This window comes from Lygodium microphyllum, chromosome 20 (genome assembly GCF_053477565.2).
Source record: "Lygodium microphyllum isolate KBCC chromosome 20, Lygodium_microphyllum_v1.1.10, whole genome shotgun sequence".
Taxonomy (NCBI): Eukaryota; Viridiplantae; Streptophyta; class Polypodiopsida; order Schizaeales; family Lygodiaceae; genus Lygodium; species Lygodium microphyllum.
In genome coordinates this window covers 108159568-108231656 of record NC_141154.1, presented here as the reverse complement: position 1 = coordinate 108231656, position 72089 = coordinate 108159568, and positions in this window count along the sequence as shown.

Below are 72089 nucleotides of genomic sequence, written 5' to 3'. Positions count from 1 at the left end.
AGACAAATTAATGAAAAAGGATACAAATTCTGTTTCTATAGAGTTGTGACATCTTGGCAATGTTATTTCCTTCATTTTCAGCCTCTTCTGGTGCTTGTTGATGGCAAGTTTCCCCAGCTGCGCACCAAAAACATGGAGCCCCAAGAGGAACACCAAGGAAAAGGGAATTCTCTTGCAAGAAAATCTATCTTGTAACATCAATAAGCTTGTTTATTATGTTTCATATGATCACAATGAATAAAAGAACACCAGGCACAACAAATCTTCATGCAGCATCATGTAGATCTCCCACGGATTTGATAGAATCAACCATATTCTTCAATATCTTCATAAAATCCATCAATATAACAAAGAAAGCAAAGAAATACACCCTCTTTGAATGGAAATACATCACATAGTATTCATCTTCAATATCTTCATAGTCTTCTCTCTCAATCTCTCATATACAATCACTCTATTTTAGTAGAATTGACTATCTCTGACTCTCTCTCTCTCTCTCTCTCTATCAACAATACATCATGTCCTCAATAAAATCTCTCAAAATCACTCTCAATAATCCTTCTTAGGTCGTGGATACCCCTCCCAAGAGGTATGTTTGATATAAAGAGTCACCAGAGCCACTACAGTGTCCTTTCATAGCTCACTACTGTCACTTCACTCTAGTCTTCACTTGAGTCTTCAGCAGCTACTTCTTTCACTTCTTTCAGCTCTTTTGCACTTATATTCACCTCTTTCCAAGGCTAGAAAACTTTCCCAAGCTACACTCTCATTCATTAGAACACATACAGAAGCATACAGAACAGTCACAGAACAGTACCAGAACAGAACAGAACAGAGACAAAGGCTCCACAGAAGACCTACAGAAGGTCAAAAAAACCACATAACTCATACTCAAACCATTCCAAACTCTCACAAACCATTCAATAAGCTTTCACAAGATCTCAATCTTCATCAATCATCAATCCATCCCTCCTTACAGAAGACAATCAGAACAAAACAGAAGCTATACAGAAGGTACACAGAACCAATCAGAACATCACAAAACCACTAATAAACATCATGAACTTCCAAAACACAATTAATATCATCCAAAACACTCTCAAACCACTTCTAAACCAATCAAGCATCTCATAAAATCAACCATTCAACTCTCAAAAACAACAAAAATTAGCCAAAAAACAAGTCATTTCAACACTCAACACGAGAGAATGCTTGTACTTCTCTCAGGCATTATAACCTACGCATTAGATGTAAATAAGTATGTATTAATCCCTAAATAATAAGCATTGTAAGTCTGTCCAGTAATCATCAATATGCCATACAAATCAACATGGCACTAAGAGATGTTTACACTTTTGTAAACAGACATAAACATCGATATCGAAACACGTGGATATGTACATCAACACAAAGTATAGATTTAATTTTAAGATATCACTTTAATCATACCATTTACATGAAATATAATGAAAAGAATAGCACAAGAATACTCAAAGAATTTCACCAAAATAAATTTTATTATAATGAAGAGGAGTCTGATTTGACTTAATACATTTTATGAAATGTGGGTATTATAGAATAGTTGTTACAAGGATAGAAGCCACATGGCATGCAAATCTTAATAGGCACATTGGATTGACACTTGAGATATTCTAAGACTTAAGACATTGTGTGTTATATGGATGATATGATACAAGAGTTTCATGGATCATTGCCAATTGGCATGGAGATCCAAATGGACACATAGGACTAATAAAGCAGAGGATTTTTGAACCATCGACTTCTAGCATATCCATATCATCCAATACAAAGGAATCACTCACCACATCAAAATACTTGATCGAGAATTATATGCTTCACCTAAACCTTATACAATACCTGCATGTACAAAAAAACACCTGCATGAATCTCTTTTAACAAAAACACTTGCATGAATTCCTTTTAGCAAAAAATATCTAGATAACTGCATGAATAGAAGCAATACAAAACATGGCCAATTTACCTATAAGATGATCTGCTAAAGATAAGATTGAATCATTGCTAATCAAAACCCATTGCAATTGATGGACATAAGAAAACATCAATCCCATCAAACGTAAAAGTCACTAATTAAATGAATAAATTTTGGCACCACAAAATATGGAAGATTTACCTATAAATTGAGCTACAGAATCTCTGCTCTACCTTGTGTTAAGTGATGCAACAACAATTCATCCTTAAGTTAGAACTAGCATCAAACTCTATTGTAAAGATAGTAGAAAAGGGATAATGCAGAGAGGAAGAAAGAGAGAGTGTGTGAGTACGCGGGAGAGAGAAAGAAATGAGCACCTATCCAATCTTGCCCAAATTGATCTCTGCAAAAGACAATTTTGCAAGAGTTAGTATTTACATGAAGGTATACTGAAAAACAGTAGAAAAGAGGAAACATAGAGAGAGAAAGAGAGAGGGAGAGAGAGATAAGCGCTTATGCAATGTCACCCAAAATGATCTCTGCAATAAAACAACAACAAGGGTTAGAACTAACATTGTGTTGTATTGAAAAGATATCAGCAAAAAAAAAACCAAATAGAGAGAGATTAACACCTTTATCTCTTGCTCCAAATAAACTCTACAAGAAAACAACAATTAGAACCAACATCAAATTCTATTGAAAACACAACATAAAAGAGAAACAACACATAGAGAGAGGGGGGAAAGAAAGGAGAGAGAGATGAGCACCTCTGTCTCCTACCCCAAACAACCTCTGCAATAAAACAACAATAGTAAGAAACGAAATCAAACCCTATTGAAAAAATAGCAAACAAGAGAAAATGCAAAGAGAAATGGGCACCTGTGTTTTGCCCAAAATCTGGAGTTGCGTGGAGAAGAAAGTGCAGAGGTAAGCAGAACGCTCAAAACCCTAATTACTCTTAGCAGGGAGCTTCAATGGATATGAAAATTCACGAGTATAGAGAAGAGAGGGAAAGTGGTATGTTGCTCAACTTTTGGGTCAAACTGATTTTGTGAGAGGGAAAAAATTTGAAATTGAAAATTCTCTAAAAAAAGGGAAAAAATACAAGGTGAGAGAAACTCAAATTTTGTGTACTATTCATTCTCCCTTTTTTTAATCCCTCACTACTCCTTTTTTTAATAGAAAACCCAAGATTTGAAGAGAGAAGATTCACCCTTCATGGATTTCAACATCTAGCCTTCCTATTGGACAATCCAAAAGGCCCACATCTTAAGCTATATTATTATTAAGGGCCCATTTGTGAGTTCATTTTTTTCCTAATGGTTGTTGTTGCCGTTCCCTCGGCCTCTTCCACCAACCTAGTTTGGGTTAGGATTTTGAGAACGGTTAGGACAATTTTCCCTTAGGTGTCCAGTCCTTCCACACCACTAGTAGCATTGCTTGTTGCATATCCCATTTGGTCCTTGGGTGATTGCATTAGCTCTACCATTCCCTCTGGCATTGGCCATGTTGACACCATGGTTTGGGTAGCCTCTTCCATAATTGTTTATTGGGCGGTTCCTTTAGCCATTTGGAGAAACTTCCTTGGCCATAGGTTTTGCTCGCATAAGAGCATCTTCGAGAGTCATTGGTCTCATTGATTCAAGGCAAGTGTCCAAGGGTGGAATTTAGTCCTTGACAAAACCTTGCAATCTATTGAGACGCTGTCATTGGGGGTGCATATTTGCGCAGACCGACAAACTTAGAATAGTATCCTTCCAAGGTTAGGTTTAATTGTCATAAGTTGTACAATTCATTCATCTTGGTTGATTCAAAAGATGGGGTAAGATAACGTCCTTTCATAGCTTCTTTGATCTGCTCCCAAGTTTGGGAAGATTTTGTTACCCCTTTATCTTGGCAAAATTGTTTCCACCAAAGCTTAGCTTTGCTAGTAAGATGAAGATGAGCAATCATGGACTAATTTGCAGTAGTAGTTTCAACGGCTAGGAAATAGTCGTTCATAGTCTCAATCCAAGCTTCTGGATCTTGCTCCACCTTGGGTCCTTCACCGCTAAACCTAGGAGGTGGTGTCTGCTTGAGAAGAAACTTCTTCTCTTGGAGTTCCTTGTATATTTCATTAATTCACACTAGTTGGTGATTCTAATTACCGCACAAGCTGAATGTTACATTTGATTTTCCAAGAGTTAAAGTACCCGCTCTTTCTTAGTCTACTTTAGAAAATAAGGCAATCTTTATTTATCAAAAGAAGAAATACAACGGACATCAGTCATGGACTTCGTGAAATGGTACATTTACAAAGTAAGGGGGTTTCTTAATAGTCTCTAAGGCTCTATAAACTGAGGGTAGAGGACGTTATCCTTTGACACAGTAGCCATTTTGGGCATGTCTCCCGTGGACTACTATACGGTCAAGAGGTATAAATTGAATGACTTTTTCATACACCCAACAATGTAGGGTCATTGTCTCCCCATTAATTATCACAGTATCATATACCCTCTATCCTTCAAATAAGAAACATCGAACTAGTTTTCGTTCTTTAAGCCACCGAATTCTCTTGAGATTAGTCTTGAGGTTCCATGTATGATCAAGGTTGATCGTGAAGAAGTTGCAAGCTATTCTCCATGGCATCCCTCTAAACCAACCCCGTTGGATTTGGGTGTAATGAGGGTCTGTCATATTCTCAAGAATTGTCATCATGGATTCTTAAAACTCAATGTTCGAGGATTGGCAAGCAGTATTGTATGTAATCTTGAATACCATAAATAAGTTATAAGCTTGTTCAGCATCCTGAAATACCATAATACACTCATCAAAAGAAAAAGTGAGATATTTTTATTGTCATAAGAAAGTACAAGTGTTTAGCAATGTATCTCCGTAGCTTCTTTGTTACAGAATGAGGTGGTTTGGCCTTCATCTCTAGGAATCGATAAGATTTTGGGAGATTGGGATACTGTGGAAGCTCATAAAATTTTGACTTTACACGCCCGGTAAGGGCGATCCTATTGAGAGAAATAACCTTTATATATTGGTCATACACCCATTTATTTCTCATTACAATTTTTCCATCTATATATTTTGCCTTATCATTTCGAAGAGTATCGTACTTATAAAGTCCTATCAATTTGAGGTCTTCGAGCCATTCCAACAACTTGAGATGGACTTTCACATCTTCGTATAGAGTTGAGTCTAAGTAAAAGTAAGGGTTGTCCTGTCCCCAGGTTGGTGGGCTCTAGTTATAGCCCATTTGTAAGCTTAAACAACTCTATAGACGAGTCTTCTCTAAGATAGCCATTACGTTCTCTCTTAATTCCAACGAGAGGTCACCCATCTGAGTAGTGTCCTCACCCAAGTGCACTTAACTGCGAAGTAACTATCCACCACTAGGCTAGTTATTTTTTGTTCTTCTATATTACAAACACAGTTTTAATAAGCTTGTATTGGGAGGGTTTCCCAAGCCTTCCTTCCATGAACTGGCATATAATACCTCATCAATTATCCTTAAATGTGCAACCTTTTCCATTTTTTTCAATATAAATCTATTTTTGGAATGTATATGCACATTCTTTATTAAAATAAACTATGTAATGGGGACATTACAAAGAGGTCAATTTTCTCCATCTCCCATACTAAGGCAACATGTTGAATCATTTGAGTCTCCTTGAGTTCCTCAGACTCTAATTCATTAAGCCACCTTAAATTAGCAGCCCTAGCATAAGTGATGACAATGTCTTCTGCCCATCTAAGTTCCAATCTCTCATTCTCAAATAGCCACATGCCTTGCAAACATATGCACTACTAGACAATGTTGATAAAATGCTCCCAAGGATCAAAATTTCCCTCCCTTATATCCTTTTCCATCACATTAATTTCTCCCTTAGTCATATAATTGAAGGGTGTTTGTATGTCATATCTATGATTAGCCACATGCCATTTATACTGCCCTTGCAACTCAAGATGTTGAAGGTTGAGGTGGACTGGAATATGGTCCAATAAAATAGTGCCAGGATCAACTTTAGATCAACAATTCAGGGAAGCCACTTGCCCCCCAATGAGACAAACCATGGATCTAACCTAACCCAACAATGAGGAAAATTGAGAGGAATGTAAGTTTGTGGCCCCATCATCCTCATATAGAGGATATCACTTAGATCCACCAAGTCTATTTTACATGCAAAGTGTCCCCATGCTTCTACCTCAATTTCATGAAGCACCATATTGAGATCCCCGGTGACTAGGCATTTCTTGAACCCAAGGCTTGATATAATGCCCCACAACATACTTTGCTTATTTGCAAGCTGAGACCCATAAATATTCACAATGTCCATCTACTCATTATCCCAAGGCACGCTCACCACTAACACCGAAACACTAGGAGAGTTGTATTTTAGAGAAGGGGAAATCTCAATTTTCACCAATGTAGCACAGTCACATTCTCCTCCCATTACCCTTCTAAAGAAACATGTATAATCACCATCAAAATAAACCACCCCACTTCTAGCATGCAATTTATGTTATTGAACCAAGACCACGTCTAGGTTTTGTTGGTGCACCCATTTCTAGCAAAGCCCTCTCTTGGCAGCCTCACTCAAGCCTTTGATGTTGGAGTTGCCCTAGTTTACCATCAAAAGAGGCTTAAGTTTGTTGGTCTTTCTTGTGTTATTCTATCTTTCAATCCTCTTGGACTCCATAGCTTTTACCTTGCATCCTACAATTGGTTCCCTCTCAATTCGTAATAGAGCAGTGCTCAATGTTTATGGGAGCTTGTGCTTGGAGCGAGACTTATGAGTAAGGCTTTGTCAAAAAAGTCAAGGATTTGAGCTTCTTCTTCAAAATTGGTGCTTGTTGTATGCATCTTTATAGAGGTATTATTCTCATCACCAAGATTGATGTCTAAGGTAAACAATTGCTTTGGCTAGAGGACCCATTGAAGCTTGATTTTAGGCTTCCATAGCCCAATTTGATTGCATTTGGGTAGCCATTAGTGACTAGAATTGATACAAAAAACCTTGACTTTGGATGATTTGAAAGAGGTTTTGGATGCTTAGAGAGATTGAGCAAGCTTTCAATAGAAGAGAAATTAGCATTCTCTTCTACTTTCTTCCTTTGAAATATATATGCAACAGAGGAGAAAGTGAGAATACCTTTCAAGAATTCTACAAAATTGAACACATAGACTTGATATCTCCAATAGTCATAATACTCAATAAAAATGATAATATTAGAGTATGTATCAGAAATTGAATGTTGTGACAACAAGAGATAACTATCCCTTGCCTTACACCAAGCACATGCTTGAGAGAGTGGCAAGGAAGGAGTCTTACAAAGTCCTTGACAAATATTTAGGATTTGCAAGTTTATTCACATGATAGACACAAGATTGCATTTGCTAGGCAATGGTAGGGAAGAGGCTTATAGCTTCCTTGTTCAAGATAGGCTACAAGTTTATCAAAACAACAGGTACAAGAAACGACATTTACTATAGAGTGGAGAGTATTCACTTACATAGTCATGCCTTTTGGCCTAACTAATACTCCTATTACCTTCAACAACTCATATGTGGTATTTTCAAGGACCTGCTATGGAAGTGGCTCTAAGTATTTGTTGACAATATTTGTATTTATATCAACTAGAAAAAAGATTTAGAGAAACTCCAAATAGTATTTGGAAGATATAGACAATGTGGTCTAGACTCCTTGAATCCCTTGAAGTTCAATTTTTGGATTAAACATGATTGCATTCAAGGATATGTCATGTCAAGGGACAAAATTTCCATTGTCTTCTCAAAAGTCAAGGTGATTTGTCAAGCTTCCACCATTGACCAACTACAAGGGTGCTTTCACAACTACACTAAATAAATGTATTGAACTATGCATTGATTGCATGAACCTTATAGAAAATTGCTAATTTTATTATAAGGCCTAGATTGGTTAATAGCTTTCCATGTACACATAGATGTATTAAAGTTTAACATGGGAGCTATGTTATGCTAGCTTGGAGAGCATCACGTGGATTTTTCAATGACTTTTGCTAGTAGATAGCTTGGCATAATAATAAATTATTCTACTACCAAAAGGGAAGGCTTGACAGTAGTATTTGTGATTACAAAGTTTCAATGTTATCTTTTGGCAACACCATTCACCTTCTTCATAGGTCATCAAGCATTGCTTTATCTCGTTAATAGATGTTGTGCAATTGGATGCATCACTTAATGGTTATTACTCTTGCTAGAATTCAATTTCTTAGTAGTTGTTTGTAAGGGAAAATACCATTATATAGAAGGCCATATGTCAGTAGTAATGAATGGGGAGTTTGTAGGAAAAATATCACTTTGATCTATTGGCACCCAAATCTCTAAAGAAGAAGAGTTGTACAAAGTAGATCTCACTCCTTATTTTAGGGTGACGACATTCACTACAACAAAATTGAAGCACAAACACGGGCACATGATGCATTCATGAATGTGTCAATATATCTATTAAAAACCCCGTTTATATGTATAAGCTCCATGGAACCTACACATCTTAGTTAAACACACAAATAATGGAATCCATCATGTGACATGGTTAAACAAGCATAGAAAAAATTTATATGCATACAAGTAAAGATATGTGCAGGTTTATGTGAAATTAGACTCACTTATGAATGCTTACTTATACAATATAAAGAACACCAAAAAGAGCATTGTAGCCCCACTATTAGCATATTTATATGTGTAATTTTTTGGGCATTAATAGGAGAATTTAAAAGTGTGTTTCTTAACTAGTTTAACAAAGCATTTAATAACAAGTTTAAGTGTGTCTCTTAACTAGTTTAACAAAGTGTTTAAAAACAAGTTTAAAAGTGTATTTATAAGCAAGTTTATACGTGCGCGTGCACACGTGCATGCACGCACACGCACGCACACGCACGCACGCACGCACGCACGCACGCACGCACGCACACACACACACACACACACACACACACACACACACACACACACACACACACACACACACACAAAAATATAAGCTACTCAAGTCTAATGCATTCATTCATGAGAATGTGGCAATACAATTGTGGTCAAAGACCCTAAGACTTCCATAAATAATCATGGTAAGGAACTCAATGGAGATTAGACATTATGTCTAAGTGAGTTCCTTCTTAATTACAAATAGTCTTCAACTTACCCTCACTCTATGTGTATGTGTGTACCCTTTTATGTGCATTGTGCACAATCAAAGTTTTAGCTTTTATTAAGTGTGTTTCGAGTGCTGAAAATCACAATCAGTGAGAAAAAAAAGTGTTCAAGCAGCTCTTGCACTCTCGTTTATGGGTTTGGTCTGAAAGGCTTGTATGTTTAGTTTTTGGCTACAGTTTCTAGCCGTCCTCGCTAGTTTATAGGCACTTACAATTTACCCATTGCATCCTTACATAAGAGAGTTTAGGGTTTAGGTTTTAGTATTTACAATTCAATGTTTAGAGCTTAATGTCGATCGTTTAGGGTTTTGGTTTTAGGGTCCATGTTTTAGTATTTAGATTTTATTATTTAGGGTTTAGGATTTAAGCTTTAGGATCTAGTGTTCTCATGTGCTTTAATGGGTGCACTTTGTAAAGTGGATACATTGTTTCCAAGGTAACATGTGAGAGAATTTAGGGTCTAGGGTTTAGTATTTAGTGTTTAGGGTTTAGGGTTCAGAGTCAAGGGTTCAATATTTAGATATTGGTTTAGAGTTTAGGTTTTAGTATTTAGGGTTTAGGATTTAGTGTTCTCTTGTGGTTTTGTGGGTAGTCCTTCACAAAGTCAATAGATTGTTTGCCCAGAGAACTCATGAGATAGAAAGTCCTAAACTTGAGATAAAGGAAAACCCAAAAAAATTTAGTATCTTTAAGTTCAAAGGAGTAAGGGGGTTCCACGATCTCAAAGAATACACACCTTTCTCTCAAGCTTGAGTGCACCAATCATTGATCTTGGGGCGAGTATGTGTAATACTTTCCCAGTGAACTTAGTAGAGCCCCAAATTGACTATCTAACCAAGTAGGAAGATTACCAAAGATGATCCATACTAGACATTCATGCTAAAGTAGAGTGTTGGATATGAAGGTCACACTCCATGGCAAAGCAAACACAAAATGACTATTATACCACTACACAGTGAAGAACTAAATCCCGCTCAGCTTCATGCATAATAGATAATGATATTATAATATGCTCCCTCATGGGATTTAATATGTAGAATATTTCAAAGATGGAGTCCATCCATTGAGTTACCCTTTATTGGATGATGATGGCAATCTCATGTGCAAAAATGTTTTCTCAGTGCATGTTAAGATGGAACATGTGATTCTCATTTATCAAAGTGTAGAATGCACATATTATTGTATATATCACATTAGAAAAGATGAACATATCTTTGTATATCAATACAAAAGAGATAAATCATTCATACACAACTAACGAGGCTATCGGTTTGAGGGTAGTATTATTATCACTTCATAGGATATGGAAAAAGGCAAAGCAGTAGAGGTGTGTGCATGCATGCGTTTTGACAAGTATACCATTGAGATGTCTACTAAAGGCACCAATTTTGGTGTTGGCATCACTCTGGCATGCTTCCTCTTGACTTTTTTCAACCTATGGATTTTTGTGATTAATGAGTGAGGAAGTCAACTTTACAATATAACACATGCCATAAGAGCCTCTTGTAGGCAAATTACTTAAGATAAGGTACTAAAGACCCTTATTTTGGTCATTTTTTAATACTAAGCTAGCTAAGCCAAAATGGATAGCATTCATTGGATGCTCTAGACATAGATCTGAGTAGTGGCTAGGTTTACTATCATTTGACATGTGTTCATATGGTGGGGCTAGGGATAGGGTTCTAAATGATTTGAATTGCATCTATAAAACATTGTTTGTTGTGTCAATATAATAGACCTAGTTTTATTGATCCTTTAACTTGACTCATGTGTAGGAAATGATTCAACAACTCTTAGAAAACCTGGCACAAAGTTGCTACTTGTTCCTATACAAGCAACTATATGGATGTATTAAATTATTTCTTTTCAATAATTAATACACATATATTTGTGACTATTTTTTAAAACCTACGGGTGCACTATTCGTGTAATTTTATTCTTAATAAAAAAAATAAAGAAAAGTAAACATGTAGAAAAATACACATGCATAAGGAGAAATAAGAATCAAAGTTAGTAAAGCATCAAATGTATAGGTACCTATATATTTTTTACGTTTGGTTGGTTTTTTTATATCCATTGTTGTTAATGTTTTATTACGTTGATCAAGTGGTATAGGGTGTCTATCTAAGCCATTTCTTATCATCATTAGGATGTTTTGGAGAATGGTGTGTGTGTATATGCATTGCTTATGCATATGCACATAGTTTATGTATTGCCTATGCGTGCAACCTGTGAATATATGGGGCATATGCCTATACACTATACATAGCCTATATGTATGTGTATGTGATGCATGTGCATAGCCTACATGGCCTAGCCTTGTGTGGCCTATGCATAGCTTATGCATGGTTCATGCTAAAAGGTAGAGACCGAGTGGAAGCACACACAATTGTATCTCTATCAGAAACAATCTTCATAGGTAAACCATGAAGTTTAAAAATTCCTTCCATGAATTGATTTGCCACTTGTTTGGTTGAATATTGGACTTTGGTGGGTATATAATGGACATATTTGGTAATACAATAAACCACAACAAAAATACTATTTCAACCTTACTTATTGGTAGGTAGTTCTATAATAAAGTCCATGCTGATATCAATTCATTTACCATGTGAAATGGGTAATGGCTGAAGTAGACCATTAGGCATAAAATCAAAATCTTTATTATGTTGGCATGATAAGCATTGCGTTACAAATTCTTCGGCATCTTTCCAAAGCCCTTTCCACTAAATGCATTTATGGACCTTATTAAAGGTTTTAAACAAACAAATATTCCCTACCAAAGGAGAAAAATTCATCTCCTACAAAATCCTTTGCTTAAAAGATGACTATAGTCTAGTCTGTCTTTAAACTAAAAAAGTTGCCTTGTTGTAATTTCTTCATGACGTTGGTTGTTGGCTCATCTAACAAATATTCTTCCTGTATGTCTTGGATCCAATCTTTGTAGAGAGTAGAAATAGTAGAAATAGAACATGCCCACATCCTAGACAATGGATCTGCCACTACATTATCCTTGCTTGCCATATAAGAGATCTCAAAATCATATCCATGTAATGTAGATAACCACCTTCTTTGACTTTCAAATGGCTACCATAAATGTAGTGATGCCACTTCTTTGTGGCATGAAGTATAACTAATATTTCTTACTACCATGTTCTTGGCATAGAACAACCCCAATATCATGGCCATTAGCATAAGCATAGTTGGTGAATTCTTTAGAAAAGTTTGGGAACACTAAAATAAGTGTTGAAATAAGGAGACTTTTTTAGCTCATCAAAGCTCTTTGTGATTGTAGCATTTTAAAAAAAACATCTTTCTTTAATCTATTAGTGAGAAGAGTTGCTACATGGGCATAATTCTTGATGAATCTTCAATAGAAAGAGGATAGTCCTAGAAAACCTCTCAATGAAGTAGAAGTTTGTGGTATGGACTAATATTTAATGCATAGTATCTTCTTTGAATCTAGCCTGATCTCTTTCTCATCCACAATGTGACCCAAATATTCTACCTCAATGGCCATAAAAGTTTACTTGCTTTCCTTTGCAAAAAGCTTGTGTTGTCTTAATGTAAGAAGGATTGCACCACAAATGATTTTCTCTATTCCTACTGTATATGAGAATATCATTAAAGAATACCAAGACAAAATCTATACAAGAAAGGTTGTAGAACCTTGTTCATAAGAGCCTGGAAAGTAGCAGGTGCATTGGAAAGCCCAAATCGCATAACCAAAAAGTGGTAGAGACTCATTTTAACTCTAAAAGCCATCTTGTATTCATCACCCTCCTTCATCCGAATTTGGTGGTTGATCTCAAGTCAATCTTGGTAAACATCTTTACATCCTTGAGTTCATCCAACAAATCATCAATGTGGGGGATTGGTACATTTTCTTTATAGTGCTCTTGCTAAGGTCCCTATAATCAATGCACATCATGTAGTAGGATCCATCTTTCTTCTTAATACATAGTATATGAGAAGCAAAAGGTGACTGAATAGGATGAATAAATCCCATTTCTAGCAAGTCTTTAATGTGTTTCTCCACCTTTTCTCTTTCGTACTTTGACAACCTATAAGAGGGTTTGTTTATAGGTTTAGTGTCAGGTGTCGAATCAATAAGATGGTCCACTTTTCTCTTAGGTGGTAATGATGTAGGAGGTTGAAATATATTTGTAAACTCTTTCAAAATTTTACAAAGACATGGATCATGATCTTTAGGTGGTGAAGATTATTGATTTTCATCAACCTTTGAGAGAAAAAGTGTGAAAATACAAGACACAACATTCTTTCTTTTCATCTTCTTTTTGTTGATTACTTTCACTTGTTTTCTCTCTATGCCATTAAGTGTTACTTACTACCCCTTCCAAGTAAACTCCATAAACATTTGATTAAGATCCAATAATTTTTTTTAAATCTTTTTAAGCTAATCATAGCCAATGATGATGTCTATAGGACCCATATCTAAGATAACTAAGTCTGTCATAATGATGCATGACTATGATAGCTCAATGGGTGCTTGTAGACATATCTCCTTGCTCAACTCTTGAGCTCCACTTGCCACTTCTACCTTTAATAGGGTATCCATCTCTTGAGGTAATAACTCCAACTCAAATAATGATTTGGGATTAACAAAGTTATGTGTGCTTGACAGATGACTTTTGATGCCGAGAAGTGCTTAAAAATAGCCAAAATTTACGAATATCACGGGAAAAATAGACTTCTCGAAGGCAATGGTGGCAATCAAGACAATTTTAAGCGGCAAGTCCCTAAAGCGCTAGTGCTAATTTTCATGGAAAATCAAATGATGGCAGATGATCGAGCTGGAGATTTCCTAGATGCAAAACGACGTCAGAAATCCAACGCGTCTCAAATCTCAACTCCGAGGTCGTTTGATCCCCCATTTAATCCCCGTAAGGTCCTGGGTTGTGAAGCAGCTACTGGATCTAGAAGTCGAGAAGAGGGTGATGAAGCCCAGCTTTGTAGATCTCAATGCCGCGGAGCTATCCGTCCAATCGGATCGCGAATCGAAGTCCGTTTGCACCCCCAAACAGGCTGAAAACCCTTCCATAGTAGTGTGAAAGTGGTTTTTTTTGAAGTAGACATTTTATAAACGAAATAAAATGAAACTTTAAATGAAGAAAGCATGCAAAAACATGTCGTGATGCAGGGAGGGACGTTTTTTGATTGACGCCCCATTTTTTGGAGATGTATGTGCCTCTTGGATACTCAATCATGTAGAGAGAGAAGGGAAGATCCCTGATCCATGTAGAGAGGACAAGATTTTGATGGTAACCATGTGCAATATGATGAAGGGAATGAAATTTTGATTTTTAGTCTTTCTCTCTTCTCCCTCTCTCTCCTGCATTCATGCACAAGAAATCAAGAAGAAGAGGGGCTAAAGGATGCTTGTTCGGCTGTAATCAGATTACTTCAAAATGAAGAGGCTGAGGAAAGAGGTTCAGCACTTAAGTATGGTTGTTGGTCGGTCTATGGGCTACCCAAAATAATTATTAAAAAACTCGCAACACGCAAGACACACGGTATTCTCCAATTTTACAAAGAAATTTGATTGTTTTTGTTGTTTCATGGTCCAAATGTTGTTCATAATTTTTGTTTGAACCTTGTTTGCATCATGTTTGAGGGCTGTAACTACAAAAATGTAGAACCCATAATGATTTAGAGTCGTTATTAATTCTTTAAAACAGGCACAATATTATTTTTAATGGAAATTAGTGGTTTTTTCCGTTTTTGAGTTGGAAAAAAGGAGTGGAAATGGGATAAAATCAAAGAAAATGTTAAGTTTCGGGCAAAATAGTAAGCCAATGCAAATAAATCAGAAAATATCTATTTTTCATGAATAATGAATAGGAAAAAATAGCAAAAAATAGAGAAAATTAGGATTTTCGTGCTCAAAAAATATAGAAAAATAAGATTTATATGAGTGAATGTTTGGCAAGGTTAAAGCATGAGGTTAAGCCTTATTTTGACCTTGTCCTTTGTGTTATAGTACGTGTTTATTGCTTTTTACATACAAAAATGATACAAAACAACCATTTACACTCATGCACCAAAGCAACACCTAAATGGTGAGGGGGGAATGAAGTTTGTGCGATAATCTAATTGATGAAAATATACAAATTCTGATTTTCCTCTTTGTGCATAGCATTTAGGGATCATTTCATAATTAAATATAGGCGACTAGTAGCACGAAAGTTCCGGTGCTAGTCCAGCACGTAACGCTTAGTTAAAATTCATGAAAGGGCTGTTTTCCGCACCTCACATGGTTGTTTTTTTTTAATCATAAAATGGTTGTGCACAATAGTCATATACCTTGCATCAAGCATGCCACATAGTATCTCCTGGAATGCATTGCAATTGATTGATAAACTTTGACCAACGCTGAGAGGATAGGAAATCTAAGTCGTAGGTTAGACGGGTGCTTAAGTTGGGGAAAGTTTTGTGAGGCAAATTAGAATCTCTTGGAATGCTGAATTATGAAAGAGTGGAGTTTGTGTAAATGTTATATGTGTTAGCAACACATCTAGGGGCTAATCCCCAAGGTGTAGGAGAGTCGCAGTGGAGCCATGGCAATTAGCCGAGAGGTGGTTCCTTATGTGTGTATTATGAGGCATTATGACTATATGTTGTGGGATCTCCCTCTGAGGAGAAGGAAGGTAAACGTTGGACTACATATTGGATACAAATGCAAAATCGTCATAAGCATTTAGTGCAAAGTGAGTCTTAGACGCTCCTGGCCCACGAGGCCGTGTGGTGGGGTTGTCTGTCATATGCATGAGGTCTGGCTAGTGCCATAGCCAGTGCCGGCCCATTTTAGATCCCATCAGTGGGGCGCATGCCGGGAGCTGCCTATAAGTGGCGGTCTTCGAATCTAGATTATAAAGGGATCTAAGTTTATAATTTCCATTAGGAGAATGCTAAGCTAACCATAAAATGGGGTTTATTCAAGGATGGAAAACCTTGGCTTTTCCTATACAAAACTTATTGATGGACTTAGTTAGTTATGTAGAGCATGAGTCCTCTACAGAAGATAATTTAGGTGATAAGAAGAGTAACTAGTTAGTGGTTACCCCATCCTCTAAAGTGATGGCATTGGCCAAGGTTCGCCTTAGTTTGGTCTCTACCTAAGAGAAATCATGTATAACCATCCATCAACCTAGAGGGCATGGAACAAGTATGTTGGAAGCTATGGCGATCATGGCATCAACAAGTGATTATGCTAAAGCCATAGTGCCATGGAAAAAATTCGACACATAGTGGAGTGCAGTTATGGCTGAAACATCCCATGTGGTGGGGCATCATGCCAAAATTTTAAGTATCACAAGGATGTTAGAAGCCCTAGATGTAAAGGGAAAACCTTTGCTTAAAAGACACGGTCCCCAGATCCTAAGTGCTAAGGATAAGTTTCCTTTTGATGAGGGGCAGAAGCTCCTAGATAAAGCCATCATGGAACTGCCTAGGAAGGGGCAAGATATGGAAGATCCTCTAAGAAAGGATGGGAATGACATGCTAAGAGCTATAGGTCTCCCTAGACCACTTTATGAGTTGGTAGAAAGGGACATTAAAGATAATATTAACCTCCCTACACCAGTAAAGGTGGAAATGGAAGAGGTTGGAGACCCTAAGACACTAGAGTTAGGTTATGATTATGAGGATTTTAATCCCCCAGTGTTGATCTCGAAGGAAAGGACTAAATGCCCTCCTCCTTATAGGGATCTCCTAGTGTTTCATGGGCTAGTTAATGAGGATTTGGTGGTGCATTTACGAGAATATGGCCTAACTTACCTTGCAAGTGGGTTCAATGATATTCATCAGATGCTCATATTCTCAAGTACCCTAAAGGGAGAGGCTAGAAAATGGTATTAAGCCTCCCAAGGAGGTCTATAAATCCTTTGAGGAGTTGAGTGATCAATTTTTAGATGAGTATAAGAAGAAGGTGCCTATGATCCAAGTTTTAGGGCAACTGATGCAGACTAGGCAAGAGTCCTATCCTTCTGTTAAAGAATACGTTAGAGCCTTTGATGATATTCTGAGGCTTTGGCCAAGAAGAGCTACTGCATTGCCAGGTGATGTGCTATGTGAGCTCTTTTTGAGTGGCTTAGAGATTAACATGCAAATCCAAGTGGGATTGCGGAATCCTAAGTTGTTAAGGGAAGCAAAGATGCATGCCATTGATTATGAGGGACATATTTAGAGATGTTGGAAAAACTTTTGGAGTTTTTCCCACTCAGTACAAGTGCATCCTAGCTTTCAACCATTTCTACAAGGAGACAGCTCACTTGTCGATACCAAGGCAGCCTATGAGAGGAACCTTGGTAGCCAAAATCTCCAAGCAGAAAATGGCAATAGTAGGGATAATATACCCCTTAGGGATAAAAAGATTCCAAGCCCAGCAAGTCCCATCAAGGCTTGCAACACTTCCATGAGAGGTAGTTGTGATGGTGGAATTGATAGAACCATTAGGTCTACAAGCTTAGATGAGCGTTCAATGAGTGGTTCTAGTTGTGCTCCTAGTAAGGCTTTTGATTTATAGATGAATCATGCTTTCGAGTAGATGCTATTCCTTTTAGTAAAAGCATGGTTCGTATGGCTAAGCAGTTGTTGCAGAGTGGACAAAGGCAAGTAAAGACATCTCGTGTAGAGAAGATGCGGCATGCCAAAGGTCCACCTGTATAAATAGAAGCCATAAGACTGTGAGGCCATCTAGTAATGGTGATAAATCCACAGTGAGTCCATTGGACCAATGTGGGCAGATGAGGCAGTCTAAGAATATGAAAAGGAATATGAGATGGGTTTGGAGACCCAAAATCCCTAAAAATACTATTGGTGTGTCAGATGAAGGGCCAAGAATTGCATGTGGACATGCTTTGATGGATTCCCAAGGGGATGCGACTAAAGGCCATAATGCGACATCTGACAATAGGGACTGTCGCCCTTAGATGCATCTATGTGATAGGTCTAGGCTTGAAGATCTATCTAGTTTGGATCGTATCATTGACATATGTAATGGTCCAATTAGAGAAGAGTTGAATGATCATAAATCCATGATTCTCCCTGTAGGAGAAGTTACTAGAAAGTTGGGACAAGCGATCCGTTTGAATGGCGACCAAGGGGATGAGATATAGCAACCTAATGTTGTCATTCATTTAGCTCATAGTACCCAAGAAGAGATGGCCATTATTATTGAGATATTAGTAGAAAGGCTTGGGCTAGTGGACCTACAAAGAGCGTAGATCAAGCTTTTAGCTGACTTGCATGAGGAGCATGAGGATAGTCCCCCTATTTTATGCTATCCTTGGTATCCTAATTAGTTTGATAGGATGTGATGTATATGCCAAGAAGATCATATATTGCATGGATTAGAATGAACTATCCATTTTAGGCCAAGAGGGCCAGCTAGTTTGCAGTGAAATGTGCCATTTCTTTAGGCCCAGAGGGCCGTTCATCTGTTTAGTATGGGTATAGTTAATGGGGTTTTGTTGTTTTAGTGATTGCACCATACAGGTTGATGAAGTCGCTGGAGGCAGGCATTGCTGCAAAGGAGCTTCTTGTGGCCATTTCAGGTGGTTTTGTCCCCTTTTCGAGTTTTTTCCCTTAAGCAATTAATGATATATGTGCGGGTGAGGGTTACTTTCTTTTGTTTATTGGGGACTGGCACTTAAGGCATGAACTCCCAGCTTTAGGCTCTGTATGTCTGGGGGAGGTCTGAGTAGTCATTGCCTCCTGCAAGGCATTGTCAGGCATTGAAAGACCTGTTTTAGATGGGAGTTCTAGTGACCCTATTCTGCGGACTTGCTAGGCGGACGTTCTAGGAGTTCCTGTTAGTTGTGAGGCTGTTAGAGAAGCCTACTAAAATAATGATGGAAAGAGACAAAACCCTAAAGATTTGAAAGACAATATATGAATACACGGAGTTGTGTAAAAATGGGTTCTAACCCCTATAAAAATAGAAAAGGAAAGAAAGAAAAATCCTTGAGCTGTTGTTTATTGCCTTGAGAAGGCATGGTAGGTTCCTGGGGATGAGATAAGATCCGAGGCTAATGCCTTGTCTTCCTAAGGGTGGCATCTAGCTGAAAAATAAAGAATATAAAAGAAGGTTGGAGCGAAAATAAAAGTGAGCGTTAGAAAAGGATTAAGTGTCGCCTTGCGAGGGCTTGGTAGATTCTTGGGTACCGATACAGGACCTGAGGCCGATACCCTATTTTCCTTGGGTCACTACGCTTAGCTCCCTCCTTTTTACACGCTTGAGTATGGAAAAATAAAAGCTTAAAAGAAGAAATGTGCTAAAAGAAAATATTTCTTGATCAGGCTATAGGAGACCTCGCCTGTGAGGAGCTCCTGGTTGAGTTGTCCTTAGTTAGGTAGGTAGTTCAGGCCACCACTTAGGGCGACCTCTTTTATAGTTCTTTTTAGTTTGGTCGTCTTGGAGCAGTTGGTTACTGACTGGCTTCGGGCCTTCTATCAGATTATGCTAGGCCTACTCCTCGTGGATTTCATGCCTTGGTTTTGTCAGGGGGTATGGTATGAGTTGTGATGTGTTTTGTTGTGTATCTATTTTTTATCAGCTTGATGCTCTTTTTTGTTGTTTCTGTGCAGATCTATTCGTGGGATTCGACGGGCCGAGTCACCTATCCCGTGGTCACCAATGACAGATGATTTTTTATGCCGAGAAGTACTTAAAAATAGCCAAAAATTACGAATATCAGGGAAAAAATAGACTCCGTCGAAGGTGGCGGTGGCAATCAGGACGATTTTAAGCGGCAAGTCCCTAAAGTGCTAGTGTCAATTTTCATGGAAAACCAAATGATGGCAGATGGCTGAGTTGGAGTTTGCCTAGATGCAAAACGACGTCAAGAATCCAACGCAAGTCTCAGATCTCAATTCCAAGGTCGTTTGATCCCCCATTTAATCCCAGGAAGGTTCAGGGTTGTTAAGCAGCTACTAGATCGAAGTCAGTTTGCACCCCCAAACAGGCTGAAAACCCTTCCATAGTAGTGTGAAAGTGGTTATTTTTAAAGTGGACATTTTATAAATGAAATGAAATAAAACTCTAAATGAAGAAAATATACAAAAATATGTCGTGATGCAAGGAGGGGCGTTTTTTGATTGACGCCCCATTTTTTAGGGATGTATGTGCCTCTTTGATACTCAATCATGTAGAGAGAGAAGAGAAGAACCCTAATCCATGTAGAGAGGGCAAGATTTTGATGGTAACCACGTGCAATATGATGAAGGGAATGAAATTCTGATTTTTAGTCATTCTCTCTCCTCCCTCTCTCTCCTACGTAGAGGCAATTCATGTGCAAGAAATCAAGAAGAAGAGGGGCTGAAGGATGCTTGTCCGACTGTGATCAGATTGCTTCAAAATGAAGAGGCTGAGGAAAGAGGTTCAGCATTGAAGAATGGTTGTTGGTCGGTCTGTGGGCTGCCTAGAATAATTATTAAAAAATCCACAACACGCAAGACACGCGGTATGCTCCAATTTTACAAAGAAATTTGATTGTTTTTGTTGTTTCATGGTCCAAATGTTGTTCATATGCGATGAATTTTCGTTTGAACCTTATTTGCATCATGTTTGAGGGCTGTAACTACAAAAATGCAGAACCTGTAATGATTTAGAGTCATTATTAATTCTTTAAAACTCGTAAAATATCATTTTTAATGAAAATTAGTGGTTTTTTTCTGTTTTTGAGTTGGAAAAAAGGAGTGGAAATAGGATAGACTCAGAGAAAATGTTAAGTTTTAGTCAAAATAATAAGCCAATGCAAATAAATCAGAAAATACCTATTTTCTATAAATAATAAATAGAAAAAATAGCAAAAAATAGAAAAAATTAGGATTTTCGTGCTTTAAAAAATGGAAAATAAGATTTATGTGCGTGAATGTTTGGCAAGGTTAAAGCATGAGATTAAGCCTCAGTTTGGCATTGTCCTTTGTGTTATAGTACGTGTTTATTGGTTTTTACATACAAAAATGATACAAAACAACCATTTACACTTATGCACTGCAGCAATACCTAAACGATGAGGGGGGAATGAAGTTTGTGCGACTATCTAATTGCTAAAAAGATAAAAATTCTGATTTTCCTCTTTGTGCATAGCATTTAGGGATCATTTCATAATTAAATATAGGCGACTAGCAGCACGAAAGTTCCAATGCTAGTCCCTAAAGCAACGTAGCACATAACGCTTAGTTAAAATTCATGAAAGGGATGTTTTCTGCACCTCACATGGCTGTTTTTTTTTAAATCATAAAATGGTTGTGCACAATAGTCATACACCTTGCATTAAGCATGCCACGTGGTATCTCTTGGAATGCATTGCAATTGATTGATAAACTTTGACCAATGCTGAGAGGACACGAAACCTAAGTCGTAGGTTAGACGGGTGCTTCCATTGGGGAAGTTTTGTGAGGAAAATTAAAATGGAGTTTGTGTGAATGTTATATGTGTTAGCGACACATCTGGGGGCTAATCTCCGAGGTGTAGGAGAGTTGCAGTGAAGCCACATCAATCAGCCGAGAGGTGCTTCCTTATGTGTGTATTATGAGGAATTATGCCTACATGTTGTGGGATCTCCCTATGAGGAGAGGGGAAGGTGAATGTTGGACTACATATTGGATACAAACGCAAAATCGTCATAAGCATTTAGTGCAAAGTGAGTTTTAGATGCTCCTGGCCTACGAGGCCGTGTGGTGGGGTTGTTTATTGTATGCATGAGGCCCGACTAGTGCCATAGCCAGTGTCGGCCCATTTTAGATCCCATCAGTGCTTCCCATATCAAGAAGAATATGAGCAACCTTAGAATTAATCATGTCTTTGAGCTAAAGTGCATTCTCTTATTTACAACCCACCCAACCATCTTGGGATATAGAACATAGCATGGGTGAGCATGCAAGAGCTAAAGCATTATCCAATGATAATCCACTTGGATCAAATGGACCACCTAGATTGCGTGGAAACTTGTTGAGTGGCTCTAAATCCTCCTATAACAAATGATCATCATGGTCATGTACCTCATCATAAGTAAGAGTTTTCTCATCTTGCATTTGACCTTTTTCGTGGGCTTCATCTTCATCTAAATCCTCTATGATCATGATATTAAACTTTGCACTTTTGTCTATGATCAAGTGATCATTTTTCTTCACATTTGAAACATAATCCTTTTATTTTATAATTAGAGAAGGGCTTACTAGTGATGGTATTGCACTACAAGGATTTAAGCTTATAGCGACAGTGGGTAGCCACGCGGGTAGCGGTGTCGCTATTTGCGTCGCAAAAACAGGCCGAAACCGAGCGTGGCTTTATTTCACATTTTTGCATTTTGTGTTTTGAGAGCGAGAGCAAGGGAGAGAGCAACCGTCGTGAGAGAAGGAGAGGAAGAAGACTTGCCGCCGCCGCCGTTGTTCGCGAAGGAGAGGAGGAGCCTTCATCGCAAAGAGGAGCCGCCCCACAGTCACCATATCTCATCGGTGAGTCTTCCTCTCTCCTTTTTTTGCTTGTTTAAGGTTTAAATCACTTTCTCTTTTGCTTGTTTAGGAGAGGAAATGAGAGAGAAAGAGAGGGAGAGGGAGAGGGAGGGAGAGAAAGAGAAAGAGAAAGAGAAAGAGAGAGAGAAAGAGAGAGAGAGGGAGAGGGAGAGGGAGGGGGAGGAAATGAGATAGGGAGAGAAAGAGAAAGAGAGGGAGAGGGAGAGGGAGAGGGAGAGGGAGAGGGAGAGGGAGAGGGAGAGGGAGGGAGAGTGCATTCTCTCTCTCCCTCTCCCTTTTGCTTTTGGAGAGTGTTAGGATATATTGTGAGAGGGAGAGGAAATGAGAGAGAAAGAGAGGGAGAGGGAGAGAGAGAGAGAGAGAGGAAATGAGAGAGGGAGAGAAAGACAAAGAGATGTATACTCAAATGGATAGCTTTATGGAGATGTATGTCTACTCAAATGGATAGCTTTTGTCTACTCAAGATGTAGTCTACCTGTGTGTGTATATATTGGAACGATAACATATCCATGATTATGGTAATGGTATGCACTTTGCTTTTTTTATGGGTACCATTACGTCGACTCCTTAAGAGGGCTAAAAATTGGTCATACACTTTATAAAGTCTAATTAGGAGATTTAAGATGCACGATAATAGACTTATCGATAATGGTATGCAATGTGCTTTACCATGGGCCATGTACATTGGTGACTCTTTAAGATGGCTTAAAATTGGTAATATCCTTTATAATGTCCAAGTAGGGGATCTAATTGTGATATGCATAATTCCTTGTTTTTGTATTAACTTTATAGGCATAACAAATTAGTAATCATGCCAACTAGTCAACGGAAGGACTAAAAGAAAATGATCCCCTAACTAATGGTCATTATGGTACTTCATCAAAATGAACCCAAAAGTATTGCCATAGAAGAAGAATCCCTTCAATTGAGCATAGGATATTTTCTTCAAATGTTATGACTATGAGTATAATTGATTGTAACAAATTTTATAACTATGGTACACACACACACACACACCCACACAGGCACAAATATTTTTACTATTTGATATTGTCTTTGACATGGTAACCTTGTATTACATTGTTGCATTTGATGTCTTCCAATCATTACAATAAAAGTTGATAAATTTCATAGATGACATTAATTTTTATACATGGACCTAGGACAAAAAAACCACATTACTAAGATGCTTTTTGTTGAGACTGATTTATTATTAGACTAAGAGATCCTCAATGATACTCATAAATTTTGTTGACTAGGATTACTTATACTCAAAGCCCTCTAGTGCAGTTGTATAAGTAATCCTAGTAGAGCCCCTCTAAGATACTCAAAGTACATAACCTAGAGATCGTACCTAGGTATATAAGGTATAATGGCCATACAAGAAGACACCTCAATAATTGATTGATCACCACTAAATCCCAAAGAAGAATCGTGTTCCATCCCCTTCAACTCTATATTCACCTCGTGAAGAACTTCATTAATCATAGCATCCTTGTCACCAATCTTTTTGTGGCAATGATGAAGTAACATATTCATCACTTTTCCTTTTAGCATCTAAGGCATTATCCAATCTTTTAGTCAAGTCCAAACATTTAGTCTTCAACTCATGAACCTTATGAACCAATGCTTTTTTTTCTACAATAATGAATAATTATCTACCGGGACAAGCAAATCCTTGAGCATGGTATATGGCCGAGATATAACATCAATAAATCTCTCAACTACTATGTCCCATGCATTTTTTACATCAATCAGTAAAGCATTTCTTATATCTTGAAGTTTAGATTTCAACAACATGGATGCATCAATATCAACCTCAATGTTTTTCAAAATTTACTTCTCAACCTCTCAAGCAAGAGCTTATGGTCAACTTGCAACTTGACATACATCTCCATAAAGCTATCCATTTGAGCCTCGTTTTCCCAAATTGTAGTACAAGTCATTAAATTGTTTGTTGTAACGTAGACAAGATGGAAAACGAAGAAGGTCTTGTTGTTCAAGATCGTGAGGCGTATCTTAATCAGCGTGTCCCATGTCCTTGCTCTCAATGCAAGTTGGCAATTAGACGGAAACGTCGATTGTCTATAGAGCACGTATGACGATTTGGCAAGTTTCAATCTGAGATCATTGATCAGGCGATTGCGGATTTTCAACAAATGGTAATTTGAAGTTAATATCAATCATGCATTGTACTCACAAGCTTATTGAATACCATATACAATAAGATTGGGTCTTGCTGGCAAATTTTCTATCCAGGGAGGTGATGTCTCGTCCCAAGGGGGAGTGCATCCTTTGCGGCCAATTAGAAGAGTTTGTGGGCATGTGATGGATGGAGTGCAGGAGCCAATCCACCACTCGCAAGGCCAATCTATACCGTCAATGCCAGAAGAGACAAACAACCTTCCAGACCTACCTACAATCTTGGAGCTTGAGATGGAGGCAATGATTGATGCATTGATTTCCATGGATGTCGAGACTTCTGATCCGCTTAGAGAGGAAGCATCCATACCATTATATGATGGGTGCCGAGTATCTCGGTTGAAGACATTGCTTGTACTCTTAAGTGTGCAAGCAAAATACGGGTGGAGCAATACGAGTGTGACCGAGTTGTTCAGGTACCTTGTACATAGGCTTCATTGATTTTTTTTTTGACACTATTATTACAAACATTTGTGCTTTTTCTAGGTGTTTTATGATTTTTTTTCAGGTTATTAAAATATCATATATTACCACCTGCAAATACCATGCCTGAGTCTTGTGATGATGCACGACATGTTTTACGGAAGCTTGGCATGGACCACAATAATATCCATGCATGTATCAACGATTGCATACTGTTTCGAGGAGAATACGAGACTATGGAGACATGTCCAAAGTGTGGTGCTCATAGGTATCGACAGGACTTGCAAGGGCAAACCATCCCTCAAAAACTTCTCAAACACTCTCTTCTCATCCCCCACATAAACCATATGTTTCATACGTCTGGCATGGCGAGCTTGACAATGTGGCATACGCAGAATAGGTCCACAGATGGAGTTCAACGAATATCAGCGGATTCGCGCGCATGGAGCCACATTGACTCTACCTTCCCAGGCTTTGCGTGAGAGCCAAGGAATCTTTGGCTCGGTCTCGCAATGGATGGCATGAACCCATTCGGTCTGCGCTCAACTTCTTACAGTGTGTGGCCTATAGTCCTTGTCAACTACAACATCCCTCCATGGCTTTCTACGAAGAAAGGACATCTCATCCTTAGCTTGCTCGTCCCAAGCCGCTACAAAGTAAAAAATATGGACGTGTATCTTCGTCCATTAGTCGATGAGCTTAAGATTTTGTGGGAGGAGGGGGTCATTGTGCAAGATATGAGCAGGCATGATGGTTAGCGGTCAGCCAATATTCGAGCCATTCTCATGTGGATGATGCATGACTTTCTGGGATTGGGAGAGTGCTCAGGTGAGCACGCCTCCGTTCTTGCTGGTAATATCTATATTTTATCTCATTCAATCAAGTATTCACTAGGTCGTGGTGTTGGAACAAGTCTGGTTACCTCAGGTTATCATGCATGTCCATTGTGCGGGACTCCCGAAGGTCACGAACCACGAAGAAGATGGTATATCAAGGACACACTGCTTTCTTGCCGAAGGATCATGAACTCAGGGAAGGTTTCCTTGGATGACCTCCGACACGTATGAACGCCGCAAGCTGGTACGAGTTGAAAATGGTCCACGCGGATTCATATCCAAATGGAATGCGGCGGTTCTCAATTTTCTACGTCGATTAGGGCCAAAAACGCTTCAAAAAATGCACTTTTGTTAATCACGGGATTAAGGAAAGGGCCAAAGAGAGTTCGCCACATGTGCAAGAATATGGTATTCTTGTCTCCTCTTTTTTAGAGATAGTGGAGTCCATTTCGTGATTCTCTCTTCTTTTTTAGCCAAAACCCCTAAAGTCTGACATGTTTTGGAGTCCCAAAGACGTTATTTACTTACAAATCTGACAAAATACGTGACAGAGATGTGATGAAATTAATAATGAGTTTTTTGAAAGTCGGGAGATCTTTCAATATTGTTTTTGGCGCCCAATAAATACTCATTTGTGTTCTTGGCACTACTTTTTAGTTCATTCACCCCTCTTTGAGCTTCTTTCTCTGCGCTTTCATTCTTTTCATGGCTTCCTCCAGGCGCCCTTCTCGTTTAATACACTCTTGCACAATCTATAGCCAGGGAGCAGATGGAAATTTTGAGCCCAAAACCTTTGCTGTAAATGATTGGGTTACCATGCTGCCATCTTGCAAGGGCTCTCATAAGGTGAAAAGAAGAAAATGAGATGATATAAAACATCACTGGAAGGGGCGTATCATTGCCTTCAAAATTATGCCCGAAGGCTGGTTTGTCAAGGTGCAACATGTTTACATGGCCAAGGATATGCACTTGCCTCCAAACAAACGTGTTCCCCAACAAACACATTGTAAGTTATTAGTTGAATAACGTATATAATTCTTTTCCATTTATGCAAGTTCTAACAAACGGTTCGTCATTATAGATATCTTTCCGTCAACAAGTATTAAATGGCAACCTGTGGAAAGCCTAAGTGGGACTTTCCATGCCATTCATAAGGTATTGGCAGACATTGTTTATGCCGATCAAACTGTGTCTTTTTTTAGTGAATGCAAGGTTTTTATATATTATGCACAGTATGTGGTTCCCTCTAAAGCGGATAGGTATGGGAATATCAAAGATTTGCCATTGCCAAGTCTTTCATCTCTAAACTGGGAGATTCCTGACAAGGTAATGGTGCAGAGTTTCAAATTCAAAATATCTCAGGATATTAAAAAGTCCATGATAGCTGGAAGGATCTCAAGAAGAATATGTTTATCATGGTTTGTACCCCTCCATATCTTCGTGGCTTGCTTCAAAACAGCAAATTTACAAAGAACGAAGGTATCCTGGCTAAGTAGAAACTTTTTGGAAGAGGATTTGGACAACACTATAGGGACGCTTTGGAAATCTAGAGAGTGCAACCATAAGGGTGATATCTTGAGGTACAATGCATGCCCTCAATCCTTGGCTTTGGCTTACAGTATCCCTCGCCAAACTCTTGCTTTGGGCTTTGATTACAGGAGATACAAACTAAGATTGGGTATTTGGGTTCCCTTGAATTCCGATACAGATTGCACATCATATAAACTTGCGGTGCACGTTTTGCCGCATGAAGAAGTAAAGAAGGTGAATGTTACTTCCAATTGGAGTCTGAAAGATGTGAGGAATACCTTGGAATTGCTAGACAATACATCCCCTAGATATAAGTTCAAAGTGAATGGCGTAACAATTGGTAAAAGAGCCGAGCGCTCTTTCTCTTGTACGAGTTGTTTGTCTCCCACAATTGTGAGTTTTGAGCCTTGAGAATGAAAACTTTGCAAGAATTTATCTTAATAGACTGTCCTTAAGATATTTTTTAGTGGAAACTCATAAGCTATCATGAAGCAAGTTGCCTTTCGAATGTATATAAATAAAATGTACATTACATTCGATTTATAAGTGAAAATTTTCATTACACCATGAGGTACAAAAATTTCATATAAATGTATAAAGCCAAAATAATAAGGCTCGTGTATGCTTATGTTTGCTATTTTGATTCTTTATCGATTTCTTCAAATATATTTTTTCTCATAGGGCCTTTCTTTGATTGTTGAAATAATTTCACCTTTACAGGTAGTCTCTTTTCTTGGGGCTTAAGAGGGGATGGATCAAATTTCAGAGGAGAAAGCATTGGCATTCCTTTTTCTTTAGACTCTGCAGCAGTGGTCCCATTGTCTTTGCCCAGGCCCTTGCCCTTACCATTGCCATTGTCCTTACCCTTTCCCTTGCCCTTTCCCTTGCTTGTGCCCTTGGCCATTGAAGTTTTGGGAGGAAGAGGGGAGTCAGGATCATATGGTGTGATTGCCTTGTCTAGAATCAACTCAATGCATCTCTCCCTTATCCACCAAACATATGAATCATGATAGTCTCTACACTGTAAGAATAAATGTTATAAGTTAGTGAAAAGAAATCATGATAAGGGTTACACAAACATCAAATGAAATTAACTTACATTCACTCATTCTATTTGTAACAACTTTGAATCCACTGTTCTGCAAATGTTTGAGATAACTCTCCATCCACAAGAATGCACATCGCTCTGCAATGGAACTTCTTGTAGAAGAAACGTATAAGGCCTTTGAGGAACATCAAGATCCTCATATGTAGTATCCAAAAATGTAAAAACAAGTCTACCAGCACTGCAAAAAGGAAGCTTTGTAAGTTCAAAATATTTTTTGTAAATAAAATCAAAGTAAGAAATTTTCTTTCAACATACATTCGTGCTTGACCATGAACACCGCTGAGAGAGTTCATAAAGATAATTTCTCTTGTAAGACAATTAATGTAGATGAGACTCCAATGCCCTCTGCAAATTCATAAAAGAGGTGAGTAGAAGGGTGAAAGCAAATGAATATAAATTTTCCTCTACAGAAAAAGAAAAATACCTTTCTACATAAGGGAAAAAGATGTGGTAATTTGTCACACTATCGAAGCTACAAAAAAATGGTGAAATATTAGAACCAGATTTTGCAAAAAGTTCCACAGAGAGAAGTGGATCAACAATATATATGGTTCTACGGATATTGAGAGTGAGAGAGGAGACCAATGCCCTGCAGTCAATAGCAAAAGCTATTCAATACAAATTACATCCAAAATATACTTGAACCTATAAGACTTTACTTATGCAAAAAAAAAAAACAAAAAATATAAGCCTTACCTTATGCAACAAAAAACAACGAAGTCAGATAGTTGGACATCCCTTTTTTCCAACATGGGCTTGTCCTCAGGAGATATACTAAGATATTCCTCCTCAGGTTCCGCAGAAACATTCACAAGTATGTGCCCATACACTTTTCCCATCCTCTCGCTGTTGATAGGAGCAAGTGATGCGGCTTTCCTCTTGTAAACTTTGTCTTTAGTTTCCAACACCTCTTGATTTTTTTCACTCAAGAAAGACTCCTGCTGGGTGGCACCCCTTGTAGAGTAAAGGTGAGTTACATCCTCAACCTTAAGCTTTTTCCCTTTCCTGGACAATTTCGAGGGAATGTTAAGGATTTCAAGGGCTTTTTGATCGTTGGAAGGCAAGGGCCTCAGCACTTTATCGAACCTATACCTGATTCTGCTGATGATGCTGAAATCCTTATTCATAAGGGTGATTCTATGAGCATGGGCGGCACCAATGTAAGCATCGTTCATGAAATCAATAACAAAATCTTCTGCGGCCTCTTGCAAGGCAAGAATGGCTAAGAGTTGCCACTTCTTATTTAGACCAGAGACAGTTGCCACTTGAGACAATCTATCAGAGATCTCTTTAATGACTCTTATAAAAGCAGCCTTTGGAATGACATGCTGTGTAGCTCTCTGGGCTTTCCTGATCTCACTGAAACATCTCTGCATATAGAAGAACCGGGACTTCCTCTTTCTCTTTTGTGGCTTGGGAGGTTCAATGGCTTCAGCAGATGTAGGCTCAGGTGCAATTGTAGGGGATGAATCTTTCACAGGGCAAGTCTCACCCTTTGCTTCCTCAACTTCAGGAGAAGAAACATTCACTGCACTGAAATTCTTTAACTCCATGGAAGATGTTAAGCCAACACCTGGTGTAGGGGGGATTTCTATGGTGGTTAAATGCTCTGGGGCCTGTGATGGCCCAGCTTCAACAAAATTTGAAGAGGGCTCCTCCTCAGATTCATCAAATTGTAACTTTCTTCTACCCCCACTGTCCTTCCTATCCAGATACACTCTTCTTGCAGTTTGCTTTGTCCTTGCCATCTAGAGAAGCAAATACAAGAACCAGAAGGACAACAACTGAAATATCAAAAATCTTAAATGCAACAGGCCTTATACGGCGCGAGAAGGGACGAAAAGAGAAATGCCAATACGGCGCGATATGAACAATACGAACAGTATGGAAGCACGCCCTCACTCCGTATTGGAGATTACAAGAGGAGAAATGCCAAAATGGCGCGATAGGAGGAATGCGAAGACAATGGAACCACGCCCTCGCTCCGTATTGGAGACGACAATGCCGATATGGCGCGATATGGAGAAAACGAAGACAACGTAAAGAAGCCCTCGCTCCGTATTGGAAATGACACAAGGCCGATATGACGCGAGGGGGAGGTTACGAAAGCCTCGGACGAATGTCCTCGCTTCGTATCGGCACACCTTGTTTTGACCAGTGAAGCAAATGACTCAGCAAAAAGACCACCGATACAACGCGAGAGATTAGAAACACAGAAGACGCAAGACTTGGATCGCACCGTATCGGCAAGCAAGGCGGAAGAGCTCGAGAAATGTAAAGTGTACACGTAGGAAAAATAACCCCTTATATACCCACGTCAATCATGACACGTGTCTAACACGTATCTGACGCTGATTGTGCCACATGTCTGTGCATATCGTGCATATGCTACGTGTGGACTAACGACCGGTCCAGGTGTTTGCCACGTGTTTATCAACCACGTGTTGGCCAACGGCTACTGCCACGTGTCGAAGCCCAACGGATAGTGCCAGGTGGCATTATTCCGCGCCTACATAAGGGTGTGTCCCTAATCCGTATGGCTTTTTTCGGTTTTTTGTGGATCTCTATCTCTTCTCCTAATACGGTGCGAGAGCGAGTGTTTGTCTTCTTTGCTTTCGTTTGTTCGCGTCATTTTGGAGGTTCTACAGAGTCTTCCTTCAGCTTGCCTCCTAAGCTCATAGTGCCCAAGCTCGGGTGATCATGGTTGCGGCTCTTTCGTTAAGGTTCTTCCTGGAATCACCGATACGACGCGAGGGGGCACATCCGTCTGAAGTGTTTTGGTCTTATCGCGCCGTATCAGCACAAGTTGGAAACATGTCTGAACCCACAGAATTCCTAGGCTCCAAGGTTTTTCCAAGAACTAGTAAAAGATGAAGGCTTTCAAAAGGCTCAAGGGCATCAACATGTGATGAGCCTGTGCATTCTGTTTCTTCTCCATGCTCTACCACCAGTGTGAGAATGCCAAGTACATCTCCAGGGAAGCGAACGTCGGTAATGAGAGGTCAAGGAGTATCAGAGCTTATTGATATCACTCCATTAGAGAGGCTTCTTGATTTTATCCTTCAGAATGGAATGGATCTCTCATTCTATGGAGTTGTGAAAAATGTCTTTAATCCTGATTGGGACCTTGACAGTGTTTTGAAATCTTGTAAAAAATATATTTTGGAGGACTTTTTGGAGTTTGAAAATCTTACAGGTCCTTCTGTTGAAATTGGCACAATTGAATATATCCATGTTCCCATTGGGTCAACAGGAAATGAAAAGTCAGTGTTTACTAAGAAGTGTGGTGTCCACTCTTTGGAGAGGTTTTATTCAAGAGACATATTGTGCTCCACTCATTTCAAAAACTGCAAGATGATGAGAAAATCTGCTGCTTTTATTGTTTTCACCCTTGTCAGATATCCTGTGAAAGCTGAGGAGCAACAGTTGGAAGGAGCAAAGTCTGCCATCTTTTGCATGTTAGATGATTTGGCAGATGAAAAGGAAACAGAGGAGGTTGTAGATGCAGATTTTGAGGCTTCTATTTGCTGAGAATTTGGATGTTGCTCACTTCAAAGTTGAGACTATCATTGAGGAGAGCCAAGGAGATACAAACCCTCCAATTGATGAGAGTTCTCACCATACTGTTCCTTCTCTACCATCTATACCTTTCAAGGACAAGGAGTACATGTTACTGTCAGATATTCAAAAACTTTTTAATCTTAGGGAAGATTATTATCTAGCAATTATTGCAAAGGCTTCTGATGCTGCAAATGGGATAATTGACACAGAGAATGAATCAAAGGAAGAGATACTCAAACTTGATAAAGAAACTCTAGACGATAAGTTTATTGATGCTGGTGAGGCCCTCTCTCTTTGTTTTGAAAAGGCCAAAGAAGCTGAGAAAGAGTTCAGTATTACTGATGAGGACTTTGATCGCATTCAAAGCGAACTTGGGATTTCCAATTTTGGAAGAGAGGAGTCTGAATATGTTAAAGAATTGATTAACACCAATGAGACATCATCATCAATAAATTTATGGAATCCAGTTAAATTAGAGTATGATGAAAATCAAGTGGTAAGATAATTTTGAATTTGCTTTTACACATTGGTAGGTTTACATTTCATGCTCATTCAGTATGGGTTTTATTTGCAGTTGGAGATTGCTGATACATATAACTTCTTGGGACGTGGCAAAGGATCGAGAGCTGCTGGTAGTACATTCAAAGACATTGCACTCAGCCACTACTTGGCTAGGATTGACCCTGATTTCTTTTTAGTACTTCATAGTAGTTTCTCAGAGGATGTAGCATGGCCCATACTTTGTATTAAAGCTCTTACAAGGCTTCTAGGTTTCTCAGGATTACAATATAATGCCCACAAAGTAATGTTTTTGGAAAAGACTGTAGCAATTAGGATTTTTGGCTACGGTCCAGGTTACTCTGCTTCTAGAGCATGATACTTTTTGGCGTTCACATCGTATGCCTTGGCTGCAAACCGAACTGATGTAAAATCTATAGCTGGCTACAAGAGAAAAAAATTTCTACATTATAGAGGAAAGATTCCTGAGGAGGAAGAGAATGTGAGAGTTTTGGAAAACTAGCTTTGTATATATTCTTTCTTATATATAAGAGTGCGATTGCTCATGTGTCATTGCCGTCTTTTATCTGCATTCTTTGAAGTTGTTGTCGAAAAAACCAATTGAATAGCTCCTCTAAAGCATTGCTTTTTGTAACTACTCCCCCATGCCTTGTGCTTCGAAAATAACTTGTGCGTGCTTGATAGTGGGATTTTTCCATGCCTTGGTTACTATAAGTTGCTAAGGGGCCATGCTCCTCCACAAAGTAAGGTCCATGAATATGAAGAATATGCTGCAATACAAAGTAACACTAATTTTATACCAATTGAAAAACCTGTCAAAATAAGCCCATATTAAATAATTGTTACTTTACTAAATAAAAAGTGATATCTTTTTCTCCCCATGCCTCTTTTATCTCCTGAACAAGCTTTGTGATTGATCTTTTGAACTCTTCCGCATATGTATATGTTGTCTTATGTTGCCTGAGGAGTTTCAGAAAAACATCAAGGTGTATCCAGACCTCCATTCTAAGAAACGCAAGCCTCGGCATGCTTGCAACATTTGTTGTGATCTCACATAGCTCTCTCCAACACTCCCAAGCCGCATTCACCTGCTTTCCTGAATGGTTTCCTAAGAATCGTCTAGCTTTTGAGCCTCCCATAGAGACATCGGCCAAGATATCTCTTGTTTTTCCTGAAAGTATTGGATCCTTTCTCAAGTGAACTTGGCCCCCATGAAATCCCATTTTCGATAGTAATGCCTCGCATTTATCAATACACTCATTTGATAAAGATAATGGCTTAATGGAATATGCGTAGTCAAAATGCAATCTGAGAAGCTTGTCGATTATTCTAATCTCTGCATGCAAAGTACAAATATGAACATTCTTAAGAGAGATGGAAAGAATGGGATCCCAGATGTCTTCTATGTTTTTAAATTCACTCAAATCTATAGAGTCTCTATTTGGGGCTCTTCTTACTAGTCGCAAACTACTCCAATCTTTGGATCCAATGCTTTCCATGCAATAAATGCAAGGATATTTTGCATTTGCACCATTACATATTCCAAGCATACATTTGACAGTTTTCAAATCAGGACTCATATGCCATTCCACATTAAATTTACCAACCCCATCAACTACCAACATTTCGCCTTCACTTTGAGACTTAATGATATTTGGAATACCTGTATGGTTGAACAACCATTTCAACGTTTGATGATTTTCAATTGGTACTTGGGTTGCACCAATCCACCAAATCTCCATCTCGGATTGGATCTTATGCAATAGAGCTTGGCCCTCACCATTGCTACGGTCCAATGCCATGTTGATGAGGCAAATGCTAATTCTTTCCATCTTCTGTCCCTTTTGAATCTATGCTTCATCCAACTTCAAGGCAAACTTTAGAACACCATAAGTTTCTTCTACTGTGATTTTATACATGTGAACCATTGCAATTTGCACCTTTTTTAGATCAACTCATATATTGTTAAACGCATTGTAATAAAAAATTACCTGTTTTTTTTGTTTTTCATAGGACATAGACCTTTCGATGTGAATGTAATCTCCAAAAACATGTGGAATCTTGCGATTCATGGAAATTCTTGCAGTCGAAACTGCAAGGGCTAGGGGCAATCCAAATATAGTTACCCTATTGCGTTTAAGATTTTTAAACCATAATCCAGAGATAGCATGATAACATTTTCGACTTATACCCACAGTATCACATGTCTCTATGATTTCATTTGCTTTCACCGTGCCTTTTAAATCCTTCACTAACTATTTGAGAGTTGGACCTCTCAAATCCACATTTTCGGGTGACTTAAGAATCCTCAAAATATCTTTCTTATTCATGGTTTCCTTCAAAAGTTTGATTCTTTCCTCATTCTCTCGGATATTTATGCCTAATATGTTAGAGACATATTTCTTTGTAAGATTTAGTCTCCTTTTCTTTGCTCTCTCACAAAAGCTGGTTATATTTTTTAATGGTCTCTTTCTCTCTCTAAATCCTACTGGAGTTTCTCTCAAGTGTGTTAGCTTATCCTGCAATGACTTGTTAACATTTTTCAAAATATAAATCTGACTTGTCAACTCTAAAATATTTGTTTGTGTAGTTTCTAGTGCTTTTTTCATTTCGTGCATTTGAGCTATATATGTGTAAGACGCAGAGTATAACCTCATACAGTAGCCAAGCATTCCATTGTAACCTTCTCCAGCATATCTTATATAGTCATGGACATTGAAAAAAGGAGGTGGTTTACCTGTAGAAGGATCCGTGGGATAAATATTTCCATCCACCCAAAAATCTATATGCTTCATTCCTTGTGTTCGCAACCTATTGGCTTCAATCTCATCTATCAATACTCGATGATGTATACTTCTCCAAGATGTGTAAATCGGATCTAGCTGAATAGATAGCTTGTATTTACGTGTGCTTGCGCCTGTGTTATTTGAAGTAGTATTGATAGACATTCTAGCAAATGAACCGAGCAAGAATCTCACAGTGATAGGAAGCAAGTGCAACAAAAGGAATGGTAAAAGAGAATAGTGTGTAGAAAGAAAACGCGGGAGCAAACAAATGTGAAGTTCGTACGAAAATCTCGAAAATACAAAATCTCTCGAGTTCCAAGACAAAAACGGCCGAAAAGGTGACCCTTGACCTGGATTAAAATATGAGGGCAATTAATGGCCGACCTCTTCAATGAACCAAATATTCTCTCATTAATCACATCTGGACAACCAAATTTAGAGGTTTTATTCTTCCTAAACCTCAATTAATTAGCAACTTAATCACTTTCTTACAAGTGCCATTTTTGAAGCGTTTTTTGCCCTAATTCAGAGTTGCCATATTGGACCCACTTACAGGTCAACCACTTGTTGGATCCCATGCATATTTTCAAGAATGTGGGCAGCTTGCTATGGGACCACATCATAGGAAAGAGAGACACTATAAGGGCACGAATGGATTTGAAGGAGGTAGGTAAGATGGAGATGCTTTGGCCGTAGTCGAGTGCTGATGGTCGCCTGTAGCTTCCTCGTGCTCCTTGGGTTTTGTCCACTAAAGAAGAGCGCATTGTGAAGCAAGTAATCAAGTCTATCCGCACTTTGACGGGTATGATGCGTTCTCTCAGGTCCGCATTTTCTAAAGATGAAAACACAACATAAAAGAGAAACAACACATAGAGAGAGGGGGGAAAAAAAGGGCGGAGGGAGAGAGAGAGAGAGAGAGAGAGAGAGAGAGAGAGATGAGGACATGTGCCTCCTGCCCCAAACAACCTCTGCAATAAAACAACAATAACAATAAGAAATGACATCAACACCTATAGAAAAAATAGTGAACAAGAGAAAATACAAAGAGAGATGGGCACCTGTGTTTTGCCAAAATCTAGATTTGCATGGAGAAGAAAGTGCAGAGATAAGTAGAATGCTCAAAACCCTACTTACTCTCACCAGGGAGCTTCAATGGAGATGAAAATTCACGAGTATAAAGAAGAGAGGGCAAGTGGTTTGTTGCTCAACTTTTGGGTCAAATTGATGTCGTGAGAGGGAAAAAAACGAAAATTGAAAAATCTCCAAAAAAAGGGGGGAAATACGAGGTGAGAGAAACTCAAATTTTGTTTACTATTCATTCTCCCTTTTTTAAAATCCCCCACTACCCCTTTTTTTGATAAAAAACCCAAGATTTGGAGAGAGAAGATTCACCCTCCATAGATGTCAACATCTAGCCTTCCTATTGGACAATCCAAAAGGCCCACAACTTAAACTATATTATTTTTAAGGGCCCATTCGTAAGTTAATTTTTTTTTCTAATGTGTCATTTTTTTCTAACCATAGGTGGTGGACTATGCAAGTCCACTCATGATAGAGTGGATGATGATTGAAGATCATTGGAAAACAAGGCACTAAAATAGGGTGAAATAGGGTAGTGAATACAAAGTACTTATAGGTTATGATAAGTTTATTGATCTCTTATAGGTGGATACTTGTTATTGGAAGGATATACATATTATAATTTAGTGAACATAGATGTATGATGCATGCCAATGGTCAAAAGTGACAAATAGGGCAATGGCAGGGTCAAACAAGTTACTATCACAATCTGAATAGTCACAAAAAAAGTGAAATTTAGAATTAGATATTTTTATTATGGCATAGAACTCTTGTACTCATTGCGTAGAGGACAAAGAAAGCTTTGATTTGAATCATTAAGTTTGGAAATTTGAGTTGTGGAGAAAATAATTGCTGATAAGTTTGGAAAAATGGTCAATCACTTTGAGAAGTTTTAACCACATAACACTAAGTTTGATTAGATGATCTCCATTCTTCTCAGCAACTTGGGTAATAAGTGGCAAAGCACTCTACCTTTCAACGATAATGGAGCATCAATTCCACATGACAATGTGAAATCAAGGGCAACCCATTAGTTGATACACTCAACCTATGAGCAAGGTGGTCCATCAAGAGTTAAGGAAATGTTTCCTCCTCCTTCTAACTCTTAGAATAGGAAAAGACCAAACTTTGAATATTCAAAGGATCGTGGACAGCCTAAAAAATCTTAGCATGCTAAAAAAGAAGAAGATATTCATGGGTGTGACTCATTCTATAAGTAGTTTTATCCACAAAACTCGTAAATACCTAATGTAAGGAATAGACAAGATCAACATCTTCACGAAGCTTCAAGAAGAGAGAGTAGAGTTCAACATGATGATGATTTTGAAGAGATGATTTCTCCTATTTAGCCCCCTCATAGTTAGCAGCATGTGGTACTAACTCACTTGGTCAATACTCTTTTGGCAACAAGAAAAAAGGATACCAATCCTTTAACGACAACCATGGATAGCCAATATTGGATAATCTCTCTCCAAGGTAGTAATCAAGTGGTTTACACAACAACAACGATAATCATTACTACTATGTTAGAGAATACAAAGAGAAAACCAACATACCATAATTCAAAGGGAAGAATCTCTCACCAACAAAGCTTGAAGAATAGATTAATAAATTGGGGATGTATTTCACCCTCTATCCATACCATGATGAGGTAAAGATTTTCTATGCAACTTTACATTTAGAGGAATACAGACATACATGGTGGAGATACATGATGGAGATTGGGCAAGTCTTTCATACGTGGGAGGGCTTTAAATTATCCATGACATAGGCTTTCGTATCTCCAATGGAAAAATAAAGATTGGAAAGGAAGTGGTATAATCTTGGACAATAAGGCTTTATTGTTTGGGAGTATTCCAGCTAGTTTCTAAACCTTTCTATCTATGCTGAAGGAATTTTTGATTTAGCTAAGTTAAATAAGTATATTTTTGGATTAGATCCAAACCTTTCAATAGAGGTAGGGCAGCAAAGCCTATGAATGTACATGCAGCCATACAACATGTTGAACACTACAGTTAGAAATATAAAAAAGAAGTGAGCTCTTTTCAGCCTAATATAGGAGCCAATTATTACTCAAATTAGCCAACCAAATTTAGATAGCAACTAAGAGAATCTGACAGACATGAGAACATGGCTTCAAACACTTTCAATCAAATTCTTACATACCCTACAGCATATACTTCCAAGCGAGGAAACCACTTCAAGTATAATGTTGATCCAAAAGGAGACTTCAAGAGAGCTAAAAGTGGAGTGAAATAGGCACCCAACACTACAAGATATAGGCCTTATACCGACGTTTAAAGTGACGAAAATACAAACAACAAAATTTGCCCCCATCGTCACAAAAAGCGTCGTTATTAACGATGCCATAGAATAGTGACGCCAATAGCGACACAAGTAGTAAAATTTGCGACGCTAATAGCGACGATAACAGGAATTAAAAAAAATTTCTGGTAGGGCAGCAAGCTGCCCTGCCACATATAGCATTGTGTGCTTTATGAGAGCCATACAAAATAGTTTCTGCACTACTGTGTACAAAGTGCTTGCAAACAAAAAGAATGTATACTGAAATCATAAACCGATACATGAAATAAATACATGATCACATAAAAATCGATTGTTATAGTCATGACAGGATATCACTAATACATAGTACATGTCTACATAGATCAGGCGACTCAAAAATAAAGGTGTGTGAGCTCAAGGGATCTAAGGGCGAGATACGCATCCTCGTCCCCCGAAAGCTCGTCGCGCCGCAAAGGAGCATCGAACGGACTCTGTAGAAAAAAAAACAACACATCAGTCCACCATACAATAATGCATTCAAATATCTCATGGTAACTACGAACAAGAAATATGAGTGACTTACAAGGCCGCCGCGTCTATACAATCAGTCGATCAATGCATTGAGACCGTGCCTCTCTGCATATCAAGTCTCAAGGCTGGTCGGATCACGATTTGTAAAGGAGTGCTGCAAAGAAAACAAAATGCTAACTGTTAGAAACATGATTGTCAGTACAAAGAATATTTCAAAAAAACAAACAAGCAAAACAGAAGAAAAACTCACAAAGTCCTCCAAATATGTCATGTGGCCGCCACTCCCAAGATGATGGACCACTCCAGCCTCGAGTCGTGCCCTCGCCACCTCGCGCTGCTGACTCCAACGTCCTAGAGAACCTGTAGCCTCCTCCCTCAGTTGGTGCTAGTCTTGTGCATCTAACCACTCGGGCTTTGCAGCCCCACTCTTGATTGCCTTGCGTGTGTCGGATCATCTATGTGACATGTATGCACGCATGCAATCCATCATCCAGTCCATAGAGAATCTATCTATTGCGGCTGGCACCGGAAACTCCTCGTGCAAGGATGCTACTATGTAGTCCTTGCTCCCATCCGGTATGTTCTTCCAATGATCCAAGACGTTGTGCCGAAAAACTTGTTGGCACAACTCTCTCATGCAAGCCCTCACCCTCCTCCTCTCATCATTCATGATGATGGCTCCTAACCTACTATCAACTAGATATGCATAACCCCTGGGAGTCTGCCTAAGATGGGTCCTCTCCCATCTGTGTCCATGCTCCTAGGCATATCCAGGAGACCCCTCTACATCCGGTGTACCGACGGGGGTAATCTCTCTCAGAGTGGCACCCAAAGGGGTGCCACCTGGCTGATGGCCACGCAAAATCCGGAATAACTGGAGTAGACGTCCCCACAGGTGTGACAAATCTTGGAGGTGACGCAGCTCCAGCTGAATGACGAGATGGAGACACCACATCCGTGTCTCCACAGCATCATCCCCCTGATCCCAATGCACTCCCTCCCTCTGGCCCAAGTCGTGAGCGTTGAGATCGTCTACTCGAAGCCGAAGCATCCGATCTTGCTGAAGCAGATCTAGCAGAGCGCCATGACAAAGAACAAGACAGCTCCTAGTCTACCATCTCTCTGAATCTGGCGAGCTGGTCTGGAGACATGCGTGCGAAGATGTCCTGTAACTCCTCATCGCTCATCCCTTGACTCATCCTGAAAATGTCACCTGCACAGACAAACAATGATGTTAGAATAATCAATTTAAATCATACAAAGCACAGTAATATAAATCATTTTTAAAAATTCTCACTTAAAATGTATATCTTATATATCTTTATAAGAGATTGGTCAACTAATTGAGTAAGTGGATGCTCCAAGTATGAAGTATCCTATGGTCCCATATTAATCTCCTGACACAACTCCGCATACACTGGAAGGTCGATAGACATGTCATCACAAAAGATTGAGTCCGCCTCATTCTCAAAAAATTCTTGGACTCCTGTATTTCCATCATTATTAGCCGATGTTGGCTCCAAGCTTTCGACAGCCTCCACCCCTTGCAATATCGACCCCTCTATTTGCATATTATCTTCATCTATGCTCGGAACATCGCTTTGATCATATACTCTCGCACTTCGGGGAGTTGAAGATATAACATACCACCATCGAGGTTGTCGGGGGTTTGGATAGAAGATTACATGTTCACAAACACGTACAAGAGAGTTCAAACCATTGTAACATAAACCATGTTGTAATACAATTAGCAAGCAAATGACTCCATGCACCTGTTCACAATGGGCCGGCAATACAAAGGTGTCGCGCAAATCCGTCCATTTTTTTTCAGAATCTATTTCGAGAAATCCAGATGGAGCTCCTCCAAGTACCACTTTGAACCACTGCATATCGAATAGTATCATGGAGAAGCTACGGTAATCCACCATAATAATACTTTGCAAGTTCCCAAAATACTCCATCTCATCCACAATCGTATTTGGATCCGTTGCTCGTCACCAGCTCTCTTGCTCGAACCTTGCCATGACACCACAATTCATTGTGGAGCGCATTTTGTCAATACGCTCCATGTGAAAATGCCATCCGCACGACCACGCTGCACTATATATTTTGTATTGTACATTTAAACACTCAAATTAGATGTCGCATATAAAATTTAGATACTACAGATTCTAAAACCCTCATCACGTTTGGACTGCATCCCCTCGAGAATTCCCACTCCTCCATTGAGACATCTGTCCCTTCGCAAGATGCTGCGGTCAAGGCTCCATGCAACCATCGCGTTGACATAAACCACGGCATCTTCTCCATGCTCTCGGGATATGGAATCGGTCAATGACGCATACTACGTTGGAATTCAGCTTGCGCTTTGTCTTGATCTTGCCTTGCAATCTGGTACTTGGCAAGCCACGTCTAGAATTTTATGTTGGTTCTAATTGTTGTTTTCTTGTAGAGTTTATTTGGAGCAAGAGGCAAAGGTACTAATCTCTCTCTTTGTTTAGTTTTTTTTACTGCTATCTTTTCAATAGAGCATGATGTTACTTCTTACCCTTGTTGTTTTATTGCAGAGATCATTTTGGGTGACATTGCATAAGTGCTCATCTCTCTCTCCTTCTCTCTTTCTCCCTCTATGTTTCCTCTTTTCCATTGTTTTTTCAGTATACCTTCATATAAATATTAACTCTTGCTATTGTCTTTTGCAGAGATCAATTCGGGCAAGATTGGATAGGTGCTAATTTCTTTTTCTCTTCCACGTACTCACACACTCTCTCTTTCTTCCTCTCTGCATTTTCCCTTTTCTACTATCTTTACAATAGTGGTTGATGCTAGTTCTAACTTAAGAATCAATTTTTGTTGTTGAATTAACACAAGGTAGAGCAAAGATTCTGTAGCTCAACTTATGGGTAAATCTACCATATTTTGTGGTGCCAAAATTTATTCATTTAATTAGTGACTTTTATGTTTGATGGGATTGATGTTTTCTTTTGTCCATCATTTGCAATGGGTTTTGATTAGCAAGGATATAATCTTATCTTTAGCATATCAACTTTTAGGTAAATTTGCACTACTTTTGTTGCTTTATTCATCCAGTTATCTAGATATTTTTTGTTAAAAGAGATTCATGCAGGTACTTTTGTTAAAAGGGATTCATGCATGTATTTTTTTGTACATGCAAGTATTGTACAAGGTTTAGGTGAAGCAAATAATTCTCTATCAACTATTTTGATGTGGTGAGTGATTAATTTGTACTCAATGATATGGATCTATTGGAAGTCGATGGTTCAAAAATCCTCTACTTTATTGGTCATGTGTGTCCATTCGGATCTCTATGCCAATTGGCAATGATACATGAAACTCTTATATCATATCATCCATATAACATACTATATGTTGAGTCATAGAATATCTCAGGTGTCAATCCAATATGCCTATTAAGATTTGCATGCCATATGGCTGCCATCCTTGTAATAATTACTTTATAATACCCATGTTTCATACAATTTATTGAGTCAAATCTGGCTCCTACTCATTATAATAAAATTTATTTTGGCAAAATTCTTTGAGTATTCTTGTGCTATTCATTCTATTATATTTCATGTAAATTATATGATTAAAGTGATGCCTTGAAATTGAATCTACACTTTGTGTTGATGTTCATATCCACATGCATTTGGATATCGATGTTTGTGTCTATTTACAAAAGTGTGAACATCTCTTAATGCCATGTTGATTTGTATGGCATATTGGACAAACTTAAAATGCTTATTATTTAGGGGTTAACATATATTTCTTTACATCTAATGCCTAGGTTATAATGCCTGAGAGAGAAGAACAAGCATTCTCTCGATAGAAGTACATAACAGAAAAAATACAGAAGGGAATTGGATCACTAATACGTATCATTTCTCATCTTGGGTACATATGCGTCCAAGTATTAAGGGAGCTTTCAGGGTGAAAGCATCTACAACTGCAAATGTATCAAAGTACTGGAAGGGTAAAATTTTAGCTCTTAGACAAAGGAATGTTGATTCTCACCTTGTAACAGAGGCGTTTGTACAACATGTGTTCATGCAAAAACAAATAAATATTGTGTCCACTGTGCCCTTTCAACGAAACATTGCAAATAGTAAGTATTTGCAACTCATTGAGAATGAGAAATTTCATGATATCTATGTAACTACTTGTCTCCTATTTACAGAAGTATACCCTTCGGATTGTTGTGAGTGACAAAATGTCGAGAGTTTCACAGGTTCTTTTAAGTGTTATCACCTCGAAATTGGTAGACTTCTCTTTGAGGAGCATACAGCTAAGTAGCTCGCAGAGGACCTTGTTTTTTTCTATGACTCCAAGTACATATTGCCCAAGGGAGGTCGAGAATATGGAACCCTTGAGTCTATATACATACTAAATCTCCATAGCATAGAATAGCCATTGTATAGTAGCGACATTTTGCACATGTGTAGCACAAAAATTTCAGCAAACATATTGAACTCTATGAAGCCAAGCATCGACTCAAAGAATGTACATCTAAGCTAGTTCATACCAATTGCAATTTTTGCACATATGTTCACGGAACGTAAGGTTTTGAGATGTACCAAAAGCATGTACGTCATAAAAAGTGCATCGAAGGATTATGTAACAAGGATTCTAGGCAAAACTTGGACATAAAAAATGACTCGCAGTCTTGACACAGTGGAGTGTTGCGTCACAACAACTAACATGGCTTTCAGGTAAAAATTTTCTCTCTTAGTTGACCATTATCTTACTTTGGGATGGATCAACTAACTTTCCTTTCCAATTATAGGTACTTTGTTACACGATAGACTTTATGCCTAGTGTTCAAGTATCGTAGATGGAGGATGCTCAAAGGTAAATGGTTGTGCCTTGATCAAGACACGTGTGAAAGTGCAATTGTGGATGTTACTGCCATTTGTGAGGGCCGCGAGCCCCAAGTGTTGCAAATTGAGGATGATTGGTCCTTGAGTATAATGTGCTGGGAAATTACAATGTTAATGTAGAATCCACCTGTTAGCTTCTATTTTAAACTAGATGGTAGAAAAATTCGAAGTCGAGGTGAGGATACTATTCCCAGTGGAATATGTGTGGCTCCACATATTTTAGAAATTGTAGAGTCTCCCTAAAAATCCCAACACCACAAGTTGTAATATCCAACACATGTAAATTTTTTGATTTTTTTAGCCAATAGAATATTGTCACTTGCAAACTTGTAATATTTAAAAATTATGGTATTTATGCAAAATCATACGCTTTCTATAAACTTTTCACATCAACACATTTAAATATACATGTAAACTTTACAAAGATGTAAGTAAAGCCATAACTAAATATCATTTGTGAATAGCCCTTAATGGTTTAAAACTTAAGGTTTTAAGGTAGAACTAGTTTAGTTCTTGTTTCATTGTTTCATTTCACACTTTCTCTCTTCATCTCTTTATATCCACCACATCCCTCCTACCTACTACGATGGATGCTCCCGCACACTTTGACGAGTGGATTCATGAGACTATCTTTGCCAGCCAAGGTAACAAGATATTTTGGGTTTTCTCTAAGAACTTCAACCTTGAAAGTTTGCTCTCATCACTGGATCCCCCCCTTTAGGTTTTGAAAGATTTTTTGAGCACCACTGCTACCTGCACATACTCCATCGAGGGATTCGACATGACTTGGGTGCCTTTGGAATAGATTATGGTATTTCGGGCAGGGAAGAATCACCAAAAAGTGGTGAATAGGTGCCTGACCCATGTGGATCCTTCGCATAGAGTATGCGCTGTTCCCATGGGTAGTGCACCAAGTACAATACCTTTGGATCTCGTGGAGTGTGATTGCGCATTGGAAATTTACCTTCTTGCATTGGAAACACCCCTAGAGAAGGATAATGGGGCGTATTCAATCTCTACCTCAATATGCAACTCCTTTTTTCATGTATTCATTTTACTATTAATAGAAATAGGGAGCCTACTTGGTTGTCCCAGGAGATAGAGTGGAGATGTACAAAGAGACACACAAAGGTGTCAAGGAAAAGGAGGGTGTAAGTAATTCACTCTATTAATGAAGCTTGCATAAACACAGAGAAGATGTCACAATAGAGCCATGAGAGGGTATAGATATGGGGGAAAATAGCTCAAAGAGTAGGGATGTCCAAGACTTTCCGTATTTTAGACATTTCTATTTTACCTCCAAAAACATTTGACCACTTGGTTTGTTTTTTTACCAAAAGCTAGAATATAGAAAATCCCCAAAATATATTAAAATGAACTTTCAAAATTTTATTTTCCTTGTTCTCGATTAAAAAATCAATAACCTCGTATCTACTAATCATTTTGCATTGAAAACGAAGCACCACACTCCCATAACTAACTCCTTTTTGAATATAAAATTTGGTTGAAAAATACTTCTTGAATGAGGAGAGAGAAGGAATTTGAGTATATCTTTGTAGATAGTATAAAAAAGGCAAAACAAGATTGCAAAAGTGGAGAGAGAAGAGGATTATTTTATTATTCTTCTCTCTTATTTTCCTTGTTTTAAGGAGGAGAGAGGGGGGGACTAAAAGGCCCATCTGTGACTTCATTTTTTTTCTAATAAATGAGGCACCTAAATGGGCTCTAAAACTCTAGAAGGTATGCAAAGTTCCTTCTAGGCCAAGTTGTGCACCCTATGGAGTCCTAAATAACGAGGGCCACCTCTCGTTTGTCTTGCTATCTTGTTCAACTTCAACTTTTTACCTCGGTCGCTATGTATACATGGCAAAACTAGTGTTCTAAAAGAGAAGGATGCTTTCTTTGGGTATTTAATGAGATGTAGGAATTGAAAATTGAATGAAATGAAGAGGGTTGAGAAATGTTACTAAAATCACCTTTTACAATTTCTTGGGTATTTCAGTGTAAAGGATCATAAGAAATCAAAATTTCAGATATCCACTAAATTTTAGTGCCTTGTTTTCACTACCTTATGCATGTTTCAATCATGAAAGAAATCAATGTTGAAATCAAGAAAAAATGAATAAATTATCCATCATTTCATGATAGAGAGTAAATTCACAATGAATCAGCATTCGATTTTTAACATAAGTGGTCTGAATTTATCAATCAAGCAAAGAGGGCATACCCATGATGTAGATTGTTGAAATAGATCAGATGCCTTCAAGATAGTTGCTCTATTAATTAAGAGTCCAAGTGAGGCCCTCAAGAAGCTTCAAGAATGCCAATCTTAATCCATAACTACTTATATTGACTGAAGAATGTCAAAATATCCATGAGTCTGATCCAATATCTTCAAGTAGAATTGAATATTAATTCAAAGCTTCAAGAGATGCTTTCATTCTTGATAAAGATTAGTCCAAAGGTTCAAAAGATACCTTAATCCTTGTTCAGATCAAGAATCCAAGTGATTTATGTAATCATATAATATCTCCTCCCCCACATAGGAACCCCCTTGATAATTAAAGTTAATTCAAATTTTTTACTATCCCTCAACCGAGTGTCGTCGCCGAACGGGTGGCGAGGGGGGGGGAAGGAAGGAGTCGATGATGGTGAAGAAGGAGTGGAGGAGGAAGACGATGACGACATGGAGAAAGAAGGAGAAGTTGATGATAATTATGACGAGGAGGAAGGAGACGACGACAGTGAAGAAGAAGTGGATGATGACATAGAAGAAGAAGGAGATGACGACGATGGTTGAAGTGGAGGAAGATGATAATGTTGACGATGAGGGGGAGGCCACATGGCCTACCACCCCCCCACCTTGGGATCAACGACCAGACCTCACGGCCCAAATGGACTCCCCACTGCCATTCAGACCCCCCCACTCATCACAATATAGAAGGAGGACAAGACGCTGCACAATATATATATATATATATATATATATAGAGGGAGAGAGAGGGAGAGAAAGTCTTCTAGAAGGTTCTTCTTCTCTTCCCCTCCTTAAAGGGTGACCACACACACTTATTCCCCTCCCATTTCCCTGAGGTTATTTGCTACCCTGCAAGCCCAATTTCCCCCAATTGGCCCCGCTATTGGAGAAAGAGACAGCTGAAGACTTGTGGAAATTGAGCCTAAAAGAGAGGAAGATCGAGAATGGTCCCCAAGCGGAGAATGTCATGCACAAATGGCAATCCCCAATGAGCAACGAAGCTTTGGGCCAGGGCATCCCTGTCAATCCAACTATGGTAATGGTAATAAGTAATAAAATCTCAAAATTGATATATGCTTACTTGATTCCCACATGCGATACGTTAGGGTTCGAAATATACCACGTGAGAATAGTACTTTGTCTCAATTATTCGAAGGATTGAGTTTCCCAAATGCATGTATCAAAAGAAGTTAATTGCATTTAGGTGCTATGCGATAACTTCATAAACAACATATAAGACTTCAAGCATTGTCAACTTTTTGTCCTCGCATTAGTACGTGTGTTTTCCTCACTTTGAAGGTATATGTTGCAACTTGTACACCTAATGGATTGCATGGCAAGAAACCTAGTTTAAAAGAAATTCAATCTCAAAGCTCTAAGATCTTTGCCCAAGCTCTTGCTAATACCACGAATTGTTAGCTCATTGGGATCTTGATGATGTGCATAGTTAGTATAGACAACGATCAAAAGGATTAAAACTAAGATGCCTTGAGATCTATCTGATAACTACTATGTTTATCAGTCCTATTCGGGGTTGGGCTAGATATAAAACAGTTCCAGGCCTCAAAGGCAAGTGGAGAGCTCTAGGGATAAGAAACCCTAAGTTAAAGAGAAGACCGATACTTTTATACTTGTCTGGAAAGAAGGTTGGGTTATCGATCAATATAAGTGATCTATAGAACTTATGGCTTGTAAAGTGTTTGAAACCTTCACATATGCCCTAGCCGAAGAAAGGGAGTGTTAGGTAAAATTTTGCATAGTATCGCTCTTGGATCCCAAGGGGGAGAGAAAATATGCGATGGAAGTATTATCACATCCGTTCTTGCATTGTTTGGAAAAATACATTTGTATTTGTTGGTTGTTCAAACACGCTTTTACATTCAATGGTGGATTGTTGGATTGTCATCTTCTGCATTATTATTCCAAGTTCTTGTGATTGATGGTAAATTCATGGTAGGGGTCTGTGATGACAAGTTGCCACGGGAATAAAGGAATGATTTCTTGGAAGATGATATTGGACTGACTGCCTTGATTGTGCTTGACTCTTAAATGATTTAATTAAGGAAATCATATTTTGCATGGGTAGATCATCTCCAAGATCGCATCGTGGATTAATTTGAGAAGGGCACTGCTTGATTCATGAGCTGAAGGTCAAATGGTGAAAAGGCCAACCACAAAAATGGTGTTTCACTCCTAGGCAGCTTGTGGGTGAGGTGGAGCTCTAGACACCCCTTGCCACATGCAGAATGGAGTTGAGGGCCTCCATGGATTCAACATCTGTGGCATTGGAAGATCCTATTCTAGATAAAGGATGGAAATTATGGTGCCATGTGATTTGGAACGGGTACTTCTGCAGGAGGGAAAAAGGGATATATAATTTCTCTTGTATGAATAAGAGACAAAGATTAACTTGAAGATAAGTTAAGGAACTTGTTTGTCAAAAGGACTGCTTGCACTGTTTTCATGTTCATGCTATAAATTACACGAATGAACCCTGTTCTCCCTAAAAGGCTTAATTAATGAGACTAATTTTAAATGTCACACCTAAATGTGATAGGACCTAATTAAATAACTAAAGAACACCTATTGAAGGAAGTGGGTGGACAGAACCCTTGATGGGTCTGTCCTACGGTAGGGTGGTCCCAGAGAATTGGGAGGTTTCCCACAGACCCTTAGTGATTGTTAGGTTAGAACCTCGACTCATACTGTTTTAGGGGACCGGAATGGGACTATACCCTACAGGTAGAGAGGTTGAGCGATGCATCCCTCTCATTTCCCATTCTCTTTGGACGAAGTGTGGGATGGATCTGCTTTGGATTGGGTATCTATGTGTGAAGTAGGATGTCCAGGACCCGATGTGCTAGAATGCTATCAAGAGACCTCGACCACTAGAAACCCCAATTTTAGGTCCCAGTCCCAGTGGGTTTGGCCGTGAATGTTCTGTTGTGAGGCACGGACTCAAGAAACCCTAGGTGACAAAACCCATAACATTCCATGGGAGTGCCGGGTGGCATCGCTTAAATATAAGGACCGCTAAAAACGTGCCTGGACAGCATGTTACAGTTGGTATCAAAGCGAAACTTTGTAATGATATGTGATAGATCAATATATGGTTCGTAGATATATCCTAAACAAAATAACCTAAGTGGTATGGCTTGATTGTCAGGCACCTTCTGTACCCATGAATATTGACATGCAAGAGAAGAAGTTCCTTCTCAAGAAGATTAAGGCACCCGAGTTTGGTGGAAAAGGAATAGGGGTTGTAGTAGAGGTGGAGATATGGATTGAGTTGATGGATGATTATTTCTCTGCTTTAGGAATTGCTTTTGCCAATCAAGCAATCATAGCCAAACTTAAGTGTTGGCCTAGGCTCAAATATGGTGGAAGCAATGGTGTAAAGATCAAGGTATTTTTGGAGCTGTTGTCACTTGGGTTCAGTTGAAAGATGTTGTGCGTAGACGATACCTTCCGCCATCTACGAGACCACCTTGAGGATGAATGAATTGTTCAAGATCAAGCAGTTAGAATTAACCTTGGAAGCCTACTAATCAAATTTTGTAACCCTACTAAAATATGCACCACCTATGGATATTGCAGAGCAAGTATCCAAGTTTTGCCATGGCCTAAAGACTCCTCTCAACCACTGTCTTGAAGGAATGTATCCAACAGACTTGTAAGATGCATTACTTTGAGTAAATCCAATCATCTAAGAAATTAAATTAATCAATTGTGACAAAGAAAACTCCTGAGATGAGCACAAGAGACGCCAAACGTGCGGAGAGATAGGGCACATATGTAGGAGATGTCCCAACCATCGATGCTTCCATTGCAATGAGCTAGGGCATGTCCAAGCAGACTGCCCTGCCAGAAGATATTGGACCCCCAAGAAAACGAGGCTACACAAGTATAATCTTTGGATACATAGAGGAATAAGATGAAGACGAAGACCTAGAACCTGCTACACCTCTTCAAGATGATTAGAAATCCTAGAAATTGTAACGACGTGTAATACAACTTGTATTGGAATAAACCTTACTCTTGTAACTAGAGTTAACCCAAGTAATATGAGTCGCATCAATTTTGAGCCTAGAATTTACAAGTAATTAGAAATACTTTAGCAAGGGATGATAGTTAAAACTTATGATGAATTTCTCTTAAGTTGTTTCTTCTTAACTAAAATAGATTGGGTCTTGCCAAAATGTCAAGGCTTGGGAGTATTCTTTGGTATTACAAGCGAAACTAGTTGTCCATGGATCTTAGTCCAGATCTAAAAAGAGGACAATTTGAAAACAAAGTTTTTAAGATAAAGGACCACATCGGTCTGCTGAAAGGATCCTAGGGCAATTTGGTCTAAAGAAGAAAATCCTTTCAAAGACAACCAAGAATCTTGTGATCCCAAGGGATAAAGATCCATGTTGTTTCTATTGCAAGGAGTTAGGTCATTTCAAAAGGGAATGTCCAAAGTACCCTAAACACCGATGCTCCTAGTTGTTCAAAGAATAGAGAGAGAGAGAAAGGGAAAGACTCCATATCCATGAGCCTTCAGGCTCTCAAGCTCATTCCTTCATTTCCACACACTCTACTGAAAAGCACACACACCACTACAAGATAAAGTGACCTAGTGTAAATCTAGACTAGACTGACTAACTCTAGTCAGGTCACTGACTGACTACTAACCCGACTTATTTAATGTAGTCACATGTAGACAACTGTACACACTAGCTGTCATAGATGTCGGTCATAGATGAAGACACACTAACGGTGAGCTTGATTTCTAACACTCCCCCTCAAGCTCAAAAACAAAACTCAAATCATCTGCATCACTCCAAGTAGCTGTCTAAAGTGAATGAACTTATCTTTACCAAGTGATTTGGTAAAGATGTCTGCTACCTGGTCTTCAGTCTTCACATGCTCCAAGTCAATTTGATCTTCTAAAACCATTTCCCTGATGAAATGGTAGTGAACCTCAATGTGTTTTGATATTGCATGATAAACAGGATTGCTTGCTAACATAACACTGCTCAAATTGTCACAGTACAGCTTGACTTTGCTGTCCAAGTGTACTCCCAAGTCATTCAGTAACTTTTGTAACCACTTAGCTTCACAGGCCGCTAAGGCCGCACCACAATACTCTGCTTCCGTACTGGACAATGCAACTATAGGCTATTTCTTACTCTGCCAACTGATCATGCTACTACCCAATCCAAATGCATAGCCACTGGTTGACCTCCTATCATATGTGCAACCAGCCCAGTCAGCATCAGTGTACCCCATCAAGTCAAGGGGTTTTCCATATGCATAAAACTATCCATGATCTGTGGTACCCTTTACATATCTCAGAATTCTTCTGACTGCATCCAAGTGTGGTTTGCGAGGCTTCTGCATGAACTGACTGATCAGCCCCACAGCATAACTCAAGTCAGGTCTAGTGATCGTAAGATAGATCAAGCTGCCTACCATTTGTCTGTACATAGTAACATTCTCAATCTCTGTCCCAACATCAATCTACAGCTTGACATTCTGCTCCAAAGGTGTATCCATAGGCTTGCAATCAGCCATACCATATTTCTGTAACATGTCATGAGCATACTGCTTCTGTAGCAGCCATATGCCTTGAGGTGTAGAAACAACCTCAATCCCCAAAAAGTATTTCAGCTCTCCAAGGTCCTTGACCTTAGATTCAGCCTGCAAACACATCTTTATTTCAACAATCCCATTTTCATCATCTCCTGTAATGATTAAGTCATCAACATAGACAACTAGAAAAACATAGCCACTATCTGTCTTCTTCACAAACAGACTATGATTAGCATCTCCCAATCGGAAACCATGTTGCTGTAAATAATTGCTGATGCGAGCATTCCATGCTTTGGGTGCCTATTTCAACCCATATAATGCCTTTTTCAGCCGACATACATGTGCTAGAAATTCTGGATGTACATAGCCTTCAGGCTATTCCATGTAAACCTCTTCCTGTAATTCTCCATTGAGAAATGCATTCTTTACATCCATCTGCCATAGTTTCCAGCCTCTAGCTGCTGCCAAAGCAATCACAGTTCTAACTGTAGCCATCTTTGCTACATGGCTGAAAGTCTCCTCATAATCAAGACCATACTACTGCGCATACCCTTTTGCAACCAGCCTGGCCTTATATCTTTCCAATGATCCATCTGATTTACATTTTACCTTATACACCCACTTGCATCCAATAGGTGTTTTTCCCTCAGGCAACTATACCAAATCCCATGTACAATTTTCAGCCAAAGTTGAATATTCCTCATCCATAGCAGCATGCCAATTCTCATCTGAAACTGCCTCATCAAACTTACTTGGTTCTCTAAAAACTGTTACTTTCGTCATATAAGCATAATGACGGGCTGAATATCCAGTGTAAGTATACCTGTCAACAGGTCGTCTGACCCTCTCTGATCTCCTGAGCTGTGGCTCACTATGAGCTTGCCTCTCATGAGGTGGCACATAACGGCTCTGTCTAGCACCTGGCGTCATAACAGACGGAATCCCAATTCACTATCTAAGCTGTCACTGCTAGATGAATCATAACCTGCAGTGAGTGGACTTGTTACATCTTCAAAAACCTTTTCGTTTCCCTTATCTGTTCTCCCCCTCACTGACATATCCGTGTTGGTGGATGCAGTAGTGCGACTCCGTAATCGTCTTGTCCAAGGACTCATTGTAGATGATACATCACCTATCTGACCAGTCATGGAAGTACTCTCTGCAGGAGTATTTTCAGCATGACTCATACTGGGTAAGCCATCAGTAGGCATTGCAACAGGATTCCCATACCAAGATGCTAACTCATCAAATACCACATCTCTGCTTATGAGTGTCTCATGCGTAGAAGGTACATAACACTTATAAGCTTTCCATTCCTGTGCATATCCAATAAACACACTTTTCACTGCCTTAGGATCCAATTTCTTCCTCTTCTCATCCGGTATATGCACATATGCAATGCTGCCAAATACCTTCAAGTGTGAAATATCAGGTTTATGACCATACAGCCGTTCATACGGAGTGACATCATGAATCCCTACTGTAGGGGTTCGATTCAGCACATATACAGTAGTCACCACTGCTTCAGCCCAATAACCATTTGGCAGACATTTTTCATTCAGCATAGCTCTAGCTGACTCCATCAAAACCCTGTTTTTCCTCTCTGCAACACCGTTTTGCTGCAGTGTATAACTGCATGTGAGCTGTCTTCTGATCCCATGTTTAGCAAGATACCTGTCAAAGTAGTTTGAGACATATTCACCTCCTCCATCTGATCTCAAACATGATATGTAATAGCCCAATTCATTTTCAACATGTTTCTTGAAGTCTTTGAATACATCAAACACATCATCCTTATGTTTTAAGATGTAAAGCCAAGTGTACCTGCTGAAATCATCAATAAATGAGACATAATATCGTGCACCGCCAAAGGAAGCATCATGTGAAGGACCCCAGACATCAGAATGTACCAATTGTAAAGGCCTAGTGCTGTTTTTTACATGTCTCATGAAAGGAAACCGTGCCTGCTTCCCAAACTGACATACAGGGCATACATGACCAAAATCATTATAATTGAATTTAGGTAATCCAAGTATTACTTCTTTCTGCTGCATAGATTTCAGCTTTTGTACATTGACATGTCCGATTCTCTTGTGCCAGATCTCTACATCTCTGATGGCACTCCCATCATGAGCAAACATAGCTGCTTTAAGTTCAGGAATGGTCGCTTCCAAAGTAAACATCCTGCCATCCCTTCTGCCCTTGGCAATTACCTTGCAGCCATTTCCATACTCCTCAATGAAACATCCATCCTTGTTAAACCTCACTTGTAGATTCTGTTCTGCCATTTGACCCACAGACAACAAATTCTTTGTTATGGTCAGTATATGTAAGACATCATGCAGGCCTTTCTTCTTGCCATCAGGCATCATCAATGGAACAATCCCTTTATGCTTTATGTCATGTTGGGTGTCATCCCCAGTACATACATGACCATGTGTACCTGCAAACATCTCATCAAACCACTCTCCATGTGGAGTCATGTGGTTTGATGCTCTAGAGTCAATGTACCATCTGTCATCTCTATCATGTCTCGATGCATTTTTAGATACATGCTGCATGGCAATGAGTCTATCAACTGACTCATCATGAGCACCACTGGAAGATGCATAGTGCCCATGCTGTCTACCCTTTGCCTTCATATCTCCTTGCTTCTTGTAACAATCCTTTGCAATATGCCCAGACCGGCCACAATAATGGCAGTCCTTGTCCCTGTTGGACTGATCAGACGACTGCCATGAACCAGAACCACCACTTCTACCTCGGGGTGATCTCCCCCTGCCTCTAAACCCACCAAATCCACGCTGGCCTTGTGTATTTGCACCATGCCAATTACTCTGCTGCTGTTGCTGTCCATAAGTATTACGAGTATCACCACGACCTCGAAATGAACCACGACCTCTAGATCCTCTGCCACACTGGCTAGAGTACAACACAGTGTCTCTACTCTGAGATGCACTAGAACCTATATTCAAACTAAGTTTGACTTCCTCATGCAGCAACAAAGCAACTAGCTCTTCCCAGCTAGGGGGCTCTTCTCTGACAGAAATGGAAGTGTCAAAAGCTTTGTACTCTTTGCCTAAGCCATTCAAAGCAACAGCAATCATATCATCTTCTGATACACTTGAGCCAATAGTAGCAAGTTGATCAGCTATGGTCTTAATCTCTGTGGTATACATCTGGATGCTCTTGCCATTCCTAGACATGTTGTTGAACTGCTGTTTCAACTGGATCTTTCTTGCATGTGTCATGGTTCCATAATTTTTCATCAGTATGTCCCAAGCATCCTTCGGAGTCTCACATCCAGTGATTTGAATTACCATAGTATCAGATATACATAAGGAAAACCAATGCAACACCTTGCATGCTCTTTCATTCCATAGCATGTAGGCTCTTTTCTGTTCATTTGTTGGATTGTGTGCAGGCAACTCAGGAGCAAATTCATCTCCTGTACATAAATCCCAATAACCTCTGCCAACCAGAAAGTTTTTCATTCTAAATTTCCATAATGTAAAGTTCTTATTATCCAACTTCTCTCCAACTATCTGAGTGATATTGTCAGTCCCATGTGCATTAGCCATGATGCAATAGACTGTCTATCAAGTGCCTGACTCCCTGCAATCCAATAAGTATGACTGACTAAGTTTAGTCCGTAACAGTTTATGACAGTTTTCTGCACTAAATTGCAAAAAAAAAACCAGGGTATTTTAGCCCATTGACACCCCAAAACAACCCTCAAACAAGTGGTCTCAACTGTAGATATAACTGTCAATACATAAGCTATGTGTTTGCTTCAGCTTAAGCTTATGTAACCTCACTGCCAAGGTACATACATGCAGTCTGAAAACTGTAAACTGTGAGTAACCAATAGCAATTTCAAGTCCAAAACTGAGTGTGTCAACAAATTCAGTTTCAGGTTGCAGTCAACCAGAATTCAGCATACCAAGCTCCAAGCAGCTCCAAAATGTCTTTTGACCATGTCATACATTTACTTTGTAGTGGCAAGTTCAATACATGAGCATCTGAGTAGGCATAGACAACCTATCTTCATTGACCAATGGTATAAACCTCATGAGCTGTTTGTAATTAAACAAGACAGTGTAATTGCATTTATTTCAACTTCAAAATTCAGTTTTCAATGATGCTCATTGCTTGCTTCAATTCTCCATGCATTCAGCATGAATAGGCCAGTTCATATAGATGATGGAACCCCCAAGATGACTTGTATTGCTTCAGTAATGCACAGTACTTGTCATTGACTGTGTATGGCAGTTTTCAGCCTATCATTGATTTTCAGATCTGAGTATTCTATCATTGACTGTGTATGACAGTTTTCAGCCTGTCATTGATTTTCAGATCTGAGTATTCTGTCATTGACTGTGTATGACATTTTTCAGCCTGTCATTGATTTTCAGATCTGAGTATTTTGTCATTGACTGTGTATGACAGTTTTCAGCCTGTCACTGATTTTCAAATCTGAGTATTCTGAGCAAGAGATCTCAGCTCCAAGACATTTGATCCAATGTATACATGCTTTGACACATTCTTGTGCTCCAAAGATGCCTTCTGAGTGTAGTATAAGGCTCCTGTGTGTCAGTAATGACTGAATGCATGCTGTTCATTCATGTTTACAGCAGTTCAGAAATGATTACAGGTCTGTGTCTATCACTCCAGCTCATAACAGAGCTCCCACACAAGCATTTACTCCTTGCACACTTCAAATACCTTCAATAGTGAGCATACATGCTCTATGAACCTTGTCCAAGTGCCCCACTAAAGATTGACTGGTTGCTGTCCACTCAGATCAGCAGGCGCAGATATTTAGACTAGGGGGCGCAGATTTTTCAGGCACAGGTTGCTGTCCATTCAGATCAGCAGGCGCAGATTTTCAGATACAGGTTGCTGTTTTTCAGGAGGCAGTCCACGATTTTCAGACACAGGTTGCAATCCACGATTTCAGGACACAGGTTTCAGGAGGCAGTCCACGATTTTCAGACACAGTTTTCAGGAGGCAGTCCACGATTTTTAGACTCAGGAGGCAGTCCACGATTTTCAGAAGGCAGTCCACGCTAATTCCTTCCTTTGACTATGGCTTCATTTGCAAGTGTCCAGCTTCTTCCTCATTCCTTACTTCCATCTCCTTTGCACTGCAAGTTGTCATGCCCATTCTCCCACAGCCTCATGGATGAAGCTCTGATACCATGTTCAAAGAGTAGAGAGAGAGAAAGGGAAAGACTCCATATCCATGAGCCTTCAGGCTCTCAAGCTCATTCCTTCACACACACTCTAATGAAAAGCACACACACCACTACAAGATAAAGTGACCTAGTGTAAATGTAGACTAGACTGACTAATTCTAGTCAGGTCACTGACTGACTACTAACCCGACTTATTTAATGTAGTCACATGTAGACAGCTGTACACACTAGCTGTCATAGATGTCGGTCATAGATGAAGACACACTGACGGTGAGCTTGATTTCTAACACTAGTGCCACAATACTGGACATATCCATGTCAATTGTCCCAACAAGATTCAAAGAGGACTTCAACTTACAAGGAATGAAGTTGTACAATCTTCAATGATCCAAAACCTGCTACGAAATTATCAGATACTTAGGAACAACCTAGAAGATATTCATGGGATGTAACCACAATAAACTTTTCTCTTGTAATCGAGCCTCGGATATATCAAATACAATAATTTGTTGTTTTAAAAGACCATATTCTCATAAGGGGTCAAAGTGTTGCAACGAATGTATGATGGGTCCTACCTTGTGGGTTCTAGAATGGAATCCCCAGTTCTTCCGAGATGAGGACATCTTGAGTTCTCTAAGGTGGAGAGGATGTAATATCCATGCCCCCGCATAAGAACCCCCCTAACAATTAAAGTTAATTGAAAAAGTATTCATCCCTCCCCCCGTCATCACCAAACAAGTGGTGAAGGGAAGGAAGTAGTCGATGATGATGAGGAACGAGTGGAGAAGGAAGACGATGACGATTGGAGGAAGAAGGAGAAGTTGACGATAATCACAATGAGGAGGAAGAAGGAGACGACGAAAGCAAAGAAGAAGTGGATGATGACGTGGAAGAAGAAGTGGATGATGACGTAGAGGAAGAAGTGGATGATGACATAGAAGAAGAAGGAGATGAAGACGACGAATGAAGTGGAGAAAGATGATAATGTTGATGACGAGGGGGAGGCTATGTGGCCTACCACCCCCAACCTTGGAATCAACAACCATACCTTGCGGCCCAAACGGGCTCCCATGCAGAACGGACAGGTGGTGGAGATGCCACCAGCACTCCGCTTCCTCCCCACCACTCTCCCACTATAAACCCCTCCATCGAGATGTAGAAGGAAGTCAAGATGCTAACGGCATATATATATATAGGTTCTCCTTCTTTTCCTCTCCTTAGAGGCTGACCACACACTTATTCCTCTCCCCTTTCCCTCGAGGTTATTCGCTACCCCACAAGCCCAATTTCCCCCTATTTGGCCCCGCTATTCGAGAAAGAGGCAGTTGAAGTCTTGTGGGAATCACGCCTAAAAGAGAGGAAGATTGAGAATGGCCCCTAAGCGGAGAATGTCACGCACGGATGGAAATCCCCCAACAAGCAATGAAGCTTCGAGTAAGGGCATCCCTGTCAATCCAACTATGGTAACGGGCATACGTAATAAAATCTCCAAATTGATAGATGCTTGCTTGATTCTTGCATGCAATACGTTAGGGTCCGAACTTACCATGTGAGAATAGTACTTCGTCTCGATTATTCGAAGGATTGAGTTTTCAAATGCATGCATCAAATGAAGTTAATTTCATTTAAATGCTATGTGATAACTTCATAAAAAACATATAAGGCTTCAACCATTGTCGACTTTCTGTCCTCGCATTAGTAGGTGTGTTTTCCTCACTTTAAAGGTATGTGTTGCAACTTGCACGCCTGATGGATTGCATGGCAAGAAACCTAGTCTAAAGAAATTTAGTCTCGAAGCTCTAAGATCTTTTCCCAAGCTCTTGCTAATATCACGAAGTGTTAGTTCATTGGGATCTTGATGATGTGCGTAGTTAGTACAAATAACGATCAAAAGGATTAAAACTAAGATGCCTTGAGATCTGTCTCGTAACTACTATGTTTATCAGTCCTATTCGAGGTTGGGCTAGATACAAATAACAAATCCAAGCCTCAAAGGCAAGTGGAGAGCTCTAGGGATAAGAAACCCTAAGTCAAAGAGAAGGCATATACTTTTATACTTGTTTGGGAAGAAGGTTGGGTTATCAATCAATGTACATGATCTATAGAAGTTACGTCTTGTACAATGTTTGAAACCTTGACATATGCCCTAGCCGAAGGAAGGGAATGTTAAGTAAAATTTTACATAGTATCACTCTTGGAACCCAAGGGGGAGAGTGAATATGCGATGGAAATGTTATCACGTCTATTCTTGCATTGTTTGGAAAAATACATTTGGTTTTGTTGGTTGTTCAAATATGCTTTTACATTCAACGAATTATTGGATTGTTATTTGGATGATTATTCCAAGTGCTTGTGGTTGACAATAAATTCATGGCAGAGGTTTGTGATGACAAGTTGCCATGGGAATAAAGGAATGATTTCTTGGAAAGTGATATTAGGCTGACTACCTTGACTGTGCTTGACTCTTAAATGATTTAATTAAGGAAATGATATTTTGCACGGGTGGATCATCTCCAAGTTGGCACTGTGGATTAACCTGAGAAGGCCATTGCTCGATTCATAGGTCAAAGGTCAAGTGGTAAAAAGGTCAACCACGAAAATGGTGTTTCACTCTTAGGTAGCTTGTGGGTGAGGTGGAGCTCGGGACACCCCTTGCCACATTTAGAACGGAGTTGAGGACCTCCATGGCCCCAACGTCTTTGGAGTTGGAAGATCCTATTCTAGATAAAGGATGGAAATTATGGTGCCATGTGATTTGGACCAGGTACTTTTGCAAGGCTGAAGAGATATATAATTTCTCATGTACGGGTAAGAAGCAAAGATTATCTTGAAAATAAGCTAAGGAACTTGTTTGTCAAAAGGACTGCTTGCACTGTTTTCGTGTTTGTGCTGTAAATTAGGCAAACAAACCTTGTTCCCTAAAAGGCTTAAATAAGGCGACTGATTGTAAATGTCACATATAAATGTGATAGGACTTGATTAAATAACTAAAGAACACCCATTGAGGAAAGCGGGTGGGTGAAACCCCCGATGGGTCTATCCTAAGGTAGAGTGGTCCTAGAGAACTAAGAGGCTTCTCACAAGGTTTCATCCCTAACCCTTAGTAATTGTTAGGTTAGAACCCCGATTCATAATGTTTTAGGGGATCAGAATGGAACTATGCCCTACGGGTAGAGAGGTTGAGGGACACATCCCTCTCTTTTTCCATTCTCTTTGAACCAAGTGCGACATGGGTCTACTTTGACTTTGGTATCTTTGTCTGAAGTAGGATGTCCAAGACCTAATGCCAGAATGCTTTTTGGAGACCTCGACCACTAGAAACCCAAATTTCAGGTCGATCCCAATGGGTTCGACCGTGAACATTCTGTTGTGAGGCAAGCCCTAGGCGACAAACCTGGTAACATTTCATGGGAGTGCCGCGCGGCATCTCTTAGATCCATCTCTTGATGGAACACTAAAAACATGCCTAGAAAACCGATAGGCGAGCACGTTACAGTTGGTATTAAAGCAAAACTTTGTAATGATATGTGATAGATTAACATATGGTTCGTAGACATATCCTAAACAGAATAACCTAAGTGGTATGGCTTGATTGTCAGGCACCTTTTGCACCCATGAATACTGAGAAACAAGAGAAAAAATTCCTTCTCAAGAAGATTAAGGCACCCAAGTTTGGTGGAAAAGGAATAGACATCATAGTAAAGGGAGAGATATGGATTGAGTCGATGGAATGATTATTTCTCTGTTTCAAGAATTGCTTCTGCCAATCAAGCAATGGTAGCCAAACTTAAGTTAGTTGGCCAGTAGCTCAAATATGGTGGAAGCAATGGTGCAAAGATTAAGGTATTTTTGAAGCCACTGTCACTTGGGTTCAGCTAAAAGATACTGTATGCTAACGATACCTTCTGCCAACCTAGGAGACCTCAAGGATGAATGAACTATTCAAGCTTAAGCAGTTGAAACTAACCTTGGAAACCTATTACTCAAATTTTGTAACCCTACTAAAATACCCATGATCTATGGATATTGCAAAGCAAGTATCCAAGTTTTGCCATGGCCTGAACACTCCTCTGAACCACTGTCTTGAAGCAATGAGTCCAACAAACTTGCAAGATGTATTACTTTGAGCAAAGCCAATCATCCAAGAACTTAAGTCGAGTGATTGTGACAAAGAGGATTCTCGATATTAGCACAAGAGATTCCAAACATGCAAAGAGATAGGGAACAATTGTAGGAGATGTTCCAACCGTCGACGCTTCCATTGGAATGGAGCTAGGAACGTCCAAGCAGACTATCTTGTGAAAGATATTGAGCCTCCAAGAAAATGAAGCTACACAAGTACAGTCTTTGGAGATATAGAGGAATAAGATGAAGACAAAGACCTAGAACCCACTACACCTCTTCAAGATGATTAGAAATCCTAGAAATTTTATCAATGTGTAATACAACTTGTATTGAAATAAACCTTACTCTTGTAATTGCAAATAACCTAAGTAATATGAGTTGCATCAATTTTGAGCCTAGAATTTGCAAGTGATCAGAAACACTTTAGCAAGGGATGACAGTTATAACTTAGGATGAATTTCTCTTAAGTCGATTCTTCTTAACTAAAATAGATTGGGTCTTGCCAGAATATCAAATCTTGGGAGTATTCTTCAGTATTACAAGCAAAGCCGATTGTCCATGGATCTTAGTCCAGATCTAAAATGAGGACAATTCAAAAACATAGTTTTCAAAATCAAGAAACACTTCGGTCTACTGAAAGGATCCTAGGGAAATTTGGTCTAAAGAAAAAAATCCTACCAAAGACAACCAGGAATCTCATGACCCCAAGTAATAAAGCTCTGTGTTGTTTCTATTGCAAGGAGTTAGGTCATTTCAAAAGGGAATGTCCAAAGCACCCGAAACATCGATGCTCGTGGTGCCACAACATTGGACATATCCACGTCAATTTTCCCAACAAGATTCAAACTTACAAGGAACAAAGTTAAACAATCTTCAGCGATCCTGAACCTACCAGCAAATTATCAAATACTTAGGAACAACCAAGAAGATATTCATGAGATGTAACCAAAATAAAATTTTCTCTTGCAATCTAGCCTTGCATATATCAAATGCAATAAGTTGTTGTTTTAAAAGACCATATGCTCATTAGGGGTCAGAGTGTCCCAAAAAATGCATGATGGGTCCTACCCCATGGGCTCCAGAATGAAATCCCCAGTTGTTCCAAGATGATGACATGTCAAGTTCTCTAAGGGAGAGAGGATGTAATATCTACAACCCCGCATAGGAACCCGCCTAATAATTAAAGTTAATTGAAAAATTTTTCATCCCTCCCCCCCTTGTGGTCGCCAAATAGGTGGCGAGGGGGAAGGAAGCAGTCGATGATGATGAGGAATGAGTGGAGGAGGAAGACGATGAGATGACGTGGAGGAAGAAGGAGAGGTTGACAATAATCACAACGAGGAGGACGAAGGAGACGATGAAAGCAAAGAAGAAGTGGATGATGACGTAGAAGAAGAAGTGTATGATGACATAGAAGAAGAAGGAGATGTTGATGATAGTGCAATGCATAAAGAGGATAATGTTGACGACAAGGGGGAGGCCACGTGGCCTACCACCCCCCACCTTGGGATCAATGACCACACCTTGCGGCCCGAATGGGCTCCCCATCGCCATGGAGAATAGATAGGTGGTGAAGATGCCACCACCACTCCACTTCCTCTCCAGCACTCTCCCACTATAAACTCCTCCCCCCCCCCCCCCATCGCAATGTAGAAGGAGGCTAGGACGCTACATGGCACAAAGAGAGAGAGAGAGAGAGAGAGAGAGAGAGAGAGAGAGAGAGAGAGAGAGAGAGAGAGAGAGAGAGAGAGAGAGAGAGAGAGAGAGAGAGAGAGAAAGAGATATATATATATATAGGGGGAGAGAACCTTCTAGAAGGTTCTCCTTCTCTTCCTCTCCTTAGAGGGTGACCACACACACTTATTCCCATCCCCTTTCCTGTGAGGTTTTTCGCTACCCCACAAGCCCAATTTTCCCCTAATTGGCCCCGCTATTCGAGAAAGAGGCAGTTGAAGTCTTGTGGGAATCACGCCTAAAAGAGAGGAAGATCGAGAATTTCCCCGAAGCAGAGAATGTCATGCATTGATGGGGATCCCCCAATGAGGAATGAAGCTTTGGGCAAGGGCATCCCTGTCAATCCAACTACAATAAGAGCCATAAGTAATAAAATCTCCAAATTGATAGATGCTTGCTTGATTCCCGCATGTGACACGTTAGGGTCCAAAATATACCATGTGAGAATAGTACGTCATCTCGATTATTCGAAGGGTTGAGTTTACCAATAGCATGTATCAAGATAAGTTAATTGCATTTAGATGATATGCGATAATTTCATAAAGAGCATATAAGGCTTCAAGCATTGTCGACTTTCTGTCTTCGCATTAGTAGGCATGTTTTCCTCACTTTGAAGGTATATGTTGCAACTTGTACACTTGACGGATTGCATGGCAAGCAGCCTAGTCCAAAAGAACTTCAGTCTCAAAGCTCTAAGATCTTTGTCCAAGATCTTGCTAATATCATGAACTGTTAGTTCATTGGGATCTTGATTATGTGCATAGTTAGTACAAAAAATGATCATAAGGATTAAAACAAATATGCCTTGAGATCCGTTTGATAACTACTATGTTTATCAATCCTATTCAGGGTTGGGCTAGATATAGACAACAACTCCAGGCCTCAAAGGCAAGTGGAGAGCTCTAGGGATAAGAAACCCTAAGTCAAAGAGAAGACAAACACTTTTATACTTGTTTCAGAAGAAAGTTTGGTTATCGATCAATGTAAGTGATCTATAGAACTTACATCTTGAATAGTATTTGAAGCCTTGACATATGCCTAGCCGAAGGAAGGGAGTGTTAAGTAAAATTTTACATAGTATCACTCTTAGATCCCAAGGGGGAGATCGAATATGCGATGGAAGTGTTATCGCATATATTCTTGCATTGTTTGGAAAAATACATTTGGTTTTGTTGGTTGTTCAAACATGCTTTTACATTTAGTTGATTGTTGAATTGTCGTTTGGATGATTATTCCAAGTGCTTGTGATTGATGGTAAATTCACGGCAAGGGTCTGTGATGACAAGTTGCTTGGGAATAAATGAATGATTTCTTGGAAGATGATATTAGGCTGACTGCCTTGAGTGTGCTTGACTATTAAATGATTTAATTAAGGAAATAATATTTTGCACAGGTGGATTATCACAAAGATTACACCGGGATTAACCTAAGAAGGGCACTTCTTGATTCACAAGCTGAAGGTCAATATCTGAAAAGGCCAACCACAGAAATGGTGTTTCACTCCTAGGCAGCTTGTGGGTGAGGTGGAGCTCTAGACACCCCTTGTCACGTCTGGAACGGAATTAAGGACCTCTATGGCCCCAACGTCTCTGGAGTTGGAAGATCCTATTCTAGATAAAGGATGGAAATTATAGTGCCATGTGATTTGGATCAGGTACTTCTGTAGGGTAGAAGGGATGTATAATTTCTCGTACATGGGCAGGAGACAAAGATTAACTTGAAGATAAGTTAAGGAACTTGTTTGACAAAAGGATAACTTGCATCTTTTTCATGTCTATGCTATAAATTATGCGAACGAACCCTGTTCCCTAAAAGGCTTAATTAAGGAGGCTAATTTTAAATGTAAAAAATAAATGTGATAGGACCTAATGAAAGAACTAAAGAATGCCTATTGAGGGAAGCAGTGGGCAAAACCCCCAACAGATCTATCCTATGGCAAGGTGATCCCAGAGAACTGGGAGGTTTCTCACAAGGTTTCATCGGACCCTAAGTGATTGTTAGGTTAGAACCCCGATTCATGTTGTTTTAGGGGACCAGAATGGGACTATGCCCTATACGGGTAGAGAGGTTGAGCAATGCATCCCTCTTGTTTTCCATTCTCTTTGAACCAAGTGCGGCATGGGTCTGATTCAGCTTGGGTATCTCTACGTGAAGTAGGATGTCCAGGACCCGACACCAAAATGCTATCAGAAGACCTGGATCACTAGAAACCCAAATTTTAGGTCGATCCCAATGGGTTGGCTGCAAACGTTCCGTTGAGAGGCAAACTCGAGAAACCCTAGGTGACAAACCCTAGAACATTCCATGGGAGTGCCGAGCAGTGTCACTTAGATACGTCTCTCGATGGACCGCTAAAAACATGCCTGGATAGCTGATAGGTGGGAACATTAGAGTTGATATTAGAGCAAAACTTCGTAATAATATGTGATAGATTAATATATGATTTGTAGACATATCCTAAACAAAATAACCTAAGTGGTATGGCTTGATTGTCAAGAACCTTCTGTACCCATGAATACTGACATGCAAGAGAAGAAATTCCTTCTCAAGTAGATTAAGGCACCCGAGTTTGGTGGAAAAGGAATAGACGTCATAGTAGAGGCGGAGATATGGATTGAGTCAATGGTGGATGATTATTTCTCTACTTCAAGAACTACTTTTTTCAATCAAGCAATGAAAGCCAAACTTAAGTTAGTTGACCAGGCTCGGATATGGTGGACCTTGAGGATGAATGAATTCTTCAAGCTCTAGCAGCTGGAATTAACCTTCAAATCCTACTACTCAAAGTTTGTAACCCTACTAAAAAATGCACCACATATGAATATTGTGCAGAAAATATCCAAGTTTTTCCATGGCTTGAACAATCCTCTGAACCACCATCTTGAAGCAATGTGTCCAACAGACTTGCAAGATGCATTATTTTGAGCAAAGCCAATCATCCAAGAACTTAAATCGAGCAATTGTGACAAAGATGATTCTGGAGATCAGCACAAGAGATGCCAAATGTGCAAAGAGATAGGGAACATCCGTAGGAGATGTCCCAATCATCAATGCTTCCACTGCAATGAGCTAGAGCACATCTAACCAAACTGCCCTGCCAGAAGATATTGAGCCTCTAAGAAAATGAAGCTACACAAGTATAGTCTTTGGATATATAGAGGAATAAGATGAAGACGAAGACCTAGAACCCACTATACCTCTTCAGGATGATTAGAAATCTTAGAAATTTTATCAACATATAATACAACTCGTATTGGAATAAAACTACAGTTAACCCAAGTAATATGAGTCACATCAATTTTGAGCCTAGAATTTACAAGTGATCAGAAATACTTTGGCAAGGGATAACTGTTATAACTTATAATGAATTTCTCTTAAGTTGTTTCTTCTTAACTAAAATAGATTAGGTGTTGCCAGAATGTCGAAGCTTGGGAGTATTTTTTGGTATTACAAGCGAAGCCGATTGTCCAGATGTAAAAAGAGGACAATTAAAAAATAGAGTTTTTGAGATAAAGGACCACTTGGGTCAGCTGAAAAAATGATCCTAGAGCAATTTGGTCTAAAGAAGAAAATCCTACCAAAGACAACCAGGAATCTTGTGACCCCAAGTGATAAACACTGGAGGGCTCTAGGGATAAGAACCCTAAGTCAAAGAGAAGACCGATACTTTTAGACTTGTTTGGGAAGAAGGTTGGGTTATTGATCAATGTAAGTGATCTACAGAACTTATGTCTTGTACAGTGTTTAAAGCGTTGGCATATGCCCTAGCCAAACGAAGGGAGTGTTAAGTAAAATTTTACATAGTATCACTCCTGGATCCCAAGGGGGAGAGCGAATATGTGATGGAAGTGTTATCGCATCTATTCTTGGATTGTTTGGAAAAATACACTTGGTTTTGTTGGTTGCTCAAACATGCTTTTACATTCAGCTAATTGTTGGATTGTCATTTGGATGATATTTCCAAGTGCTTGTGATTAATGGTAAGTTCATGGTAGGGGTATGTTGTAACATGTCCACTCATCCACTTGTGGGACATGTCTTAGCAGCCCATCGGGAAGAAAGTCTAGAAAGCGCCACTTGGCACTCGCAAGGAATGTCACAAGGTTTGCAATCTAGGTATTCCCGAGTCTACCCCAAGCGGAAGTATTCGGCTGTTCCCACTTAGGACCGACCTGAAGTCAGGGTTTCTTTCCTATCAGCAAAGTCTCTAGGAAGTAGCTAGTGTCGAGCTCCAAATGAACCACTTTGTGTAGAAACAACAGAGTCGAAGCAGATTTATGCTGCACTTGGTTCATGGAGAATGGGAAATGAGAGGGATGCGAAGCTCAACCTCTCTGCCCATAAGCCATAGTCCCATTCCGCTCCCCTAAAACATCATAAATCGGGATTGTAACTCTACTGACTCTAGGTCTTCATAGCATCATTATCACGTCTTTTGAGAAAAATTCCCACCTAACCGCTCTTGTAATATCTCCGCATAATAAAAGTTAGTTGGTTGGTTCGTAAGTTAGTTAGTCAATTAATAAGTTAGTAAGATTACTAACTAAAGACTAACTAAGGTAAAAACTAACTAACATTAATTATTGGTAATTTTTATTTAATTTAAAATATTTTATTTAGAAAAATCAAGAGTCGTAAATTCAATATTTTTCTCGAATTGTCAAAGACCGTAGCTACCCTTCACGTAAATTACAACGTGAACAAGACTTATGAGTTATATTAATCACTAAGTTCATGTGTATAGTTTGGAAGGTCCAAAAACATTAGATTTTGGGTAAAACTAGTATATTTTAGATACTTTTGATATTATCTTTTTTATTAAAAAAAGATATAGAGATTTTTAGAAACTAGATGTCATTTAAAAGAAAAGACAATATATATTTTAGTTAGTTTGAAGATTTTATAAAAAGAAAAATAAAGAAAAGTGAATGGCGAAATCGCGCGCGCCGCAATCGCAGTTTATAGGCAGTAGACAGCACTTCGAACAGAGAAAAGAAGAAGGAGTGAACTGAGAGCTTTCTAATCAAGTATCTTGAGGTTTTACCCCCCTTTCGGAGCCAATGGAACCATTAGATTTATGATCTGAGCATCAGATCACTGATCTTTCCAAGATCCCCCTCCACAAAGAGCTCTACTTCCCAACCACAAGCCCTCTTCTCAAATTCACTATAAATATGAGGCATGGGAGAGGCATAGAAAGCATAAGGAGACACCGAGAGGCTGCGAGAGAGAGGTAGAGAAGAGGATACTCCTCCAAGAGATTGTGAGGAAGAGCTTGAAAGAGAGCTTGAGAGAGAGAGAGAGAGAGAGAAGAGTCACCCCGAGAGGCTGCAAGGAAGAGAATTAACTCAATTCCCTCTATCTCGATCCTCGACTAAACCATCTTCTCTTACACTCTCCCATCTTGAATCTATTCCACCTTCTTAATCTCTTGAGTCTACCTGCGGACGATAGCCTCCAAGCGAAGAATGTCGCATGCAAATGATGTCGCATGCAAATACAATCCTGCAACCAGCAACAAGGCTTCGAGCAAAGGCATCACTGTCAATCCAACTGCGGTTCCGGTCGTAAGTAATGTATTTTCAAATTGATAGATACTTGTTTTGACTCTCGTATGAGATACGTTAGGCCCCATACTACGATGCACGAGTATAGGTCATGAAAAAGGATAAATTTCATCTCACCTAATCGGAAGATGGAGTTTGTGAAGTGCATATATCAAGGGAAGATAATTGCACCTAGTTGCATATGACTTATTTGCTAGTAGAGCAATTACAAGGAAGAATTAGTCAAGCGTTGTGAATGGCATAGTCGTCAAAAGAACGACATTAAAAGATTAGGCATACAAGTGCTAGATTAAAGTATAGTTAAGGGTTATAACTAGCATGATTGCTAAAAGAATATGACATTAAGAATCATGAATAGAGAAGTACTAGTTTAAAGTTTAGATACTTCAAAAGTACTTAGCTTAAGAGCCCAAATATTAAGAAGAATTATATTCTAGCTCAAGGCAAGGCATGTTAAAGTCTAATTACTTGAGATAATCTCACACCTATCTTATCAAGTATTTATACGTTATGCCTATGACATGTTTGATATATGAGGATAATTTTCTATTTGCCTCATGACTTGACTAAGAGCTAGTACAAGAAATTAATCATAAGGGTTAAAGCTAGGATGTCTTGAGATCCGTTGGATAACGATGACTTTTGCCAATCCAAATTTAGGGTTGGGTTATCGATCAAGGTAAGTGACCTATAGAACTTACATCATGAATAGTGTTTGAACCCTTAACATATGCCCTAGCCAAAGGAAGGAAGTGTTAAGATCATGTTTGCATGATATTGCTCTTAGATCCTAAGGGGAGAGCAAATATATGATGAAAATGTTATATTGTCTATTTTTGCATTGGTTGGAACGAATGCAATTGGTTTTATTGATTGATCGAGCAACATCCTAAATGCTTTTATATTCAACTGGTTGTTAGTTGTTGTTTGGATGATTATTCCAAGTGCTTGTGATTTATGGTAAATGCATGGCAAGGGTCTGTGATGACAAGTTGCCATGGGAATAAAGGAATGTTTTCTTGGAAAATGATATTAGGTTGAATGCCTTGTTTGTGCTTGATTCTTAAAGGATTTAATTAAGGAAGGATATATTGTACGGGTGGATCACCTCCATGGTCGTACCGCGTAGTAACCCGAGAGGGCACTGCTCGATTCATGGGCCGAAGGTCGAGTGGTGAAAAGGCCAACCACGGGAATGATGTTTCGCTCCTAGACAGCTTGCGGGTCAGTTGGAGCTCTGGACACCCCTTGCTAGGTCGAGAATGGAGTTGAAGACCTCCGTGGCCCCCAACATCTGGGCATGTTGGGAGATCCTATTCTAGATAAAGGATTGAGTTTTTGATGCCATGTGAATTGGACCAGTTACTTCTGCAGGGCAAAAGGGATACTTCTGTTGGACAGAAGCAAAACATAATTTCTCCTGTATGGGCAGGAGACAAAGATTAACTTGAAGACAAGTTAAGGAACTTGTTTGATCTTGTTTGTCAATAGATTGCTTTGCTCTGTTTTCGTGTCTATGCTATAATTTACGCGAACGAACCTTGTTCCCTAAAAGGCTTAATTAATGAAGCCGATTTTAAGTGTCACACATAAATGTGGTAGGACCTAATTAGAAAACTAAAGCTATTAAGGGAAGCGGGTGGGTGGAACCCCCGACGGGTCCGTCCTATGGCAGGGTGGTCCCAGAGAACTGGGAGGCTTCTCACAAGTTTTTATCGTCATTCGACCTTTAGGTATTGATAGGTTAAACCCGATTCATGCCGTTTTAGGGGACCAGACTGGGACTATGCCCTATGGGCAGAGAGGTTGAGCAACGCATCCCTCTCATTTCCCATTCTCTTTGAACCAAGTGCGGCATAGATCTGCTTCGGGTTGGGTATCTCTGCGTAAAGTAGGATGTCCAATACCTGACGCTAGAATGCTAACAGGAGACCTTGACAACTAGGAACCCAAATTTCAGGTCGATCCTAGTGGGTTCGGTCGTGAACATTCCGTTGCAAGGCGGATTCGGGAAACCCTAGGCGACAAAACTCGGAACATTCCCTGGGAGTGCCAGGCAGCGACGCTTAGATTCGTTTCTCGATAGACCGCTAAAAGAGTGCCTAGAAAGCCAATGGGCGGGCACCTCACAGCTCTTGGTTTGCTTAGTTATCTAATTACCTACCACATTATGTTTGACATGCAAAAGCAGCTTCCTTAATTAATCAATTTAAACACACGTTCCTTCACGTAACTTAGACACTGACACAAAAACAATGTCAAGCAAGTTCCTTTCTCAAATATCTTATCTTTATTTATCATAGTCCTAGAATATATAAAGTATCATACTCAAAGGCTATTCTAGCAATCAACAGGATTGTTGCTCCAAGTTTCACCCATAGAATAGTACATGGGCCTTGAGATCCCATCTCGAGTCATGTTGGCCTCTTGTACAGGATTCAGAGACAAGGAATTTATGGCCAGAGCCTCCCCTAGCACCCAAGCATCCTCCCGCTTCAAGCAGCACCCACGGAGAGACCTGTCACGACGGGTTCGGTCCATGATCCCGGTGCAGCTAACAACCCCCTTGGATAGGGCCAGGCATGCAGTCAGAGGTAACTAAACCTGCCTCTCCCTCTAGGCTTTTTACCTAAAGCATTAAGTGTTTTGCCTTAAGTTAGTTCCTTGAGTAAAGAAGTTCAAACAATGTACCTAAGTGTACAATCACGATCATTTCAATGGTCGTTCGTATGACCAACTGCTAAGGTTTGATTCCTTCTTTCCGAATGCACCCAACATTTGGTCCTGGGTGGTTCATGACTTGGCAAGATTCTAGGGGCTTGGCAAGCTACGTTGCTTGTTTTCTCTTTTTCTTCGAGCTAGGGTTTGTACCCTACTGACCCTAATTATCCTTACCTTAGGTCTCCTTATAAGATGGATCATGGACAACCCCGTCGTCCTCGGTTGGTCAACTTGATGGTTGTCTCCTAGATCCCTTGAAGTACCTATGTACCTTTATCTTTGATCTTAATTGACCAAGATTGTCTATCCCCTTGACCATGGTTGGTCAAGATGGTTCTGTTTAGAACAGTTTCTACTCCATCTTAAGTATAATCTTCTTAAGCCCTCTTAGTAATGCTCACATGCACTAAGCTTTTACCTATCCCTCTTGAAGTCACCAAGGACTTTGACATGGGTTTCATGGATCTCAGTCCCATTTGGTAAATTACAAACAACATTGAATTTTCCCAACAACTTTAATGCA